A 72,089-nucleotide genomic window follows, 5' to 3' on the forward strand; every position below is an offset into this window, starting at 1 on the left:
ATTATATTATTATTATTATTAGTCAAAAATTATATTATTATTTATTATTTATATTAATATTATTGTTAATAGTAGTGACTGTTTTAGTACTTTAAGAGTCAAAATATGGATGTTGATAAATAATTGTGTTTTGATTGGTGGTTTAATAGAGGATGTTCACATAAGCTAATAGGATGATGTGGATTATTTTGGAAGAAAAATGGGTTAAGTGTCGCAATATAATTTGAAGCATTGGATTTAATATATATATATATATATATATATATATATATAATATATATATATATATATATATATATATATATATATATATATATATATATATATATATATATATATATATATATATATATATATATATATATATATATATATATATATATATATATATATATATATATATATATATATATCAAAATCTCTCTTTTAAACCTTCTCTTTTATCAAAATATGGATTATGATAAATAATTGTGTTTTGATTGTAGGTTTAATAGAAGATGTAAACATAAACTAATAGAATGATGTGGACTGTTTTGAATGTTAAATGTCGGTTATATAATTTGAAGCATTGGATTTAATATATATATATATATATATATATATATATATATATATATATATATATATATATATATATATATATATATATTATATATATATATATATATATATATATATATATATATATATATATATATATATATATATATATATATATATATATATATATATATATATATATATATATATATATATATATATATATATATATATATATATATATATATATATATATATATATATATATATATATATATATATATATATATATATATCGAAGATTTGAGAATGATTAATTCTTAGCAAAATATATGAATTGTTGCCAAATTAGTTAGGGAAAGAAATTATAGGGATTTGGATTTGAATGTATTTAAAGTGACGATTTGAATGAATGAAACTACAATCATGTATGCACCTTGGAAGGAAGGTATGACATTAAATTGTAATAAAATTTATTAATAGAAAGGTTTGAATTCAAGAAGCAATAATTGTGTCATCCGGGAATTATTAATATAATTGAATGTGAAAATATTTGAATAGAAGTTTACAAATTTGAATGAATCTTGATTAATTTGTAATGGAAAGGGATCAAAAATCGATTGGCAATGTATTAGGAAAAAATTGTAGAATTAGTGAAAGGTTTTGGAAATTATAATGTGAATTGGATATTTAAATGGATACGGTTATTTATATGGATAATGGATTTGATGTTTAAATACAACTAGTAAAGGATCCGTGCGTTCGCACGGGTCGCGCATGTGCAATAATTTATTTTAAAAAAATTAAAATATAATATATTTTTTTATTTATATATATATATATATATATATATATATATATATATATATATATATATATATATATATATATATATATATATATATATATATATAATATATATATATATATATATATATATATATATATATATATATATATATATATATATATAGTTGGATCAACGTACACAAATTTATTGCATAACAGTTTTTTTTAATGTAATGGATGTTAAATGATCAATAAATAGGTTCAAAAAATTTCCACAAATAACTTTTTCCAGTTTGGAACATAATAAAGTAAAAAATTATTAATTTATAGTAATATAATTTGCTTAATTTTTTTGTATACTATATTAAGGAAATAATCAAAAAATATAATACAAAAATATTTTTACAATTTATTGATATATTGATATATAATAAACATTCCATTGTTAATGTTATGAATAAACATTCCATTTATCATTGAGATTTTGGACATAAGAAATAAAAATATATTTATTTAGTAATAGATAAAATTTTCCAATCTGTTACTAAGTTGAGGTATAAAAGCGCAAATATTAACCTTCATAATAAATGATTATTTAACCAAAATACATAAACCATGTAAAAGAAATACCAGAACCTCATTTGTTTTAAAATATAGTAATGAATACTACCAAATGTTGAAATTAATTGCAATTGATACAGTAAGGTTTAATGCAACAAAAGATATTGAAACAAAAGGTTCACAATTTTAGTTAAAATTGTGAGAAATAAGTCCAGCAACAAAAATGATTTAACTTCGTACAATTCTTTGGTCCTTAAAAAACTGGGTTTATACAAAACCTGTCCGCAACCTTTTAGGAAGTGATGATTCAAAACCTGACCGCAACCTTAAAAAACTACAATAATAACTAATTTGATTTCAGGATATTGATTTCATTTTGGAATGATAAGATTGCAACAACAATAAAATAACGGTAATATTTTTTAGTAGTATAAATAGGTAATTTATTTTATCACATTTTTCACTCACATCTAGTCTAAATTTGACCAATTTATTTTATTTAATTTTAATTTTTTTGTGTACACATTTCATTTGAAAATGAACATCAATCAACATAACACATGCTCCAATTTTATGCAAAATGATGGAAGTCCTCTTTGTATCCCAAATCAACAAAACACCCCATATTTTGGAAATCCACCTCTTATTCCAAATCCACACCATAATTCAAGATTTCAAAATTCTCTTTTTATCCCAAATCCATAAAATAATTCACCCATTGGAAATTACTGATATCATACATCACTTTACCCAATAAAAAACTCTCTTTTAATGTATTTTGATATATTTGAATCAATTTTTTAATTATATTTTATATAATATGTAGTGGGATTTAGTGGGGCCCATTTTCTTAGCTCACTTTAATTATTTACAATCATTTTCTTGTACAACTAAATGTATAAAGAATTGATATTCTTATTGATTTATTACAAATCATGCATAACATTAATTATCTTACGACTGAATTATTTTAATACTCCAGTGACCTAGCCAATAGAAAGGAGGTAGTGGACATAATTATTCATTTCAACCCCCAACTATATTTTGGCAAATAAATAATTTAAATATGTTGAGTTATAATACTATATATGATGACGTGAGATTGGTAAAAAGTATAGTTGCATGCTTAACTTAATCATTTCAAACAAACAATGTAGATTTTCCATTACCAATCAAAAGACAATTCATTGTATATGATAATTATACCTTGTTTTTTTAATAAATCCTTAATTCAGTTGAATGCAAGATTCAAACATTGCTCCAACATTTCTGAACTACCTGCAATTTTAACATATGTATTAGACTTTGAAAAAAATTGCAAAAAAATATGTTTCTATGTGTTTTCTATAATTAGTTTTGAAGGATTTCATAATAAATTTTTATGTAATTGTTTTTTTAATTTCTAACACCATTAGGCATGCTGAAACCAAACATGACATGCAATAATCTATTTATAATTTAGTCGTATACACATATTTCATAAGATGACAACGTATTTTGTTATCAATCTAAAATACTTATTAACATTTGAAGATATGATACTCATATAAATTTTGTAGTTGAAAGAACACACAAAACACAATGTTCAACATAACAACATAGGATTTTGAATAATTTCACACACATGAATTAAATACTCATTATCATCCTTTAAACCATACATGAAATATAAATGTCAATTGTAATCCCACAAAATAAACACTTCAAAAAAGTAAGAACACATCCTACAACCAAAACATATCATGTTCTTAACAACTTCATACTTAAACTCATTCTGGTGCTAAAAAGTTCATAAAATATATTTCAATATCAAATTTCCGAAAATTCTAATTAAGAAGATGGTTCTATCTTTAATTTCTTGGATGGTTTGGTGCCTGATAATTGCGTAGCTCCAGACGCTTCAAAATCAACTTCTTCACCCTTGTCAGCAATTACAACATCCTTAGTCGGAGTCATTATAATGATTGATTCTAGATCATTTTCACCATATGCAGATAATGTTTGCTTGCAATATAAAAAATTAATTGTCAGATATAAAATGAATTATAATAATACAATATTTATCATAGAAAATTATTATGTTAACAAATGAAGATACTTACTGCGGAAGTTTCCAAATTTTCTTTGTTAGGGACCAACTTTGCATATTCAGTTTTAGACTGATTCTGCACATTGAAACATCGAATATTTATTATACTTGTTAAATGTTTAAATAATACATGAATTAAGTGAATATTATACGTCTTCTACTATGTAGTCATTTTCAATCTCTTTAACAAAGACTTCATCATCACAAAGCTTCCAAACAGACGCTTGGGAAAACGTTGGCTGCACCTTAACTCTAAAAGTCATTTTCTTATTCAACAGCATTTCAAGCTCATCAGGATAAACCATTGGATCATCTTCTCCATTCTAATGGAAAAATAAAATATCAACCATGAGTGATAATCTGAACTTTACAACTCGATAAACTATTAACATTTTAACTTATGTATAACAATGTACCTCCACCATAGAGTTATGCATAAATTCAGCAGTCATTCCAAGTATAGCAGCACATTCGGAATCCCAGAATACAAATCGATATTTTGATTCACCATTGCTAACATATATCTCAATCTTGTACCTATAGTATTTTAAACGAAGAAAATAATATGATTAATAACAAATCCATTACCAAATTTATTTGCAATTCATCTAGATTATATGTACCTTGGTATAAGCTGTTCGACTTTTTGCCCACATGAACATTCATAAGCTTTTTCAGGATTAGGTGCCTTCGAAGAACACCTTGTGCAGCCATAATAAAACCATCCATACTTTGAGACAGCAAATTTCAATGTGGTTGCTACAGTAACACATAAAGTTTCCTAAAAGCAAATAAAAAATGATATTAATTTCAAAAAGCAAACAATATAATTGTAATAGTAAAGATAAATTTGGCTCTATAGTATTCAACTTACATGTTTGATTTTGCAGAACTGACTTAAGGACATACATTTCGCATTATGAACAAACCTTTCTACTGGCGAATACTGAGAACCACCAGACCAATTAGAAAGAGATTTTGCAGATTGAGTAGGCTTCTCCTTCTGTTCATTAGTAGGCAACCTATAGAAATAAGATTGTTTTTGAAATTAAAAATTATGTATAATAATCTGAATATAAATAAATAAATAAAATCCATACTTAGACATAAAATCTTGAATTTCAGGGATGTCTTCATTTATCGACAATTTGGAACCACTCCATGCATTTGACACTGTAAATTGTATAATTAATATAAAAATTATTGAACGTATAATGAAAAATACAAATCAGCTATGTATTTATAAAGTCTGATAGTGTAATACCTTGGCCATCTTTTACCATTGCATGGGTGAGCAGAATTACAATAGCTTCATTGTTTTTAGGATCATTGTAGTAAGCCAAAAATTTTGATCCATAGATTTCCCATAAATTGCAATTTATGCAATTACCCCTATTTTGCAATATAAATAAACAATATTATATGATGGGATTCAGTGATGCAAAATATATAAATTTATCAAACACATAAGTTATGAAAACAATGCGCATTACTTCAAATCTTTCAGCACAACAGAAACAACAACTTTCTTCCCCGGAGTGTTAGATTGGATATGGTTTATCTCACTAACAGCACCAATAATATCTACATTAAAGTAAGGTTCATTATTGAATGTGTTTGCAAATATATAAGTTATATAAGTTATAATAGAATTTAAATTACCTTCCAGTCTATCGGTTTTGCATTTGCCTTGAAGTATCTCACCAAAATCTTTAAAGAAATATCCTTTAGGTGGAATATTTTGAAGTTCAATTGCCTTCATTGTGGTACCACCAAGAAACACAATTTTTTTTGAATGATCACATACCTTCCACTGAAAATCATTGTTATAGACACTGCCATTGTTTATAATGCAGGTCATATTCTCCTTAATGACCTCTTTCCATTTCAGTAAATGGTCATGACGAATAAGGACCTGAATCCGATCACCCTAACAAAATGAAAATAATCTTCTTTTTATATGTTATACAAAAAAGCATTTTGTTGTAATTACTAACTATCATACAAAAATCTATACTTAAAAAAAGAAAAGCAATTTACCAAGGAATCCATAACAATCATCTCCAAATGTTCAATACCCTTATTATTCACAACACTCCAAACATCCATTATTCGAACAGCAAGACGCCAAGTTTCTTTTGAGTCATTGATGTCTTTCACAGAATCAACCTTTCTACTCATTTTCACTGAAAAAAAATTCAAAAATTAATGTAACTGCAAATTTAGATGACTATAAAATTACAAACCTAATAACCTGGAAAAAAAAAGAGTATATAAATTTGATAGAGGTGTGTGGCAAAATGCTGAAAAGGATCCAACCTTTGATGTTACACATATATATAACATCGCTTTGATTGTATAATTATATGTTATTAAATTATAACTTTAAATTAAAAATAACTATTTAATATAGTTGATTAATATTAATTGAGTAATTTAATATTATTGTTAATTTACCTACCAATTAGTTATTATTATTGTTATTATTATTATTGATATTTACCCGCCATATATGATAAGAATATTTTTAAAATTTAAATAGTATATTTATTATTTGATTTGATTTAATTTAATTGAGATCCAAACTCTATAAATTAAAATCGGTTACTTATTATGAACAATAATATAGGGTCATTCCAATGTCAATCTATTATTAATTGAATTTTACATAGATGTAATTTTGCAATAACACGCTGGCATATTGAATCTTATACCGTTGTTATCTTTGCACTAACATATTTTATCCTTTCAACAGAATAATTATAGTAAATACGTATATTCTGTATTATAATTCGGTATACAGAATGTACGTATTTACTATAATTATTCTGTTGAAAGGATAAAATATGTTAGTGCAAAGATAACTGTGGTATAAGATTCAATATGCCAGCGTGTTATTGCAAAATTAAATTACAGCGGTATAGAGTTTGGATCTCAATTAAATTAAATCAAATCAAATAATAAATATACTATTTAAATTTTAAAAATATTCTTATCATATATGGCGGGTAAATATCAATAATAATAATAACAATAATAATAATTAATTGGTAGGTAAATTAACAATAATATTAAATTACTCAATTAATATTAATCAACTATATTAAATACTTATTTTTAATTTAAAGTTATAATTTAATAACATATAATTATACAATTAAATATATATTTTTATTAAATTGTAAAATGGTAGAGTTAGTTAAAATGGTATAATATTGTCAGTGGTTTTGGAATATTTTGAGTTATTAAGTGGGTAAATGGGATTAATAATGATGATAATAAATATTAATAAATAACAATATTAATATTAATAATAATATCAATTTATTCAATTAAATAAAACCCTAATTTTCATCAAACCGTTTCATATTACTTCTCCCTCTTTTCATATTCTCGGTTTGAAAAACTCATATCATACATCACCTAATTTTCATCCCAAATCCATAAAATAATTCACCCATTGGAAATTACTCATATCATACATCACCTTACCCAATGAAAAACTCTCTTTTAATGTATTTTGATATATTTGAATCAATTTTTTAATTATATTTACAATAATATTAAATTACTCAATTAATATTAATCAACTATATTAAATACTTATTTTTAATTTAAAGTTATAATTTAATAACATATAATTATACAATTAAATATATATTTTTATTAAATTGTAAAATGGTAGAGTTAGTTAAAATGGTATAATATTGTCGGTGGTTTTGGAATAGTGGTTTCGGAATATTTTGAGTTATTAAGTGGGTAAATGGGATTAATAATGATGATAATAAATATTAATAAATAACAATATTAATAATAATAATAATAATAATATCAATTTATTCAATTAAATAAAACCTTAATTTTCATCAAACCGTTTCATATACTATTAAATTGTAAAATGGTAGAGTTAGTTAGAGTATTAAATAGAGTTTAGTACGAAATTACTTATAGGAATAGCTGTATTATGGATTGTAATTAGGGTAATTAAGTAATTATGGTGGTAATTATGGATCTCAATTAAATCAAATCAAATCAAATAATAAATATACTATTTAAATTTTAAAAATATTCTTATCATATATGGCGGGTAAATATCAATAATAATAATAACAATAATAATAATTAATTAGTAGGTAAATTAACAATAATATTAAATTACTCAATTAATATTAATCAACTATATTAAATAGTTATTTTTAATTTTAAAGTTATAATTTAATAACATATAATTATACAATTAAATATTCATTTTGTCATTTAAAGAAAATCAAGTAACGATAATATTTGGCAAAAAAACTACAATAATAATTAATTTGATTTCAGAATATTGATTTCATTTTGGAATGATAAGATTGCAACAACAATAAAATAACGGTAATATTTTTTAGTAGTATAAATAGAGTTTAGTACGAAATTACTTATAGGAACATGAAAGTAGCTGTATTATGGATTCTAATTAGGGTAATTAAGTAATTATGGTGGTAATTAACTTTTATATATTAAAAGTAGATTTCTAAAAGATAGCTCAAAAATCAATTTGGAATTAACTTGAAAAATCTAAAATTCATTTGAAGTTCAAAATAAAAAAATAGTTTAAAATTAAAATCAATTTGATATAAAAATCAATTAAAAAATTCAATTGAAATTAAAATCGATTAATTTAAAATTTGAATCATTTTGAAATTAAAATCAACTTAAAAAATAATTAAAAATTAAATTGAAATTCCATAATTAATTTCAAATTAGACTTAATTTGAAATTAATCAATTAGAAATTAAAAATCAATTAAATTAAATTGAAAATCAAAAATCAATTAAAATCAATTAAAAATCCCAAAATCCAATTAAAATCAATTAAAATTTATTTTAAATTAGAATCAGTTTTGAAATTAAAATCAATTTAAAGATCAATTAAAAATTAAATTGAAATTCCATAATTAATTTGAAATTAGACTTAATTTGAAATTAATCATTTTGAAAATAGAAAATTAATTAAAATTAAATTGAAAATAAAAAATCAATTAAAATCAAATTAAAAATCCCAAAATCCAATTAAAATCAATTAAAATTTATTTAAAAGTAGAACCAATTTTGAAGTTAAAATCAAAGTGGAATTAACATAACACCATGATGGATATAACAATGATGTGAGTTGAACGTGCATAGATAATGATCGATGTTACCAAAGTCGAGACAAAATGACCTTAGGAATGGATGGTTGACTTTGGTCAACTGGTTGACCAAAAAGTCAAAAGGTGATCAAAGTCAACTAGTGATTCCTTGCATAAGGTGGGCTAGTAATCGCTGCATTAAAGACTCGAGTCAAAGACCATGGAATAATGCTTTTAACCCTGAATCAAATGACATCCCAAGCAAGAAGGCAAAATGAATACTTAAAGTCAAGAACTAGGGTTTTGAGTCCATAAATGAATGTCATGACATAAACTCCATAAGTCGAGATCCTAGAGAGCATGAAATTAGGGTCTGAATCAATCACCAGCTTTGAATCTATAGATTGACCAATGCCAGCATGAATGCATATGAATGACGCACGAATATGTGCAGGTGAATCTCAAGTCATAGATCAGATGAAAAGTGAAAAGGGGAGGGAAAATTTTGGGGTACGACGGTATGAATGAATGTAGTGAATAGTGAATCACGGAATTGAATGGAGTGATAGTAGACTAATAATCAAGGTAGAAAGAATCGGAGGATTTGGTAAAAGTGACCCAAGTGTATGGTTTGGAAATCCATAAAGGAAATGGTATTTGAAACCAAGAGTAAAGATAGCATTAATCAATATATGGTACATCTAAAGCATTAACCACTATATGATATAGCTGAAAACAATGAGAATTAAGTGTTTGGCATCAAGACAAACATCTTTTGGTATAAAGGCGGACTCTGATTAAATCTTCCTAAAAGGGTATGTATGGAGTTTCCAAGAAAATTGTATTTGGTTTCAAAGAAAGGCATTATGCCACTGATATGAATGGGTATGGTTAAATATAGATAACGGTCATTAAAGATATGAGTGGAGCCCTAGGGCAGAAGAAAGAATAAGTATGCTCGCCTAGGATTCACATCCTTGTGCCTACGTATTCTCATAGTGCAATGAGAAAGTCAAAGCTCCGAAGTTCGTGGAACTACAGAAACAAAGAAAAAAGGGATGGAAGTGATGAAAACGTATAACTTGCACCAAAAGGCAATGGTAGCATGGGAACCCATAAAGGCAAATGAACTTTGAACCAAAGAGTAAAGGTAGCATTAATCGATATGTGGTATAGCCAAAACATTAACCACTATATCGTATGGCTAAAAACCAAGGAGAATTAAGTGTTTGGCATGAAGACAAACATATCTTGGTTCACAAGGCGGACCCCGATTAAATCGTCCTAAAAGGATATGTATGGGACCTAAAGGAATATGGTGTTTGGTACAAGGAGACAATATATGACTATAGGGAACCAGTAGTCTGAAACCAAAAGAGAATAGTATATTGAATCCATGAAGGAATAAACTCTGAACTAAAGAGTAAACATGCATAAACTAACAAGTGATGGGCCTAAGTCATTGTATCACTGTATTGGACTGACCAAAAAGAAAGGAATTAAGTGTTTGTCGACGAGACAAACCTCTCTTGGCTCAAAGGAGGACATTGGTTAATGGCCTAAAAGTAGACATGGAATCCAAATGGATAAGGTACTTGGTTCCAAAGAGAAGACAATAAAACACTGTTGAGATGGTAATGATTAATGAATGGGAGAGAATAAATAATTATGCTCGTGGAAAATCTGAGTCCTCGTGCCTACGTACTCTCACTATGAATGAGAGAGTCAAAGCTTCGTAGTTCGACTCACGATGGAAAAAAGACAAGAAGAGATTGATAAGGCAAGAGATATGATGAAATATGAAGAAGACTTGGCAGTCATCGGATATGAACCACACTAAAGTCTATCAGTAAAGGTGAATACGATGAGCAACTAGGTCATTCGTTCCGTACCCAAAGATATTCAGAATGAGTTAAGGAATTATCCAATTTCACTCCTTCTTTACTACTTAAGGCTCATAGCATGTGATTCTCATCACAACTTTCAAGTTGCTGAGGAAGAATCCTTATTGCTCCTTATGATGATGTGTCTCTACACGAAAAATACAGAGTCGCCATCAGTTTTTATTTATTCCAAAGGAAATGGAAAATATCGAGAAAACCCCAATGAATGGTCATTGCAACCACGAACAGGTTTGGAAGTCGGTTATATAATGGGGAAGGTATTAGCACCCCTCACATCCATGGTACTCCATGGGAACCATCTAAGATGTTTACGCTTGAGTGGGTGTCGTTATCTTAATGTTTACTTGCTAAAGGTTTGCGGAGTGGAGATGTATTTTAAATTAGTGTGCTCGCTAAGGATTTGGATCCTCGTGCCTACGTATGCCCACCTGCTGAAGTGAGAAATCACGAGCCCCGTAGTTCGTGGATACTGTAGCGGTGTATTCGTCGCTATATGATTTATTGATTAAACCAAAAGCAAAGCATACAAAGCAATCGAGTCTCCACCGCACTTTTATTTATCCAAAGGATTGGTTAAAAAGCGAACAAAAACCTAAGAAGTTTTACGCGTAGAAAACTAATGAAAAGATCAGAGAGTCTGGGTAAGGGGTAAATTACGCAATGGGAAGGTGTTAGGCACCCATCACGTCCTAGGTACTCCTAGGGAGCCCTTTTCACACTTGTTGTATAAAAATATGTTTATTTGTTTATGACATATTGTGCAAACACGAATGGGATGATGAGAAAAGAATGTACAAGTTAGTTATTTTTGTGTTTGAACGGATGAACCCGTTGTAACACCCGGATAAAAATAAGATAATTATTTAATTTAAGTTAATATTATGTTTATTAATTTAATTAAAATAATTGGAATTATTGGATTATTATTATTATTATTATTGGAATAATAATTATTGGAAAATATATAAGTTGGAAATAAGGAAAAAGAGTTCCATTTTTTGGTAAAGAGGATTTTACGTGAAAAGCAGAGAAGCGGCTGAAAAGAGGAAAAGGGCAAAGAGCATAGCAAGAGGAAGAAGGTTGGAGAAGAGAAAAGGTTGAAGCTTAAAGATTCGCCGGATTAATTCAGGTAAGGGGGTTTATCGTCGTTTAATGGGTATTATAGATTAACATGTAATGGGTAGTGATAAACCGTTGAATTGACCCTAATTGGGATGATGAGTGCTGAAAATTTGTGATGAATAAACTGTGTTTAAGCTGTGATTGAATCGGTAATTGTGTGAGTCGTGATTCCCCGAGCGTATCGCTTTTTACGGAATTGGAATCGGAGGTCCGGAAGTCCTCCAACGGCGGAAAATGCGGAGAATTCTGCATTCTGCTTCGTGTTAGCGCAGGAACAGCTTTCTGTCTTGCGTTAACCGGTTAACCCAGGGCGTTAACCGGTTAACACTGTTGTGAGTTGTGGAAATATTGTTGTTCTGTCTGCGTTAACCGGTTAACCCAGGGCGTTAACCGGTTAACACTGTTGAGTTTTGCCAGAAAGTGTGTTCTGTCTGCGTTAACCGGTTAACCCAGGGCGTTAACCGGTTAACACTGTGGGAAAAGAGAAAAAATTGATAATTGAATCTTGTGTACGTTTTGGGATGGAATTATATAGTACTTAGTTTATGTCAAAGTTGATTATAAGTTGATTATGTTGAAAACATTGTTGTGTTGCTATTATTATCCTGTTGTCGGAATTTAAAGTCGTGTATGTCAAAGTTGATTATAAGTTGATTATGTTGAAGACATTGTTGTGTTGCTATTATTATCCTGTTGTCGGAATTTAAAGTCGTGTATGTCAAAGTTGATTATAAGTTGATTATGTTGAAGACATTGTTGTGTTGCTATTGTTATCATATTGTCGGAATTCATATGCATTAAGTCGGAGCTTTGCTCACACCACGTTGGCCTGGATTGGCAAAAGTTGAAAGTTGAAGGCTTAAGCCTTGATGCCTCGTTAAATTGGCAAATTTTAAGTTGGGAGTTTTACTCCAAATGGTACCACATGCATGACGAGTCGAGTCTAATTAGAGTTGCATTTTGTTGGTTTGTTGTATGAGTATTTAATTTAATTGAGCAGTGGTGCTTGTGTTGATATTGAGTATGACGTTGAGTTGATGTGCCGTTACTGAATGTGTGATGTGATTAGGGTGATTAATGTGTCAAATTACTTAACATGACATGATATTTTATAATGCTTATCATATCGATTGAGGAACTCACCCTTACAACTATTTTTCAGGTAACGGGCAGTGATTGAGTAGAAGCTAGTGCTTGGAGTCTAGTGTAGTCTCCTTAGTGGGTCATGCTCTGATAGATGTAACATCGGGACGGGATGTTTTACCTTGTTGAATAATTTTACATGTAATGTGTTACATGTGTTGAATGATCGATTTGATCTCTATCCGCTGCGTATTTTGCAATGCTTTTTGTTTTGATATAATAAAAGAGCATGACAGTTATTATGATGAATGGTGTGAAATGATTGTGTGACACCCTTAATTGCGTATTACTCTGATTGATATATTGTTATTCTAATTAAATATTTGGGGAATTTTAGAAGGGTGTTACATTAGTGGTATCAGAGCAGGTCGGTCTATCCGGCCAGTTGTCGTGTCGTTACTGTCTAACAATTGTGTATTGTTACTAATCTAACTTTTAAGTTGTGTTGTGGTGATAAGTTGAAATGGCTGGAAGGAATGACGCTGCAATGGCTGCCGCAATGCAAGCGATGGCACAAGCTGTGCAGAACTTGCCAAATGCTGGTGGAGATGCTGGATCACGTAGCTTGGCGACTTTTCAAAGAGAGAATCCGCCGGTGTTTAAAGGGAAGCATGATCCAGATGCAGCCTTGGGATGGATGTAATTCTTGGTATGAACTGGTTGGAGTATAATTATGTTCATATAAATTGTCATCATAAGTCGGTGAGGTTTTCCACTCCTGAAGAGGAAGGAGTTGACTTATTACCTTTCAGAGAATTGCGAAAATTAATGAAAGAGGGAGCTCAGATGTTTTCTTTGATGGCGACGTTGTCGGTTGAGAGTAAAGCTTAGATAGAGGAACTGTTAGTGGTGAAAGAATTCCCTGAAGTTTTTCCTGATGAAATTCCTAGTGTGCCGCCAGAGAGGGAAGTTAAATTTACTATTGATCTGGTGCCTGGTACTAGGCCTGTTTCGATGGCACCGTATAGAATGTCGGCATCGGAATTGTGTGAATTAAAGAAGCAATTGGAAGACTTACTTGAGAAGAAGTTTATAAGACCAAGTGTGTCACCGTGGGGAGCTCCAGTGTTGCTAGTAAAGAAGAAAGATGGTAGTATGAGGCTTTGTATCGATTATAGACAATTGAATAAAGTAACGATCAAGACTAAGTATCCACTACCGAGAATAGATGATTTGATGGATCAATTAGTGGGTGCTTGTGTGTTCAGTAAAATTGATTTGAGATCGGGCTATCATCAGATCAAAGTGAAAGATGAAGACATCCAGAAGACAGCGTTCAGAACTCGGTATGGACATTATGAGTATTCTGTGATGCCTTTCGGTGTGACTAATGCGCCGGGAGTATTTATGGAATACATGAATCGTATTTTCCATACTTATCTGGATCATTTTGTGGTAGTATTTATTGATGATATTTTGATTTACTCTAAGTCCGAAGAAGAGCACAAGGAACATTTGAGATTAGTGTTGGATGTTTTGAAAGATAAGAAATTGTATGCGAAGCTGTCCAAGTGTGAATTTTGGTTAAGAGAAGTCAGTTTTCTCGGCCATGTAATTTCAGGAAAAGGTATTGCTGTAGATCCTTCCAAGGTAGAAACTGTATTGCAATGGGAGACTCCTAAGTCGGTTACCGAGATTAGAAGCTTTTTGGGGTTAGCTGGATATTATAGAAGGTTTATTGAAGGATTTTCTAAGTTAGCACTTCCGTTGACTAAATTAACTTGTAAGGGTAAAGCTCTCGTGTGGGATGTTCAGTGTGAAGAGAGTTTTAATGAATTAAAAAGGAGATTGACGTCGGCGCCGGTTTTGACTTTGCCAAATCCGGAGGAACCGTTTATAATTTACTGTGATGCTTCACTGATGGGCTTGGGAGGTGTGCTCATGCAAAATAATAAAGTAATTGCTTATGCGTCGCGACAGTTAAGAATTCATGAAAAGAACTATCCTACGCATGATCTTGAACTTGCTGCTGTGGTGTTTGTGCTAAAAATCTGGAGGCATTACCTTTATGGTTCCAGATTTGAAGTTTTCAGCGATCATAAAAGTTTAAAGTATCTTTTTGATCAGAAAGAGCTGAACATGAGACAACGTAGGTGGCTAGAATTGCTTAAGGATTATGATTTCGGGTTGAATTATCATCCAGGAAAAGCAAATGTTGTGGCCGATGCTTTAAGTAGAAAGACCTTGCATGTGTCAGCAATGATGATTAAGGAGTTGGAATTAATTGAGCAATTTCGTGATATGAGTTTGGTTTGCGAAGTAACACCGCAGAGTGTAATGCTAGGAATGCTAAAGATTAATAATGATTTTATGGATAGTATCCGAGAGGCACAGAAATTGGATGTGAAATTAGTAGATATCCTTAATCGTTGTGGTCAATCAGAGAAGAGTGACTTTAAGATTGATGCGAGAGGTGTGCTAAAATTAGGGGAAAGAATTTGTATTCCTGATGACGCGATTTTGAAAAGAAGCATTCTAGAAGAGGGTCATAGAAGCAGTTTGAGTATTCATCCAGGAGCTACTAAAATGTATCAGGATTTGAAGAAAATATTTTGGTGGCCCGGAATGAAAGAAGATGTGGCTCGTTTTGTGTATGCGTGCTTAACTTGTCAGAAGTCGAAGATTGAGCATCAGAAGCCTGCTGGGTTGATGCAACCGTTGGAAGTTCCAGAGTGGAAATGGGATAGCATTTCTATGGACTTTGTAACGGGGTTGCCTGCTACTTTAAGAGGGCATGATTCGATTTGGGTGATCGTTGATAGGCTCACGAAGTCGGCTCACTTCATACCTATTAACATCACTTACCCAATTGCGAAGTTGGCAGAGATTTACATCCGAGTAATTGTAAAGTTGCATGATGTTCCTCTGTGTATTGTGTCGGACAGAGATCCGAGGTTTACATCGGGATTTTGGAAAAGTCTGCAAGATTCGTTGGGCTCTAAGTTGAGGTTGAGTTCGGCATATCATCCTCAAACTGATGGCCAAACAGAGAGAACTATTCAGTCATTGGAGGATTTACTGAGAGCTTGTGTTCTTGAACAAGGAGGTTCGTGGGACACTTATCTTCCATTGATCGAGTTCACATATAATAATAGTTACCATTCTAGTATCGGAATGGCGCCTTTTGAAGCATTGTATGGTCGTAGATGTAGAACTCCGTTGTGTTGGCACGAATCTGGTGAGGGTGTAGTACTTGGACCAGAGTTAGTTCGAGAAACTACCGAGAAAGTGAAGTTTATCCGAGAGAAGATGAAAGCTTCTCAGAGTAGGCAGAAGAGTTACCATGACAAGCGGAAGAAGGAATTAGAATTTCAAGCTGGTGACCATGTGTTTTTGAGAGTCACGCCCGTGACCGGTGTTGGGAGGGCTTTGAAGTCTAAAAAGCTCACTCCTCGCTTCATTGGTCCGTATCAAATCTTAGAACGGGTTGGAAAAGTTGCTTATCGGATGGCATTACCACCTAATCTTTCGAATTTGCATGATGTATTCTGTAACACCCTTCTAAATACCCCAAATTATTATAATTAAAATAACAATATATTCATCAGAGTAATTATGCCCCGAAGGGTGTCACACAATTATTTCACAAAAATCCTGTCATGCTCATTTATTTAATCAAAATAAGGTTCTTTGCATAATTCGCAGCGGAATAAAATTCAACTCAATGTAAAACATGTAACACAATACATGTAAATCATCAACAACCAATATCAAATCAATTAAGACATCCCCTCCCGATGTTACATCTATCAGAGCATGACCCATAAGAACTACTCTAGACTCCAAGCATTAGCTTCTACTCAACTCATTTCTCGTTATCTGAAAAATAGGTGCAAGGGTGAGTTCCTCAATCAATATAATAAGCATTATAGAACAACATGTAATGCTAAGTAATTAACACATTAATTCACCCTAACCAGACTACGCACTCAGCAACGGCAGTATCCGTTCAAACATCATATTCAACAATAACATATAGCATATATATAATCTCAACCATACTCAACATCAACAACACAACACACAACACACATATAATACTGGAATACATCCATTCATATTATATGCCATACATTTATTATGCAATGAGACTCTATGCATGCGGTACCGACTATTTGTGAACATATAGTTCAACCTCACCGTCCAAATCCAGGCACGGCTACCAAGCTCACTAGTCCCACTCATTTGAGACGTAGTGACTCACTCACTAATTCCTCACCATGGGAATTAGCTACCACCCCAAATGGGCCATGACATGCACGCTAATCACCTAGCATGCAAACATTAACAACAATAATCAAAATGATTTACTCACTAATTCCTCACCATGGGAATTAGCTACCACCCGAAGGCCACAATATGCATGCTAATCACCTAGCAATGCAACATCAACAGTAATCAAGAATAGACACATGCTCACACTCTAAGCCATAGGATAGTCTATTCACAAATGCATACACAACTGATACAATCACAGCATCATGCATATCAACACACATCATTAACACATTTTATCACAAAAGCATATCATATCATGCCACATAATCAAACACAGTATTAGCTCACTCTACTAATACCTATACTACTCAAAACAACGGGAAATGATCCCTATCACATCATGCCTCAGCTAAGTCGCATCACTCAGCCTAAACAACCAAAAACTGCATAACAGTAGCACAGAAAAATCACAATTCTGCCCATACGCGTATTGCCTCTGCCATACGCGTATTGCCCAAACCTGGCCAAACCCATACGCGTAATGCCCACTCTCATACGCGTATTGCGCATTTCCTCGCCCAACTCATACGCGTATCACCTATCCCATACGCGTATGCTACGCGTAACAATCTCCCCTTACGCGTACCAACAGAGACCAATTTACGTTCAAAATATCATCTTTTTCTCCCATACGCGTAAGGCCCCCTCCATACGCGTACCAGCCAGCTCATACGCGTATTGCCTAGTGCCATACGCGTATGACCAGAAACCAGAACTCTCAGATCTGCTATGGCTTCCTCTGTTACGAAACCTATCCGATCCCACCTTCCACAGTCCAAATTACACAAAATAATCGTCCATATCATCTACACGAATCATATCCTATTCATCTTCACCAATCCTAACATTATCTCTTCTAATTCCTACGAATTCTTTTCAATTATCATCCAATTTCATTCATCCAATTTCATTCATCCAATATTTCACAAATTCATCATGCATCAATCAAATCAGAGATACAACCAATGGTTATTACTACCCAGTACATATTATCATATAATACCCTTTAACCGATGATAAACCCCCCTTACCTGAGTTAATCCGGCAGCTTCCGAGCTCCAAGCTTCTCCTTCCTTCAACCTTCGTTCTCTGGCTTTTTGCCCTTTCTGCCTCTTTTCCCGTTTCACGTGAAAATAACCTTTTTACCAAAAAATGGGATTTTTCTAAATTCCAACTTATATATTATTCCAATAAATAATTACCCCAATAATTATTATTCCAAAATAATAATAAAATAATAATAATCCAAACTTCCAATTATTCAATTAAATTAATAAATAAAATATTAATTTAAATTAAATAATTAGCTTAGTTTAATTGGGGTGTTACAACTCTCCCCCACTAAAAGAGTTTTCGTCCTCGAAAACATACCTCAATCGAACAACTCCGGATAAGCCTCCTTCATCTGGCTCTCCAGTTCCCAAGTCACATTGCCACCTGCTGGTCCTCCCCAAGCTACCTTCACCAAGGCAATCTCTTTACCCCGCAACTGCTTCAACTCTCGATCCTCGATCCTCATAGGTGATGTTTCAACAGTCAGGTTATCTCTCACCTGTACATCATCTACTTGGACTACATGCGACGGATCATGAATGTACCTCCTCAACTGAGACACATGAAAAACATCATGCAAATTCGCAAGCGACGGCGGTAAAGCGATACGATAGGCTACCTCTCCTATCCTCTCCAAAATCTGATAAGGACCAATAAATCGAGGTGTCAACTTCTTCGACTTCAAAGCTCGACCAACACCGGTTATCGGAGTAACCCGAAGAAACACATGGTCTCCCTCTTGGAACTCAAGGGACTTCCTCCTCTTATCATGATAACTCTTCTGACGACTCTGAGCAATTCTCATCTTCTCCTGAATCATCTTAATCTTTTTCGTAGTTTGTTGAACAATCTCCGGTCCAACCACAGCACTCTCACCGGACTCATACCAACATAAAGGTGTCCGACATCTCCTACCATACAAAGCTTCAAACGGTGCCATACCAATGCTCGAATGAAAACTATTGTTGTAGGTAAACTCAATCAAAGGTAAATAATAATCCCAAGCACCTCCTTTTTCCAACACACAAGCTCTCAAAAGATCCTCTAGCGACTGAATCGTCCTCTCAGTCTGACCATCAGTCTGCGGATGATATGCAGAACTCAATCTCAGCTTAGTTCCCAAAGCCCTCTGCAACCCTTCCCAAAACTTCGATGTAAATCTAGGATCTCTGTCCGAAACAATACTCGACGGAATACCATGCAAACTTACAATCTTCTCAATATACAACTCGGCTAGCCTCTCTAACGGATAATCCATTCTGATCGGAATGAAATGAGCCGACTTCGTCAATCTATCAACAATCACCCAGATAGCCTCAAAATTCTTACTTGTCCTCGGCAAACCAGAAACAAAATCCATACTAATACTATCCCACTTCCACTCTGGAATAGCCAACGGTTGCATTAGCCCAGACGGCTTCTGATGCTCAATCTTCGACTTCTGACAAGTCAAACAGGAATACACGAAACTTGCAATTTCTCTTTTCATTCCCGGCCACCAAAATAACCTTTTCAAATCATGATACATCTTCGTAGCTCCAGGATGAATACTCAAGCCACTACGATGTCCTTCTTCAAGAATACTCTTCTTAAGCTCGGCAACATCCGGAATACACACCCGGTCACCAAATCTCAAAACACCATTCTCATCAACTCGGAATTCACCACCCTGACCTGAGTTCACCAAAGTCAACTTATCAACCAAAAGCATATCGGATTTCTGACCCTCTCTGATCTCATCCAGAATATTACTCGTCAACTTCAACATTCCCAATTTAACACTATTGTGGGTACTCTCACACACCAAACTCAAATCTCTAAACTGCTCAATTAAATCCAACTCTTTAACCATTAACATAGACATATGTAATGATTTCCGACTCAACGCATCAGCCACTACATTTGCTTTACCCGGATGGTAATTCAAACCAAAATCATAATCCTTCAGAAACTCTAACCATCTTCTCTGTCTCATATTCAGCTCTCTCTGATCAAACAAATACTTCAAACTTTTATGGTCACTGAAAACTTCAAATCTTGATCCATACAAATAATGCCTCCACAACTTCAGAACAAATACCACAGCTGCCAACTCTAAATCATGTGTCGGATAGTTCCTCTCATGAACCCTTAGTTGTCTCGAAGCATAAGCTATAACCTGCTTATTCTGCATCAACACACCACCTAAACCCAACAATGAAGCATCACAATAAACCTCGAATAGTTCCGACGAACTCGGTAATATCAGGATAGGAGCAGTAGTCAACCTTTTCTTTAACTCTTGGAAACCTTCTTCACATTTTGAATCCCAAACAAACGCTTGTCCCTTTCTAGTCAACATTGTCAACGGTAACGCCAACTTAGAGAATCCCTCAATAAACTTCCTATAATAACCTGCAAGTCCAAGAAAACTCCTTATCTCAGAAACTGACTTCGGAGCTTCCCACCTAGATACCGCTTCTATCTTAGAAGGATCAACAGCAACACCACCTCTTGAAATCACATGCCCAAGAAAACTAACTTCTTCTAACCAAAATTCACACTTAGACAGTTTAGCAAATAACTTCTTTTCTCGGAGAACTTCTAAAACCACTCTCAATTGCTCAGCATGCTCTTCTTCAGATTTCGAGTACACCAAAATGTCATCAATAAACACTACTACAAACTTGTCCAGGTACGGATGGAAAATCCTATTCATATACTCCATAAATACTCCAGGCGCATTAGTCACACCAAAAGGCATTACGGAATACTCATAATGTCCATACCTTGTTCTGAAAGCAGTCTTCTGAATATCTTCAGTTTTCACACGTATCTGATGATACCCAGATCTCAAGTCTATCTTGCTGAACACACTTGCACCAACCAACTGATCCATCAAATCATCAATCCTCGGTAAAGGATACCGATTCTTGATCGTCACTTTATTCAGTTGCCTGTAGTCCACACACAACCTCATAGTACCTTCTTTATTCTTAACCAACAACACTGGTGCACCCCACGGTGACACACTCGGACGAATAAATTTCTTATCCAACAAATCTTCCAACTGACTCTTCAATTCAGCTAGCTCAACAGCAGACATACGATAAGGAGCCATCGATATCGGTCTAGTACCAGGTACCAAATCAATTGAGAACTCAACTTCACGCTCTGGCGGTAATTCATTCACTTCTTCCGGAAACACATCAGGAAAATCACACACCACAGCTAGATCGCCAATCACCAGTTTATCTTTAGCCTCCAAAGTCGCTAACAGCATAAACAACTCTGCCCCATCTGCTACTTCCTCATTCACTTGCCTTGCTGATAGAAACAAACTCTTTCCTTCCTCAATCTCAGGGAATATCACAGTCTTATCAAAACAGTTGATATAGACTCGGTTAAACACCAACCAGTTCATACCCAGAATAACATCAATCTGCACTAGCGGAAGACACACAAGGTCTATCCCAAAGTCCCTACCAAAAATACTCAAAGGGCAACTTAAACAAATTGAAGTAGTAGTCACTGAACCCTTCGCAGGAGTATCAATCACCATACTTCCAAGCATCTCAGATATTTCTAACTTAAGCTTCACAGCACAATCCAAAGATATAAAAGAATGAGTAGCACCGGTGTCAATAATAGCTACAAGAGGAAAGCCATTAATATAACACGTACCTCGGATCAAACGATCATCTGCAGAAGTCTCAGAACCCGATAAAGCAAAAACCTTGCCTCCTGACTGATTCTCTTTCTTCGGCTTAGGACACTGTGGACTGATATGACCCACCTCTCCACAGTTGAAGCAAGTCACAGTCTTCAACCGGCAATCCGCAGCCAAATGACCACCTTTCCCACATTTGAAACACTTCTTCTCATTACTGGTACACTCATGGATACGATGTCCAGCCTGACCACATCTGTAACACTTAACAGGAGCACTAGAATCTCCTCCACTAGGCCTCTTCATCCCACTCTGCCTCTGGAAACCTTTGCCAGCTGCATACGGTTTTCCACGATCAATCTGATTCTTGCCTTTCCTATCAACCCTTTGCTGATAGCTCTCTGCTCTGGCTTTGGAATCCTGTTCAAAAATCCTGCAACAGTCAACCAAATCAGAAAACACTCTAATCCTTTGATACCCAATCGCCTGCTTGATCTCGGGACGCAACCCGTTCTCAAACTTCACACACTTTGAAAATTCCCCAGCAGCCTCAGCATAGGGAGTATAATACTTCGACAGTTATGTGAACTTGGCAGCATACTCCGTAACAGACCTGTTACCCTGCTTCAATTCCAAGAACTCTATCTCCTTCTTTCCTCTGACATCCTCGGGAAAATACTTCCTCAGAAATCTCTCTCTGAACACAGCCCAAGTAATCTCAGCATCTCCAGCAGCTTCCAACTCAGTGCGGGTAGCAACCCACCAATCATCAGCTTCTTCTGACAGCATATGTGTACCGAACCTGACCTTCTGGTTATCAGCACACTCAGTTACTCTGAAGATCCTCTCTATCTCCTTCAACCACTTCTGAGCACCATCTGGATCGTATGCTCCCTTGAACATTGGAGGATTGTTCTTCTGGAACTCACTCAACTGACGAGCAGCCCCCATTCCCACAACATTCGGATTTCCTCCAAGTACTCCAGCTAGCATACCCAGAGCCTCAGCAATCGCAGCATCATCTCTACCTCTTCCAGCCATCTCTATTCTGAAAACCCAAACAAGCTAAACAAATAAGTACTGATAGGGTTACACAACACCTATCCCGTACAGGGGAAACAGAATAACTACGACTCGACACGACCGACTATGCTCTGATACCACTAATGTAACACCCTTCTAAATACCCCAAATTATTATAATTAAAATAACAATATATTCATCAGAGTAATTATGCCCCGAAGGGTGTCACACAATTATTTCACAAAAATCCTGTCATGCTCATTTATTTAATCAAAATAAGGTTCTTTGCATAATTCGCAGCGGAATAAAATTCAACTCAATGTAAAACATGTAACACAATACATGTAAATCATCAACAACCAATATCAAATCAATTAAGACATCCCCTCCCGATGTTACATCTATCAGAGCATGACCCATAAGAACTACTCTAGACTCCAAGCATTAGCTTCTACTCAACTCATTTCTCGTTACCTGAAAAATAGGTGCAAGGGTGAGTTCCTCAATCAATATAATAAGCATTATAGAACAACATGTAATGCTAAGTAATTAACACATTAATTCACCCTAACCAGACTACGCACTCAGCAACGGCAGTATCCGTTCAAACATCATATTCAACAATAACATATAGCATATATATAATCTCAACCATACTCAACATCAACAACACAACACACAACACACATATAATACTGGAATACATCCATTCATATTATATGTCATACATTTATTATGCAATGAGACTCTATGCATGCGGTACCGACTATTTGTGAACATATAGTTCAACCTCACCGTCCAAATCCAGGCACGGCTACCAAGCTCACTAGTCCCACTCATTTGAGACGTAGTGACTCACTCACTAATTCCTCACCATGGGAATTAGCTACCACCCCAAATGGGCCATGACATGCACGCTAATCACCTAGCATGCAAACATTAACAACAATAATCAAAATGATTTACTCACTAATTCCTCACCATGGGAATTAGCTACCACCCGAAGGCCACAATATGCATGCTAATCACCTAGCAATGCAACATCAACAGTAATCAAGAATAGACACATGCTCACACTCTAAGCCATAGGATAGTCTATTCACAAATGCATACACAACTGATACAATCACAGCATCATGCATATCAACACACATCATTAACACATTTTATCACAAAAGCATATCATATCATGCCACATAATCAAACACAGTATTAGCTCACTCTACTAATACCTATACTACTCAAAACAACGGGAAATGATCCCTATCACATCATGCCTCAGCTAAGTCGCATCACTCAGCCTAAACAACCAAAAACTGCATAACAGTAGCACAGAAAAATCACAATTCTGCCCATACGCGTATTGCCTCTGCCATACGCGTATTGCCCAAACCTGGCCAAACCCATACGCGTAATGCCCACTCTCATACGCGTATTGCGCATTTCCTCGCCCAACTCATACGCGTATCACCTATCCCATACGCGTATGCTACGCGTAACAATCTCCCCTTACGCGTACCAACAGAGACCAATTTACGTTCAAAATATCATCTTTTTCTCCCATACGCGTAAGGCCCCCTCCATACGCGTACCAGCCAGCTCATACGCGTATTGCCTAGTGCCATACGCGTATGACCAGAAACCAGAACTCTCAGATCTGCTATGGCTTCCTCTGTTACGAAACCTATCCGATCCCACCTTCCACAGTCCAAATTACACAAAATAATCGTCCATATCATCTACACGAATCATATCCTATTCATCTTCACCAATCCTAACATTATCTCTTCTAATTCCTACGAATTCTTTTCAATTATCATCCAATTTCATTCATCCAATTTCATTCATCCAATATTTCACAAATTCATCATGCATCAATCAAATCAGAGATACAACCAATGGTTATTACTACCCAGTACATATTATCATATAATACCCTTTAACCGATGATAAACCCCCCTTACCTGAGTTAATCCGGCAGCTTCCGAGCTCCAAGCTTCTCCTTCCTTCAACCTTCGTTCTCTGGCTTTTTGCCCTTTCTGCCTCTTTTCCCGTTTCACGTGAAAATAACCTTTTTACCAAAAAATGGGATTTTTCTAAATTCCAACTTATATATTATTCCAATAAATAATTACCCCAATAATTATTATTCCAAAATAATAATAAAATAATAATAATCCAAACTTCCAATTATTCAATTAAATTAATAAATAAAATATTAATTTAAATTAAATAATTAGCTTAGTTTAATTGGGGTTTTACATATTCCATGTGTCGCAGCTTCGAAAGTATGTCTCAGATCCGTCTCATGTGGTTAGTATGGATGATGTGCAAGTGCGGGATAATTTAACAATGGAGACAAAGCCTGTACGAGTTGAAGATCGTGACACAAAGACTCTTCGAGGAAAAGAGATTGTGTTGGTTAAAGTCGTTTGGTCGGGAGCTGCGGGCGAAAGCATGACATGGGAACTTGAGAGTCAGATGAAGGAGTCTTATCCGGAGCTATTCGCTTGAGGTATGTTTTCGAGGACGAAAACTCTTTTAGTGGGGGAGAGTTGTAACACCCCGATAAAAATAAGATAATTATTTAATTTAAGTTAATATTATGTTTATTAATGTAATTAAAATAATTGGAATTATTGGATTATTATTATTATTATTATTGGAATAATAATTATTGGAAAATATATAAGTTGGAAATAAGGAAAAAGAGTTCCATTTTTTGGTAAAGAGAGTTTTACGTGAAAAGCAGAGAAGCGGCTGAAAAGAGGAAAAGGGCAAAGAGCAGAGCAAGAGGAAGAAGGTTGGAGAAGAGAAAAGGTTGAAGCTTAAAGATTCGCCGGATTAATTCAGGTAAGGGGGGTTTATCGTCGTTTAATGGGTATTATAGATTAACATGTAATGGGTAGTGATAAACCGTTGAATTGACCCTAATTGGGATGATGAGTGCTGAAAATTTGTGATGAATAAACTGTGTTTAAGCTGTGATTGAATCGGTAATTGTGTGAGTCGTGATTCCCCGAGCGTATCGCTTTTTACGGAATTGGAATCGGAGGTCCGGAAGTCCTCCAACGGCGGAAAATGCGGAGAATTCTGCATTCTGCTTCGTGTTAGCGCAGGAACAGCTTTCTGTCTTGCGTTAACCGGTTAACCCAGGGCGTTAACCGGTTAACACTGTTGTGAGTTATGGAAATATTGTTGTTCTGTCTGCGTTAACCGGTTAACCCAGGGCGTTAACCGGTTAACACTGTTGAGTTTTGCCAGAAAGTGTGTTCTGTCTGCGTTAACCAGTTAACCCAGGGCGTTAACCGGTTAACACTGTGGGAAAAGAGAAAAAATTGATAATTGAATCTTGTGTACGTTTTGGGATGGAATTATATAGTACTTAGTTTATGTCAAAGTTGATTATAAGTTGATTATGTTGAAAACATTGTTGTGTTGCTATTATTATCTTGTTGTCGGAATTTAAAGTCGTGTATGTCAAAGTTGATTATAAGTTGATTATGTTGAAGACATTGTTGTGTTGCTATTATTATCCTGTTGTCGGAATTTAAAGTCGTGTATGTCAAAGTTGATTATAAGTTGATTATGTTGAAGACATTGTTGTGTTGCTATTATTATCATATTGTCGGAATTCATATGCATTAAGTCGGAGCTTTGCTCACACCACGTTGGCCTGGATTGGCAAAAAGTTGAAAGTTGAAGGCTTAAGCCTTGATGCCTCGTTAAATTGGCAAATTTTAAGTTGGGAGTTTTACTCCAAATGGTACCACATGCATGACGAGTCGAGTCTCATTAGAGTTGCATTTTGTTAGTTTGTTGTATGAGTATTTAATTTAATTGAGCAGTGGTGCTTGTGTTGATATTGAGTATGACGTTGAGTTGATGTGCCGTTACTGAATGTGTGATGTGATTAGGGTGATTAATGTGTCAAATTACTTAACATGACATGATATTTTATAATGCTTATCATATCGATTGAGGAACTCACCCTTACAACTATTTTTCAGGTAACGAGCAGTGATTGAGTAGAAGCTAGTGCTTGGAGTCTAGTGTAGTCTCCTTAGTGGGTCATGCTCTGATAGATGTAACATCGGGACGGGATGTTTTACCTTGTTGAATAATTTTACATGTAATGTGTTACATGTGTTGAATGATCGATTTGATCTCTATCCGCTGCGTATTTTGCAATGCTTTATGTTTTGATATAATAAAAGAGCATGACAGTTATTATGATGAATGGTGTGAAATGATTGTGTGACACCCTTAATTGCGTATTACTCTGATTGATATATTGTTATTCTAATTAAATATTTGGGGAATTTTAGAAGGGTGTTACACCCGTTACCTACGTACCTTCCATCAAAGGTAAGGATCAAAACGCCGTAGTTCGGCTAAAAGATTTCCAAAAATTAGTGAGTTCAATTTTAAAACACAAGCACTAAGGCTTTTCATTACCAATGGGAGAAAACTCAACCCGAATCAACAATCCACCATGCGAGGACGGCTTCAACATACTAGTGAGGGGTTAACCCTATAATAAGTATGGAAGACTTACAATCAACTCACTAAGGATAAGGTAAGATTCATATCAACCACTATGGTAATTAAAACCTAAGGCTAATGCATGAAAACATATTAACAATGGACAAAGCCAAAACAATTGAATGGGTGAAGTTAATTGATTATGATTATTCACAAAATATGGTCAAGGTATGATTAAGATTGATTCAAAGAAGTGTTATGAAAAGTGAAGTTTGAAAAGTCAAGGACTTATGGTCCAGGTTTCTAATTTGAAAAGACATGAAGATGTTTGCACAACAAGTCAAAATTTTTGAAAGCAAAGTGTGAAAAGGTTTAGGACAAAGAGGGTATGGATGATGGAATGTAAAACTTCTTAGAAAGGTTCACCTCTTGAAATCATATAGAAGATGATTCAAGTGTGTCCTTAGGAATAGGCAACAATGCAAGTAAAAAATAAAAGCAAGGTGATACCGGATGCCATCAATGGTCTTATACCAATCTCACAAACAAAAGCGGATATCGGATACCAATAAATGGGTTTACACCAATCTCCTAAAACAAAACAATGATACCGGATGCCATCAATGGTCTTATACCAATCTCACAAAGCAAAAGCGGATATCGGATACCAATAAATGGGTTTACACCAATCTCCTAAAGTAAAACAAAACTTGGATGTCAGATGCCAATCTATCTGGGCTTACTCTAACCTCCAAAAGATGATCATAGGAATACAAGGGCCAACAACATGGACTTATACTTGCATCCTCACATACAACAAACAAACAAGCATTAAGCAACGAACATGAGTGACCAAGTGAAATGGTCTTACACTCTGTCCCTTCCAAATCATAGGAACAATGGCCAAAGAACATGGTCTTACAATTGTCCTCAATGGGTAAACCCAAACAAACCACAAGAGTATGAAGTGATGATCATGCAATAATGAACAATCAATGATGACAAGTGCACAAGGGCATGCAAGCAAACATGTACATATGAAGCAATCAATCAAACAAACATTTAGCACCCACTATAACCAAACAATTAGGCTCAATCAAAGGGTTAGACTTGAAAGTCCACTGGAATAGGGTAAGTGGTGCTCTTAACCTTGACATTGAGAGCCAAGGTGAAGCAGATGAAAGGATATGAGGGGTGTGCCTCATCACTCTTATCCCTGGTCAGGGAGAGCATTGAATATCAGAAGGTGGGGGAGTTCAGAAAGATGGAACTCTCTCCCCAAGTTAAAGACTCGATAGATCTTGGGCTTTTACTCACTATGCATCAACACAAGTAGTGTGAGCAATGTGAGTGACTCACAGAATAGTAGGAGATAGGCTACATATCTCTTTTGTCTACCAATTGCCTTATTAAAAGGACTTCACCTGCTTGGGGACAAAAATAAACAATCACACACATTGCCTTTTAAGGAGGACTTCAGACAGGTGCCTGGCTAAATAACAAGCCAGGTCTTCCAGACTACATGGAGACAAGAGAGTCTACCTCAATGCAAATGCTATCAAGCAAAGCAATGCAAGTTCTCAGAGAACTATTAGCAACTATGGTACCTGAAATCAATCAAATATAATCAGTACCAATCACAAAGTCAAAACAGACAAATAAGAACCAACAGTCAACACAATCAATCACATGTGCAAAGCACAAACTCAAAGCAAATGAGTTAGCATCCTACAAAATAAAACAAGTTAGTTCATCACAATCAATTAAATCAAACTCAATCAACTTGAATTAAACTCCTTAAAGCAATTGCTTCTTTAACCTGAAAAAACAACTCAAATGTGAGAAGTAAGACCACTAGGACAAGCCTAGGGTCAAAAGGAGGTAAAAAATTCAAAACAGCAAGTGAAAATTTATAAAAATCAAGATTTATCCAACAAGAACAAAGTCTAATTGGTCTCATGTCAAAACTATACACCAAATCAATTTTATACACCTGACATGTCAAACTATGCATTTTGGAAACACATTGGAGCTAACAGAATGATCACACTCAAACCAATATCAAAACAGCTCAATAAATTCCACAAAAATTCCAGCTCAAACAGGACATATTCAATGAGCCACATATCAAATTTCATGGCATTTGGATAATGGGAACCAAGTCAATGAAAATCAACAAATCAAAGCATATAGAAGCAGGCTCATACATGGTATCAAATTGAGCATCAACTTCAACCAAGTGTAAAACAGAAATGACATAAGATAAATGAGTCACTCCAAAGCCAAAATGGAATTAAACCTGTTAAGAATCAATCCAAAAAATTTCAGCTTCATATGATAAGGCATGGAAGTTGATCACTCAAGAAAAATCCAAAAATGACCAAACAGAAAAGAAAAATATCAAACAAATAGGAAATTGATCAACAAATCCTACAAAAAATCATGGTCAGACTAGACATACAGATGTAATCACATGCAAAAATCTAGATCAAATGGCATTCAATAAGCATGGAAACAAAATTCAAGAAGTGGACATAACCTAGTGTGACACACATTGTCACACTCAAAAAGATCACATCATATCTCCTAATCCAGAAATGCAAAATTAGAAAACTATATACCAAAATCACCAGGAAAGAGTCAAGAATATGCATATAAGATTTCATGCATTTTGGATAAGGCATCATTATTTTATGAATGAAATGGCAAAACATATACACAAAGCATACATGATCAAAGTCTCTAGACAAAATTAAAAATCAATCAGGCACAACTTTGATTATCATACCTAAAAAAAACTAGAGAGAATTTGGAGATGAATGCAAAAATCCTCACTCAATTTGGATCAAGGATGAATATTCTATGATTTTTTTGAAGTTTAATCAAGAAATGAAATAAACATTTAAAACATAAACATGAAAATGATGCTGGCAGTGGCATTTTTGTAAATGTGAAGCAGCGTGGACAAAACGCCCCGTTTCATTAACGGGCGTGTCAGCACGCTAGTGGCCAGTGGAGGCGGGAAACACGAATTCAAATGGGAAGCCAGGCCACGAAGATCTATCAGCGATCTGGAACGAGAAAATCAGAACACAACGTCGTGTTCTTCGTGTTCATCATCAACATGACTTTTTCTCACAAAAACTATCGTGCCATATATGGATCGAATCCTCATTTAACCTAGATCACGAATCTAACAATGATTTGACCTAAATCTAATCATGCTTCACGGATCGAGCCAAGAAAGTTTTGATGTCCAAACATCAGATCAAGATTTCTCTATGAATACTCAATGATTTAGCACGATTCGAATTTCAGAATACTCTATGTTGCACGCTCTACCTAAGCCACATGTCAATTTCATGAATTAGAGGTTTTGAATTTTTACCTTCTTGATGATGCAGTGATGGAATCGAGCTTTTCAGGTCTTAATGGTGCAAAACAGATGGCTTAGGATGCTGCAGAAGATGAATGGAGATGAAGGTTCAGCTCAACAGTGCTCTATTTTCAAGAAATCTCCAACTGTTACTGGACACGAGCTTGCTTCAACAGTGAGGATCTTCGATGATTTTCCACGTTCTTGCTTCAACAGTTCCTCTATTACACCTGCAAGTGAAGATCAATACCATAGAAAGCCAAAAGGATGATGAATTCTTGATGAATGAGTGAAAAAGTATGGGAAAAGTGTGAGGAGAATTGAGAGAATTTGTGAATTTTTGTGATTTGATCTGAAATTGTGATTCTGGATCTCAACTTTCTGTTATGATTAGGTATATATACTTCCTATTAATCAGCTGCTAAACATGATTAAGCATAAACCAAATGGATTAGTGAAATCAAGCTTTATGTTAAGTTGGCCAAAATGCCCTTTCTCAATTAGAACCAATGGAACAGTAAAATATCTGTTGAAGCAAGTCACAAATCATGTTTAGAAGCTACTCAAATTGGTTTGGCATGAAAATTCCAAGTATTTTTGAAAATGGCCTTTTTTCCCACCAAAATTTAATTAGTTCACTTGAAAAATGACCTTTTTATGTGATGGTTTTTAATAAAATGTGATGATGCATTATGATAGTACATGTTAAATGTGGTTTGCTCAAAAAAGAATCATCCAAATTGGCCAAATGGTTTGAAAGTTATGCCACTTTGAAATCCCAAAATTCCTGAAAATGATTTGATCATAACTTGCCAACCATAAATGAGAAATGAGTGTTCTTGGACTTTTTGGAAAGGTAAGATCAAGCTCTTCAACTTTCATGTTGGATAAATCTTGATTTGAAGCTTGCTTCATGATGTAATTTTGAGGAGAATGACTTTCCATTTTTGGCAGCTGAAAATTACAGGTCCTTACTATTTTGGGAAACTTTTTGTCTGACCTCAAATCCTTCACTGTGGATGTTTGAAATGTTAATTGAAGCTTGTATGGACATGAATGAGACCTTTCCAACCATCTCACACCTTCCAACCCCTGATTAAATGCACAGTTGACCATAGTTGACTTTGCTAGGGTTTTGGTTGACTGAGCCATGTTCTGATGAATTTCAAACCTCTTTCTCTTGAGATCTTGATTCCAAATGATACCACAACTCATATGAACTCTTGATGAATGATCATGGTGTCCAAATTCTTCAAGAATGGCCATCATCCATTGCTCAATGAATGATTTGACTGTTTGACCTAGTTTGCTTCATCTGCAAGAAACAAGGTTAGATGACAATATTTTTGTACTTTTGGGTTAGTAAACAAATGAAAAGCAATGATATACAAAATGCAAACATGCTTGGTGATCAAGAATCACACTCACAAAATACCCACCCACTAGGAGGCAAGCAAAGGTGCACAATGATCCTTGAGGTAATGACATGATATGATATGATGCCATGAGGGATCTTAGGGCAAAAATTGGGGTCTTACAGATGCCCCTATTTAAGGTCATTCTAGCCGGAGAAGTGAAGTTTAGAAATCTTCATCTCGACGCGGTAGAATGGGCTTAAATAACAGTAATGAGACAAATTTTGGTCCCTAAGAGACCTCATGATGCAAATGTATGCATGCAAAAGACACCAACTCTGTGGGGAATATGATTCACACAGAAGAAAAGACGATCCATCGGAGTAGTACACTCACCAGGCACAGAGACTCTAACAGGACTCTTATGGGGATAATAAAAGAAAAAGAATGCGTGAGCAGGACACGACTTCGAGTTGGGGAAAACAAAACTGACATAACATGTGCAAGACATGACTCTGATTAGGGGATACCAGAAATCAGACTGGAGACCTCACTGGGGAAGTAAAGGACTCAAACTGGGGAAAGAAGCAATTCCAAAGGGAACACATCCATCGGAATGACTCAAGCTGACCCACAAAATGCATGTACTGGGGATAACACCAATACAGCAACACAAATAGGAATACAACTCCGCTGGGGAAATCTAGAAAAAGACTCTCCAGGGGAAGCCAAGGATGAGATGTTACCGGTATAAGGGCAACAAACTCAGGAAGAATGAATATCTAAGACCGGTATGAGGGTGAGAGATATCAATCAATCCAAACAACTGAGAAAGACCTGAAAAAGGTACATCAACTCAGGCAAATCTGACTCCACAGGGGACCAAGGTCATAATAGGGAGCAGAAAGGAAGGAACACCAGGGATACCGAGGTATATAATAGGTGACCGACCAAAACGTGAATTGGTATATATGCCAAGACACTCATCATCCTGAAGAAAGCTAGAAAAGCAGACTCGTTTGTGGGATGAATATTCAATTCCACAAGGAATATGAATCTTACTCTATGGAGAAAACAATCAAAAGATTGACCCAAGAGTGCATGAGACATATTATTCATTACCGGCAGACCGTGAATAATGTACTCGAAAAGGAAGAGACACCAGAGATACCGGGGTATATAATAGGTATGTTTCGTGTCGGGTTTTTGTTATCGTATCCACAGGGATTGGTATATATGCCAACACACTCGTCATCCGAAAGGAGGGCTTGAAAAAGAAAATCAACTTACAGGATGGACATTCGAATCCACAACAGGAAAAACGAATCTTACTCAACTGGGAACACAAACCCAAAGAGTGCATGAGATATAATATCCATTACCGTCAGAACGTGGATAGAATACTCGCATGAGATATATTATCTATTACCGGCAGACCGTAGATAATAAACTCGCATGGTAAGAAACACCAGGGATACCGAAGTATATAATAGGTGATCTACCGAAAACATGAATTGGTATATATGCCAAAACACTCATCATCCAAAACACAAACTGGTTAAAGGATGGGTATTCGATTCTACAAAGAATACGAATCTTGCTCAGCTGGGGAAGATCAACAAAGGATTCCAACCAAAAAGCGCAGGAGACATATTATTCATTACCGGCAGACCGTGAATAATATACTCGAAAAGGAAAAGGCACCAGAGATACCGAAGTATATAATAGGTGACTAACCAAAGGAGAGACAATCGATACCAAGCATCCGGGTAAACGAAAGACAACTCAAAGGGGATAAATTGCAAGCATCCGGCAATTATCCAAACAACAAATATTCGACTCCGCAAAAGGAATAACGAATCTTACTCGACTAGGGAGACACAAAAGGCTTCGACTGAAGAGTGCATGAGATATATTATCCATTACCGTCAGAACATGGATAGAATACTCGCCTGGAAGATTATCCACAACCGGTTACTGGGTTAACAAAGGATAAATCGACCGAAAAGAAAAGCATCGGGGTACCAAAACTAGGTATATAATGATGACCAATCAAAGGGGGCAACAATCATTACCGAGCAAACGGGTAGATGAAAGGCGATCCGCTGGGAATGAATTGCAAGCATCCGATAATTATCCATAGGGACTGGCTGGGGATACATTGATAAACAATCAATGATCCGGGGAACAAATCACTAGCAAACGGTGAAAAGACCCACTGGCGACTTTAAAAGGGATAACATTGCGAGCATACGACAATGATCCAGAAGACAACTTGCTGGGGATAGATTGCTAGCATCCGGCAATTATCCACAAGCAAAGGGAGGAATATCAACATCAAATATTGAATGAAGATAACTTTTGAAAGTATGTTTCGTGTCGGGTTTTTGTTATCGTATCCACAGGGATTGTAAGATATCACCGCCGTTCGATGGTTGTATTAATCTTAGCTCAATGTAACAATAGGGTTTTGGTTTTAATCAAGTTATCTTGCATAGAAAGTAATAAATTGCGGTAAAAGTTTTGGTTTGAATAAATGAGAAATATTGCCAAAGTTAGGTTTCAATGATCACTTTGCATGTATTTGCTCGGTCAACAATCTTATAAACTCCTTTAGATGATAAATCATTTCACAAAGTCCTCTCAATATGTTTCTCTCGAACACACATTGTGAGTTTTGCCATTTTGATCCATTGTTTCTCTCGAACACAATCTATCAAAATGACAACTTTTTGGTTCAACCTTATGGTGAACAAAATCATTCATTACTATCTCTAGCTAACAAACAAGTTTGGATGAAAACCTAGGTCAAGAGTCGGTAAACATCTCTCGATCATAAACCAACACAAAGAGTTTTAAATAGAAACAAAGTTTTCATCATATATTTACCATTAAAGAGTTTACATATGAGGATCCTTACATTTACACACAAAGCTAGTAATCACCTACATCTAACCTTGACAAATGGATGACTTAGCTACTCATTTTCATGGTAGCTTGGTCGGCAAGTAAGGAAAGAAGGTTGATCAACATCCAAGTCGGATAATCGAAGTTGGATGGGAATCCACCTTCTTTTTGTAGAAGATGGTTCTAAGATGAAGAGAAATGAAAATTAGGGCATAAAAGCTCCCAAGAACAATGCTGTAAAAAATATCTCAAAAGTACAAAAGTGGAAAAATGAGGTAAAACTAGGTATGGTGCTCAAAAGTGGCACCTGCTACTTATAGACCACTGCTGGGCTGTCATGCTCGCTAGGCGAGCAGAATGGCTCGCCTAGCGAGGGTCTAATATGGGCACATAAGGCACCTGCGCCCAGAGAAACAGGGTCTGCTGAACTGTCATGTTCGCCTAGCGAACATACCTTCGCCTAGCGAAGGACACGCTTCAACCTTCGCCCCAGCAAGGTTGAGAGGTTTTGCCACTGGAATGCTCGCTGGGGACTCGCTAGAGCTTCGCCTAGCGAGTGAGTGCTGGCTGCGCTTTTCACCAAAACAGAACGAACTCGCTACCACCTTCGCCTTCAGCTCGCCTGGCGAATTAATTTGACAATTTACTGGAGCTTTTCGCCAGGAGCTTGCCTAGCGAAGCAGTGCTTCGCCACAGCCTCGCCTAGCGAGCAGGCTGATGAAATGCTTGTATTCTTTGGTTCCTTTGCCAATTTTCTTGTGTCTTCATTTTCAATTAGTTCATGCCTTTTTCCTGCACAATAACACACAAATCAAAGGCACCAAGCTTGTTTATCAATGTAATGCATTCCATGTAAAACAAATGTGGTTTTGACAATTTTAGCAAGGAAAAAGAATGAAAGATGCCCACATATGATAGCTCAAATAAGCACTTTTGGGCATCTAACAACTCTCCCCAACTTGATTCTTGCTTGTCCTCAAGCAAAGTATGCCTCTTGAAGGACAAGAGGATTTGCTTCAAGAAACTGGTTTCTCCGAAGTTGGATAAACGGCTCAAACACAAGCGAAATCAGCAAATACAAGTTTCCAACGGTTCGAATAACATAATACATAAGAACTAAAACTTAAATAGCAATGCAAAATATTTATCTATCTACAACAATACTATTCTGAATGAATCATCCTATCTCTCCTCTTCGAATAAGGAATGAAGATTTTACGCGTTTGCAACCGCGGGAATAATCTCACTCTCTAACAAACAATGAAGAAAACAAATAGATTCATACAATGTCTAACAATTATAAATGGTACTGTGGAAGCATAAAGATCACTAAGGGCTTTTAGGGTGCAGCTTGGCTAGGTTAACAAACAAGGGACATTTCTAAGGCCATTGAAACGAAAGTGCCGATGCAAAAGAGACATTCACAATAATATTCACACTACTCGACTTTGTTTCATTTGTTTCTTATTTGTAACCTTCACAACACATATTCCACAACTCAATTTTTATTTTTCACTATTTTTCTTCCAAGCAAGCATTCATTTTCATTCTTTCTATTTTTGTTCTTTTCTTTCACATCAAATATACAAAACAGATGTTTCTTTTCTATATTTTCTATACATACATTTTTTTTATGCTTGCTCGGTTTTTCTTTTCTTTTTCAAGAGTTGTGGTACTTACCAATTCTTTTTCGTTCTCCCCAACTTATTTCTTCCACACCCTAAGTGAATGCTCTTAACTTTTTACGGCAAAAGAACAATAATCAAGATTTTCCGGGTTGTAAAAAAAAGATTTTTGAGATCTCGCTTTATTTCAAGCCGAGATTCAACTGTTTAAGCTCAAAGGGGTTAACAAATACTCTCTCTGCTCACAGGTAAGTTGCTTTTGGATGTAGTTGTGCTCAAAAGAAAACAAGTGCCTTGATCATTTCTAATTGCTTCCACAATTTCACAATAATAAAAGACAAAGCATGAATCACATGAATCAACAAAACTTATTAGAATCCAGCATTTAAGTGTACAATGGAGGTTTCCTCACAATTTGTGGTTTTAAGTTCTAGATGAAACATTCATTCAATTATGTTGCAAAAAGACAATATTCAATTTACCAAAAAGAGTAAAGTTCCTAATGCATTCTAAAATTCTAGCCGAAGGTAACCATGTACCTTAGCTTCATTCACTTGTTTATTCTTATCATTGCCATCCAAGCTCGGATGCACCTTCATTGGGTACTTCTTGAGGAGCAACCAATCTAGAAGGGTTTGCCACTCAATCAACCAAAAATTTATTAAACACACAAAATTAAAAACATAATAAATAACATTAACTGAAAATATAAATTTGTTCATGGGGGACAAAACACCCCAATAGTACAACACCAAAATCAAGATACAAAATCCGAAAATACAAATAGAAATGACATAAAAACTGAAAAAAAAATACAAAAACTTAACCCACTAAGGGCTCAGGACTCCTCCTCGCTACCGTCCTCAGAACCGGTAGCCTCATCATCAACATCATCATCATCAGCATTAGCGCCCACCCCCTCACTATACACTGGCGTGTCCACAGGCCAGTTGGCGTGAAGCAGAAACTGCTCACACGTCATCAAAGCATGGGCACCACTTCCCTGCAGCTACAATCGCTGCATAGAGTCGTGCATATCCAACATGGCTCTCTGGGATGCCGCCATCCATTCCAAACTGTAATTGCACACAGCTTGGACGTACGGATCAAGTCTAGGAGTAGAAGTACCAGGACCATCAGAAGCCCGAGTACTTCCTGAGGCTGCACTGCCACCGGTAGTCTTTGCTCTACAATATTTGGCCACATACCGATCATCGATAGGTGACGGGATCCTTACCTGACCCCGAGACGGAAGTCTCACCCTTGCCTGAACGCATAAACTCATGATCAAACACGAGAAAGCTAGGGGACAATTAACACGAGCCCCCGACTTAAGCCCGCTCTCGACCACGGACTTCAGCTCATTTGCGATGATCCTCGCCACATCGATCTCGACATTGGTGAGGATGGAATGGACCAAATGTGCCACTGGGATCGGCATAGTAGAGGTGTGGGATTTAGGCTGGATGTTGGTCAAAACCAAGAGCAGTATCAGCTGAGCCATGGGAGTCATGTCCTCCCGGTGATACCTCATTGGAACCCCAGATGGGTTCGGCTCAACCGATTTCCCAGGTAAAAGCAGGGCGGCAGTAATGGCAGGAACATCTCGGTGAAGCCTTAGGTCGGTGTGGTATTGGTCTCTCTGGTCAGCTCCCAGCTGGAGCGGTTCCCCAAGGATTCGGTTGATAGCATCCCGGTCAAATGGAATTGGACGCCCGGCCACTTTAGATACCCAAGTAAAGGGCTCGTCGTCGTCGGGCAGTGCGTTAGCATAAAATTCACGCACTGTCGCTATGTCGTAATGCTCTAAGGGACTAATCAACCTATCCCATTTCTTCGCGTCAATCAACCCGGCGAAATTTATGTAAGTGCCCTGTGGGTTGATCAGAAATCGCTTCTCTGGAAGTATCTTCCGCTTCTCCAGAGCGATGTATCTGGCGGCCTGCTTCGGGCCGACAAACTTGTCTTGGTCAAACTGGATAGGCACTGTCCGAGAAGTAGTCGCTCCCTTTCTTTTCTTACCCGCTCCAGACCTTGACTCCATTCTGCAAAATATACAAAGAAACAACACACACCAAACAAACAGATTAGCCATCAAAGCATAATTTAAAAGACTGCCTTGCTCGCTGCTGCTTCGCCTAGCGAAGTGGCAGCGAACGCTCGCCCCAGGTTCGCCTAGCGAGTGCTAGCGAACCTTACGGGTTTTGGGGTTTTTCAGCATGTTCAGAGATTTTCCCCCAAAACCCTTACTCAAAGGGTTCCAACATCAGAACTTAATGATTTCTCAAGCAAATAATCGTTCTATGCTATTGGGGATTACCTAATTGCATGCAAAACCTAAAATAAAAATAAATCCCCAATTCGAAAACCTAAATTTCCAAAAATTGCAAACTCCAAAATACCACATGCAACCTCAATGTTTCCCATACCACACTCATCCTATTTGCCATTCAAATTGAAATTTAGAGTTCAAACAAAAAGAAAAATGTAGTAGGGCAAACCTTAGTTACACGGATTCGGAAATGTGAAGAGCGTAGAGTTTGCAAATGATCGAATAGAGCAAGTGTTGGTGATAGAGATGCAGATGAGAGAGTTTGAGAAGCTTAGCACAAATTCCTCAGCAGAGCCGTTCAGAAAATTTTTTATAAGTTTGGGGCAAAATGGCCCTGCTGAGATTTAAATAGAAAACTGTCCTGCAGCGCTCGCTGCTGTCTCGCCTTGCGAGCAGCTAGCGAACCTGCTCGCTACTGCCTCGCCTAGCGAGCAGCAAGCGAGCATGACAGCAAGTGTTTTTTTTTTCTTTTCAAATTGCAGCACTTGCAAGTTCATCCAGAACAGTTTTATCACAAGGTAACCCAACACAACACAACACAAAAACAGTAAATACTTACAATGTTGGGGTGCCTCCCAACAAGCGCTTGTTTAACGTCGGCTAAGCTCGACGGTGCGATGCTCACAGAGGAGCGTCGAGCGGTAGAGCACAACTCTCGCGATCCACATGACCGCCGAGATACACTTTCAATCGTTGGCCATTCATGGTCCAACTATCTTTCTTGTCTATGTCTTCAATGACAATAGCCCCGTACTCCTTCACCTCTTTCACCCGACGGATCACATAAGTAGATTCTGCAAATAGCCACTCTACTGAGGATCAAGAGTAAATCAGGAAATCATTCCAATCTTTGGGATGCTAGAGCCACCAACCGACCCTACTGGGGATTGAGATAGCTTTCAACAGGCAGAAACTGCCACAACAACCATTCTGCAGACTAAGCTAGGAAAAATGGAAAGCAATCAGGCTGAGGAGAGACACAACAACTCCGCTGGCAACTGCACTGGGGGAGAGACTACTGCTGGAGAAGAACGCGAAGTCTTCAACAACATCTCTGCTTGCGACTATACTGGGGAACAACCCCACCAACAGCTCTGCTTGCGACAATGCTGAGGAAAGCGGTAAAGTACCGGGATATCAATCCACCAACCACTGAATCTACCACAAGGATAACAACCATGCTGGGGAGATTACTGCTGGAGAAGAAATTGAGTCTTCAACAACATCTCTGCTTGGGGAACAACCCCAACAACAACTCTGCTTATGGAACAATCCCAACAGCAAAGCGGGAGAAAGAGGATACAATTAAATGCCAGGAATATGAACCAATGTCTTACCTGTTGGGAATCATACCACCCTCGGGAGAGCACTGAGACATCCCTGAGTATCCTTTTGTCATTGTGAATATTCACTTCGTTTAAAACAAAAATTTTGAAAAATTTATTTGTTTAAAACAATGATATTTTATCAATTAAAACATGCAAAACATTTGTTGAATTGAAACCAATAAGAGTGCAAATAATTGGATAAAGCTCAAATTTATTTGACGGAATGGTAGCCTGCAAATGGCAAGACTCCATAGATCTGTACAAATTTGAAATCAGTGATATATATTGGAAGAGGGCTACATTGAACATAACGATTCTTTCTCTACCAATTTGAATCTCAATGTATTCGAAGCTTCAGTTGACGACGAATCGAGAATCCTCTGACGAAAAGACAGTTGGTGGCCAAAAAGTCTTGTCAGGATGCAGTTACTTGCCAAATCCCTAATTTTTGCCTAGATTGCCCTTGCGGGTTCTCCACCGAGATGCTCATTTTTGCCTAAGCCGCCCTTTCGGGTTTTCAACTTAGCGAGCCATTCTGTTTTTCATTTGCATATACTTTTCTTTTTAGGAAAAGTATTTCTTGACTGCATCTGAATTCACAGGACGAGTGAAATCCTCCCCATCCATTGTTGTAAGCATCAAAGCACCGCCTGAAAAGGCTCTCTTAACAACATATGGACCCTCATAGTTTGGAGTCCACTTGCCCCTGGAATCGGGCACGAAAGACAAGACTTTCTTGAGCACGAGGTCACCTTCTCGGAACACACGAGGTTTGACCTTCTTATCGAATGCTTTCTTCATTCTCTGCTGATATAACTGACCATGGCACATGGCCGTTAATCGCTTCTCTTCAATCAAATTCAGTTGGTCATAACGACTCTGAATCCATTCAGCATCAGTCAACTAGGGATTTGAGGGTATACCTTTCTTTTTTCTTTTGAAAAAATTTTGAAATATTTTTTCTGATTTTTGATTTTTCATCTTTTTCACCCTCTCTCTTTTTTTTTTATTGCATTTGTGATGCCCTAGTTTGGCTGTTGCTGGGTTCTTGAGACGCAGCTGAATGAGCTCCTTTGATGCTCAAGAAGATGGGTAATCTCGTCAGGAATCCCCTTCAACATCATCTTCCTCTGCCTCAAATACAAAGAATTCAAGATTGGGAGATGGCGTTGGGTCATTATGTTCAATGGGTTTAGAAGTCCCTGCATAATGATTCTGGATAATGAAAAGCTTTTGAATTTGAACAAGAAAATCATTTATGCAGATGAAAATGTTGTTTTATTGTTTTTCAAGGGTTTTTTGTGATCACTGATTTCATGCAAAAAGCAAAAAGCGAAAACAAATGGAAAAACAAATGTTTAACAATGCATTAATTGAATGAAATATCATTGTATTAAATGCTGCCAACAATGTCATCACTTCTCCTTTTGGCATGGGAGAAGGGTTTTGAACAAAGTGAACAATTACTCTGATCTATGAATGACCGTAGGAACATCCACAGCGACCCAATTGTGGCAGACACCACCAGGAATGACGAAATTGCTCAAATCTTCTGCATCCTCTTCTAAGATAGCAGCAGCTTCCTCAGGTTGATCGTCATGGATGAATCCTGCACTCTTGAACAAACCAAGCTCGTTGAATGCCCCAGAGGAATAGCCAATGCTAGCCCGGGATCTATTGTCTTCAAGCTCAATCACCTTCCCTAAACCAGCTACTGCACCACATTCAATGGCCAGCTTCGCATCACGGTAGGAAGTGAATGAAGGAGACTTCTTCTCAATCGGTTCATCAATAGATAAAGCTTGGAACGGCGTTCCAACTTCATCCTCAGCGTCAATATATGAGAAAGAAGACAAGTGGCTAACCAGGAATAAATCCGTCAAAAGCACCCTGTCTGGCAAATTCCTCCTCTGAGTTCACAACTCTCTTGCTCAAAACGGTCCATAAATATGGCAGAGTTGGCTCTGGTATAGTACCGGCAAGGTGCGTCTTCAAAATAAATGAAGATCGCAGGGTCAGACCACAGGACGGGAGACCGGAACAAAACACCCGCTTATGCAAATGATGCATGAAGTGTTTGTGCATATGCTTGTTTTTTTTCAAAGAAACTCGAGGGTTTTACTTGCAAACTTTGAAATATTAACATTCTGATCGTATATGAGAATATCCCATCAGATATATCAGGTAAAAAAAAAATCTGGTTTTTTCCATGTTTGAAATTTTTTGCAAGTAAACTCCTTTGAGTTCCTTGAAAATTTTCTTTTTATCTGATGATATGGATGCAGATGAATGCATGAATGCAACAATCACACTCAAGGATCAAGCAAGTCACACCAAACAAAGGTCGTGGGAAAGCTCATTGTATCCCTAATATCAATCATCCATTTTGGTGGATTTAGGTTTTCACCTTATCGACACCCAAGTTCCATTGATATTAACGGTACATGAACCGGCTCTAACATCCTTAATATCAATCATCCATTTTGGCGGATTATGGTTTATACCTTATCAACGCCCAAGTTCCATTGATATTAACGATGTTTGAACGACTCAACCACGAATCACTGGTTTGCTGAGAGTCACGAGCATGGAGTCTCGGTTAAGAACCACCCAAAGGGAGTGTACTAGGGTTTAAACCTGCCAGACATGTTCTACCAGAGGTTCCCATAATCATCGTCCCATCTCTCGGATATTATCGGAGAAACGAATACTCGTATTCCAAAAATATTCTCAAGAGAGACTCTTATGAGTGTAGTATCGCGTAACAATCGCATCAGATCTTACATCTGAACGACCTCCGCACTACGTCCTAAAAATAGGCCAAGATGGGTTTGGTAAACTAAGGTCCTTGGCTTCTAAGGCACATGATTGAACGAATAATGCCTAACCACAAATGACTTGTGTGACATTATCAATCCAACATGACCTCCACCAAGTGAATGGACTCGCAAGTCAACTGGCTAAGGAATACTCCACACCAGTCAACAAGACTATGCCATTCTCCTATCCTAGAGTGCACTCGAGTTCGGGTATAGAACTCATCTCACAGAGATCACCAAAGCAAACAGCAATTGTATATCAAGCAATTCAAACATTACAATCAATACAGTTATCCCAAATTGTACAAAAATATGTCAAATAACACATAAACAAATATCATACAACAAGGGTGAAAAGTAGGCAATACCACCAGGGAAGGTCTAATGTTTCTCCCCAGCAGAGTCGCCACTTTTCTGTAGCGGTGTATTCGTCGCTATATGATTTATTGATTAAACCAAAAGCAAAGCATACAAAGCAATCGAGTCGCCACCGCACTTTTATTTATCCAAAGGATTGGTTAAAAAGCGAACAAAAACCTAAGAAGTTTTACGCGTAGAAAACTAATGAAAAGATCAGAGAGTCTGGGTAAGGGGTAAATTACGCAATGGGAAGGTGTTAGGCACCCATCACGTCCTAGGTACTCCTAGGGAGCCCTTTTCACACTTGTTGTATAAAAATATGTTTATTTGTTTATGACATATTGTGCAAACACGAATGGGATGATGAGAAAAGAATGTACAAGTTAGTTATTTTTGTGTTTGAACGGATGAACCCGTTGCCTACGTACCTTCCATCAAAGGTAAGGATCAAAACACCGTAGTTCGGCTAAAAGATTTCCAAAAATTAGTGAGTTCAATTTTAAAACACAAGCACTAAGGCTTTTCATTACCAATGGGAGAAAACTCAACTCGAATCAACAATCCACCATGCGAGGACGGCTTCAACATACTAGTGAGGGGTTAACCCTATAATAAGTATGGAAGACTTACAATCAACTCACTAAGGATAAGGTAAGATTCATATCAACCACTATGGTAATTAAAACCTAAGGCTAATGCATGAAAACATATTAACAATGGACAAAGCCAAAACAATTGAATGGGTGAAGTTAATTGATTATGATTATTCACAAAATATGGTTAAGGTATGATTAAGATTGATTCAAAGAAGTGTTATGAAAAGTGAAGTTTGAAAAGTCAAGGACTTATGGTCCAGGTTTCTAATTTGAAAAGACATGAAGATGTTTGCACAACAAGTCAAAAATTTTGAAAGCAAAGTGTGAAAAGGTTTAGGACAAAGAGGGTATGGATGATGGAATGTAAAACTTCTTAGAAAGGTTCACCTCTTGAAATCATATAGAAGATGATTCAAGTGTGTCCTTAGGAATAGGCAACAATGCAAGTAAAAAATAAAAGCAAGGTGATACCGGATGCCATCAATGGTCTTATACCAATCTCATAAACAAAAGCGGATATCGGATACCAATAAATGGGTTTACACCAATCTCCTAAAACAAAACAATGATACCGGATGCCATCAATGGTCTTATACCAATCTCACAAAGCAAAAGCGGATATCGGATACCAATAAATGGGTTTACACCAATCTCCTAAAGTAAAACAAAACTTGGATGTCAGATGCCAATCTATCTGGGCTTACTCTAACCTCCAAAAGATGATCATAGGAATACAAGGGCCAACAACATGGACTTATACTTGCATCCTCACATACAACAAACAAACAAGCATTAAGCAACGGACATGAGTGACCAAGTGAAATGGTCTTACACTCTGTCCCTTCCAAATCATAGGAACAATGGCCAAAGAACATGGTCTTACAATTGTCCTCAATGGGTAAACCCAAACAAACCACAAGAGTATGAAGTGATGATCATGCAATAATGAAAAATCAATGATGACAAGTACACGAGGGCATGCAAGCAAACATGTACATATGAAGCAATCAATCAAACAAACATTTAGCACCCACTATAACCAAACAATTAGGCTCAATCAAAGGGTTAGACTTGAAAGTCCACTGGAATAGGGTAAGTGGTGCTCTTAACCTTGACATTGAGAGCCAAGGTGAAGCAGATGAAAGGATATGAGGGGTGTGCCTCATCACTCTTATCCCTGGTCAGGGAGAGCATTGAATATCAGAAGGTGGGGGAGTTCAGAAAGATGGAACTCTCTCCCCAAGTTAAAGACTCGATAGATCTTGGGCTTTTACTCACTATGCATCAACACAAGTAGTGTGAGCAATGTGAGTGACTCACAGAATAGTAGGAGATAGGCTACATATCTCTTTTGTCTACCAATTGCCTTATTAAAAGGACTTCACCTGCTTGGGGACAAAAATAAACAATCACACACATTGCCTCTTAAGGAGGACTTCAGACAGGTGCCTGGCTAAATAACAAGCCAGGTCTTCCAGACTACATGGAGACAAGAGAGTCTACCTCAATTAAAATTCTATCAAGCAAAGCAATGCAAGTTCTCAGAGAACTATTAGCAACTATGGTACCTGAAATCAATCAAATATAATCAGTACCAATCACAAAGTCAAAACAGACAAATAAGAACCAACAGTCAACACAATCAATCACATGTGCAAAGCACAAACTCAAAGCAAATGAGTTAGCATCCTACAAAATAAAACAAGTTAGTTCATCACAATCAATTAAATCAAACTCAATCAACTTGAATTAAACTCCTTAAAGCAATTGCTTCTTTAACCTGAAAAAACAACTCAAATGTGAGAAGTAAGACCACTAGGACAAGCCTAGGGTCAAAAGGAGGTAAAAAATTCAAAACAGAAAGTGAAAATTGATAAAAATCAAGATTTATCCAACAAGAACAAATTCTAATTGGTCTCATGTCAAAACTATACACCAAATCAATTTTATACACCTAACATGTCAAACTATGCATTTTGGAAACACATTGGAGCTAACAGAATGATCACACTCAAACCAATATCAAAACAGCTCAATAAATTCCACAAAAATTCCAGCTCAAAATGAGCCACATATCAAATTTCATGGCATTTGGATAATGGGAACCAAGTCAATGAAAATCAACAAATCAAAGCATATAGAAGCAGGCTCATACATGGTATCAAATTGAGCATCAACTTCAACCAAGTGCAAAACAGAAATGACATAAGATAAATGAGTCACTCCAAAGCCAAAATGGAATTAAACCTGTTAAGAATCAATCCACAAAATTTCAGCTTCATATGATAAGGCATGAGAATTTCTCAAGGCATGGAAGTTGATCACTCAAGAAAAATCCAAAAATGACCAAACAGCAAAGAAAAATATCAAACAAATAGGAAATTGATCAACAAATCCTACAAAAAATCATGATCAGACTAGACATATATATGTAATCACATGCAAAAATCTAGATCAAATGGCATTCAATAAGCATGGAAACAAAATTCAAGAAGTGGACATAACCTAGTGTGACACACATTGTCACACTCAAAAAGATCACATCATATCTCCTAATCCAGAAATGCAAAATTAGCAAACTATATACCAAAGTCACCAGGAAAGAGTCAAGAATATGCATATAAGATTTCATGCATTTTGGATAAGGAATCATTATTTTATGAATGAAATGGCAAAACATATACACAAAGCATACATGATCAAAGTCTCTAGACAAAATTAAAAATCAATCAGGCACAACTTTGATTATCATACCTAAAAAAAACTAGAGAGAATTTGGAGATGAATGCAAAAATCCTCACTCAATTTGGATCAAGGATGAATATTCTATGATTTTTTGAAGTTTAATCAAGAAATGAAATAAACATTTAAAACATAAACATGAAAATGATGCTGGCAGTGGCATTTTTGTAAATGTGAAGCAGCGTGGACAAAACGCCCCGTTTCATTAACGGGCGTGTCAGCACGCTAGTGGCCAGTGGAGGCGGGAAACACGAATTCAAATGGGAAGCCAGGCCACGAAGATCTATCAGCGATCTGGAACGAGAAAATCAGAACACAACGTCGTGTTCTTCGTGTTCATCATCAACATGACTTTTTCTCACAAAAACTATCGTGCCATATATGGATCGAATCCTCATTTAACCTAGATCACGAATCTAACAATGATTTGACCTAAATCTAATCATGCTTCACGGATCGAGCCAAGAAAGTTTTGATGTCCAAACTTCAGATCAAGATTTCTCTATGAATACTCAATGATTTAGCACGATTCGAATTTCAGAATACTCTATGTTGCACGCTCTACCTAAGCCACATGTCAATTTCATGAATTAGAGGTTTTGAATTTTTACCTTCTTGATGATGCAGTGATGGAATCGAGCTTTTCAGGTCTTAATGGTGCAAAACAGATGGCTTAGGATGCTGCAGAAGATGAATGGAGATGAAGGTTCAGCTCAACAGTGCTCTATTTTCAAGAAATCTCCAACTGTTACTGGACATGAGCTTGCTTGAACAGTGAGGATCTTCGATGATTTTCCACGTTCTTGCTTCAACAGTTCCTCTATTACACCTGCAAGTGAAGATCAATACCATAGAAAGCCAAAAGGATGATGAATTCTTGATGAATGAGTGAAAAAGTATGGGAAAAGTGTGAGGAGAATTGAGAGAATTTGTGAATTTTTGTGATTTGATCTGAAATTGTGATTCTGGATCTCAACTTTCTGTTATGATTAGGTATATATACTTCCTATTAATCAGCTGCTAAACATGATTAAGCATAAACCAAATGGATTAGTGAAATCAAGCTTTATGTTAAGTTGGCCAAAATGCCCTTTCTCAATTAGAACCAATGGAACAGTAAAATATCTGTTGAAGCAAGTCACAAATCATGTTTAGAAGCTACTCAAATTGGTTTGGCATGAAAATTCCAAGTATTTTTGAAAATGGCCTTTTTTCCCACCAAAATTTAATTAGTTCACTTGAAAAATGACCTTTTTATGTGATGGTTTTTAATAAAATGTGATGATGCATTATGATAGTACATGTTAAATGTGGTTTGCTCAAAAAAGAATCATCCAAATTGGCCAAATGGTTTGAAAGTTATGCCACTTTGAAATCCCAAAATTCCTGAAAATGATTTGATCATAACTTGCCAACCATAAATGAGAAATGAGTGTTCTTGGACTTTTTGGAAAGGTAAGATCAAGCTCTTCAACTTTCATGTTGGATAAATCTTGATTTGAAGCTTGCTTCATGATGTAATTTTGAGGAGAATGACTTTCCATTTTTGGCAGCTGAAAATTACAGGTCCTTACTATTTTGGGAAACTTTTTGTCTGACCTCAAATCCTTCACTGTGGATGTTTGAAATGTTAATTGAAGCTTGTATGGACATGAATGAGACCTTTCCAACCATCTCACACCTTCCAACCCCTGATTAAATGCACAGTTGACCACAATTGACTTTGCTAGGGTTTTGGTTGACTGAGCCATGTTCTGATGAATTTCAAACCTCTTTCTCTTGAGATCTTGATTCCAAATGATACCACAACTCATATGAACTCTTGATGAATGATCATGGTGTCCAAATTCTTCAAGAATGCCCACCATCCATTGCTCAATGAATGATTTGACTGTTTGACCTAGTTTGCTTCATCTACAAGAAACAAGGTTAGATGACAATATTTTTGTACTTTTGGGTTAGTAAACAAATGAAAAGCAATGATATACAAAATGCAAACATGCTTGGTGATCAAGAATCACACTCACAAAATACCCACCCACTAGGAGGCAAGCAAAGGTGCACAATGATCCTTGAGGCAATGACATGATATGATATGATGCCATGAGGGATCTTAGGGCAAAAATTGGGGTCTTACAGATACAAAATGTTTGTTTGTTTTGTTGATTTTATACCTTGAAAAAGGATTTTCGATATGATACCCTAAGGCTCAAACAAAAGGTTTCAATGAGTTGATGTTATTTTTAGGTTTTGAAAAGAAAGTGTTCTTGACTTCAAATTGCACTAAAGACTATGGATAAAGGGGAATGCCTCGAACTACCAAGCCAAACTTCTTGTGTTCAAAGTACTCAGAACGTCGTAGGAAAGCTCCATTCCCATCCCTTCTTTACCACTTAAGGCTCGTGACATACAATCCTAATCGTATTTTACTATGTTTTTGCATTTGATTTGAGAAAATGTCGCTTGACGTTGGATCAAGGGTTTGTTTATTGATTATGACATAGTGAGCGCTCCTAATGTCTAAGGGATGGCTGACAAGCAATAATAATGAAAGCGAGTAAAAAAGTACATCCAAAAGGAGAGGGGGATACATGAAAAATACAAGGGATTTGTGCGGGAATGAATTGGTTACAGACAAGGCTAGCTGGAAGTAAGTTTGAATCTCAACGTCACATGTGGAAACACAACAAGTGGGCGAGCATGATATCAAGTCAAACGGATGAGAATGATGCGACAACATGTAAGCATATTCAATGGTTTAAATCAAATCAAATGGTAACTGATCAATGGATGAAAAGCAATCAAAGATCTATCATGTGATCATGGCAAATGAATTAAGGTACACAAGACATTCATCATCTAAATTGAAATAGGATTTTCAATTTATCAACATGATCAAATACCAAATGAATCAATTAAAAGTTGATTAAATGGAAATTAATTTTAAAGAAGAAAATCTACACAAACATGAATTAGGATCAAAAGCAAATGGAAAATCCATAATCCAAATTATTACTTGAATTCTAATGAACATGATCATACAAATCATCATACAAAAGTCAAATTGAATGAAAATTTAGCCTAAAGTCTAATCATGGAAAAAATCAAATGTTAATCATATTAATCTACACAAAATCCACAAAATAAAATAACCAAAATCTAATGATTAAAATCTAACCACGGCATGGTTAACCGTTTAGGAATTATTTCTGAAAAATTAAGAAATTAAATCTTATTCTAAAAAATTGATTACACCTAATTAAACCTAACTAACTCTAATTAAATCTAATTAATCAACAACAAAGAAATGAATTAAATCCTAATATCTAAGATCTAGAGGATACCTAATTCTGACATGGATTAACAATCCTAATCAGCAAGATTAATACAACAAATATTGGGATTAAAACAAATTAATAGGGATTAATCATGCATTAAGGAGAGAATTAAGAAATAGATTATGAACAATGGGCCTGGGGGTATGAAGTTTGTTGAGGGGGTGAAAACAGCAACTTTGGGCCTTAAGCCCAAACTGAACTCAAGCCAAACCCGAGTTGGAGCATGCTCATACGTACAAGCTAGGTATCGGAATTCCCATGTCCAAATGTGATGAACTCTTCAGCAGCGTGAACAATGAAACACCTTATCCTCCTCCAATGGCGCTCCTTGATTCTCACCCTCACATCTCAAAATTTAATCAAAGTTTGAAGCAGAAATCAAATCCTACTGGGATGTATCCATCATTCACGTCCGAACTCCATTGAAGCAAATGGCGCACCAGAGGGAAACAAATCAAGCAGTGCAGTTGAGCTAAAAGGCATGGAAGAAAACTTACGGTGATTGAATTCCGGCGCGGTGGCTAAGGTGATGCGTTCGTTGTTCTTCAATCGTCGTGCTCCGCCGTTGTCGTTCGTTTTTTTATTTGCGCCATTGATGATGAAGAGGGCGTGATGATCGATGTTGATTCGTAGTGAAGCATTGCGTTGAATTACAGATGAGTATGTGATGATGACGAATCATGGAGTGAAGAGCGACGGGTGCAAGCCATCAAATTGTGAAAAGGTGTGATCACGTTTCCATTTCTGAGTTGCAATGCCTCTTTTCCCTTTTTCTGTTCGGAACCTCTCCGAATTTTCTTATGTTTTCCCCGGGAAGTTTGTTATGAATTTCCTACTATATTTTTCCGACTTCTTCCATCTCTCGTACACCCTGCTCGGAGCTTTTTCATTGTTGTAAGAGAATTGTGGAATTGAAAGGTTGAGGGTCAGTGAGAGAGTTTTAAGGTTCTGGAAATTCGGTTAGAGATCGCCCTGGTTCAGGTTGTCGGTTCTGTGATATATGGTTATGATATTTTTGTAGTTAGTTTTTCCAGGTTTGTTGCAGAATCAAATCGTTCGTTCAGATACGGTTATATAGTTATGAAGCTGGAAAAAAATTAGTTAGAGGGTTAGTTATATGTGTTAGTTCTGTCATCACCGTTTGTTATAAGTCACTGATTTCCCCTAATCAACATTTTGAACCTCTGGCTTTGATGGGGAACGGAAGACTTGTCAGAGCTTTGCTCACTAGAAGCATCACTCGACTGACCTCCTGCTCTAATGACACGCATAATACTCAAATCATGTATCAGCAACTCCCAGATCACTTCAGTTACAGTCATGGAGGGAATTAGCTCGCGAGGTATGCCACTCTACCAAGAAATAATGTAGTAACTACTTAAAGTTTTGAAATTCCAATTCTGCAATATTCTCACTATATTTTTCCTTCAAATTTTTCACTGTGTAGCATTCAATATTCATGAAAGTGGGTCTCCTTCTGCATATAAGGCCTTCTTATCCAATATGAATTGATTTGGAATGGTTAGATTTAGAATTTTACATGATGAATGAAATCTGAACGCTAAATATCTTTTATGCAATTGATGAAATGTGTGTTAGAATTGTCGCTAGCTTCTATAATCGAGCAATTTGTTTGGATTTTGGTGACAGGAAACAAAGTTCGATCAAGACGCTTCCACAAAACTTGGCAAGGCTCGGTCAAGACATCAAGTTTGAGGTAATTTTTAGAGTGCTACTTGTAAAAATGAAGAAAAATTTAGTGTGACTAGGATTAGGACTTAGAAGTTTAAGAAATTGCCTTTGGAATGCATTGGCTTGGGTGGAATGTAACTTTGGATTAAAACCTTGTAGGTAAATTTTCGATTGAAGTTGTAATGTGATTGGCTTAACATGTATGGTTTGAATATAATGGTCATGTGTGGAACAAATGGTTGTAATGGAAATTGGAAGTTGAATGTATGCATGAAAAATGTATGGAATTTGGCTTATGATAGAAGTGTTTTAGATATTGGAATGTCATGGAAATACTATGGAATTTTGGTGTAAATTTGAAACGAATCTTGTGAATTTGAAATGATGTAATTGAATAGAATAATATGTAATCGAATGAATTTGTACACTAACGTGAATTTGGTTGAAGTATTTGTAAATATTGTAACTTGTAATCAATGGTTGAATGTAATTGAAATGTGGTTTGAAATTGATTTGAATGGAATTGAATGTGAAAATTGGTTTTTATATTTGAAAATGGAAATTGATTGGATTGAAATTTATAGATGTATGGTTTAGGTATTTAGAAATCAAATGGATAATGTAATTCGAATGAATGGTAAATGATTTGAAAAGTGACTTTGGTTTCAAAGTGAATCGTGGTGAATCATAGATGGATTATGGAGAAATGGAAATAGAGATTAGGGTTTGTGATGTGTAAATGATGAGTTGACTTTGGTCAAGTGGTTGACTAAAAAGTCAATAATTGATCAAAAGTCAACTTAGGTAAATATGTGTATTTTCTTATGGACAAACGAATATGGCCCACAATATCCTGAACCAAATGACTTAGGTAAATGCTATGAATCAAACCAGATGAATATCAACCAAATAAAAGGTCATGCACATATAAAATTTTGAATGAACCCTACTCAATGAATTAGGACCACGGATCTTCTGAGCCCATGAATCATCCATAATGGATCAGATGAGTCAGATGAAATCTCAATCTTGAATATATACCCCACTAATGATGATGCCATGGCCAGAAACTAGGGTTTACACCTTTTCAAAGTAAATCACATGATTCATGATCTTCCAAGATCAATGACTAGGGTTTTGATGAATCCCAAATTCAAAAGTCAACCAAGCAAGACATTTGAACGTCAATTATTCCTGATTAGGGTTTTAAACCAAGCACAAAGCTCCTTAAATACATATCAAGCCATGGGCCCACCATTAGGGTACAGAAGTCAAGTTCATTACATAGAAGGTCAAGGACAAGATCCCAGAATAGCAAAGTCATGAATTAGGGTTTCAACCCATATGATGTGTAATACCATAATCTTCGATCTGAAACCCTGATTTTATCAACCACAAATCCTGAATCCATGATACCTATTAGTAGATGTTAGTCATGAATGAATGATGAATATGAATGAGACATGGATGAGGGTAGATGGATCATGTTATAGGTCAGATGAAAAATAAAAATAAAAAAGGGCAATATTTGAGGAATGACATGATGAAGACTTGTCAATCATTTGATTCAAATTGCACCAAAGTCTATGAACAAAGGCGAATACCTTGAGCTTCTGGGTCATTCATCTCGTACCCAAGGATATCCTAGATAAGGATAAGAATGCCCCACTTTCATCATTCTTTGTTACTTAAGGCTCATGGCATACAAATTGAATTATGATTGATAAGTTGCTGATAGAGGCTTCTGATTGTTGCACTGTTTCTTTGTGAAGGGAGACTTGATAGTCATTTGATTCAAATTATGCTAAAGCCTATGAATAGAGGTGAATACGGTGAGCAACTAGGTCATTCGTCTCGTACCCAAAGATCTTCAGAATGAGTTAAGGAATTCTCCACTCTCATTCCTTCTCTATTTCTTAAGGCTCGTGTCACACAATTTGAAGCTTGATTGACAAGCTCTTGAAGAAACATATTTGATGTGATTTTCATAGTAGTTTGATTTGTCTGGGATTCCTTGACTGGAAATATGAACTAGAGGCCTTGAGGTCCATAACATTACAGGAACTAGTCTTATCAAGTGATAAAGGGACTTTTGATCACTTGAATAGACTGAGGGATTATACACAATCAAAGGAATTAGTTACTCAAAATCTCTTTTTATCAACTTCATCAAAGGGAATGAATTAGTTGGTAATTATGTACAACATGTCTAAAGATTAATCAATGAATCAAATGATTCACATATCCTAAGCTAGGGGGAACATATAAAGGTTAGGATTAAATTAATCAAAGAAATCAAACATCAAATATTCACACGAAGATTAAATTAATCAAAGAAATCAAACATCAAATATTCACACGGAAAAGAATTGATTAAACTGATTAATTAAATCTAAACCAAAATCCTAATCTAATGCAACATTAACTTCCATGATTTTTCCAAGACCTAAGGGGCAAAGATGTTAACGTATATGGATTTAATTAATGTTGAATTAAATTTTAGCAATTAAAACCTAATTAAAATCAATTAAATCTAATTAATCCTAACTAAATCTACACATATTATGTGATAAAAATTAGACTAATCCACAATTAACCTAAATCTAACCTTTAATCATGCACAAAATTATAGAAAAATCAGCAACTAAAAAATAATTAAAAAACAAATGAACAAAGCAATGAGGCAGGGGTGTATGGGCTCCTGTAAGGGTTTGCAAGGAAAGGTAAAGCGCAGACCCAGCTCAAAAGCCCATTCTGACTTTAATTATGGATAGGGGTGAGAAATTTACAGGGAATCAAAGAAACCGCGTGAGGCTTCATCATGTCATCACGTGTTCAACTCCAAAGTCAAACATCCTGACTTCCCTCGATGAAGCGCAGGCCTCCTCCGTTGCGTCGGAGGTCACCTTTCGCAGCGGCGGAGGCTTAATATCCTAAAAGATTACATCACCCTCTTCTCCTTTCCATCCCGAGTCCATAAATCATCATGACAAAACCTAATTTAACATCTATCATGCGAATCGAAGCTGCGAATAGAAGAACCTTAGATCCTCTAACAAAAATTAAATGATGCCTATTGAGAATCAGAGCCTTAGATGTTAGGGCTTTAACTCTTCTCAGAGTGTCATACATGGTGGTAACTCACTTGAATCGAAATGATGAAGATCGAACAAAAACTCACTGGAGCACCATGCCAAAAATGTAAGGTAATCCTTCTGCAACTTCTCGTTCTTCCTTTTCTTTGCTTCTACTTCTTCTAAAACTTCTTCTGCAACTGAAAAACGCATGCGATTTGAGAGGTAGAGTAAAATGAGCTCTGAGATTCATAAATGGAAATTAAGATTTGAGAGTGATTGAGAGTGTTCCAGTGTGAAGAATCGAGAGACTTCAGAAAAAAATCAGAGAGTTTTCGAGTGTGGTGAGGATTTTGATTGAGGGAAAAAATTCAATGAACTCAGAGTGAAGATTGAGTTTATAACCTTCTTCCTTCCAAACTCTGTTAGAGATTTGAATGAAATGTGATCGAAATTTATTTACAATTCCCTTGAAATTAGGAAAACAGTTAGGGGTTTATTTGGATGGAAAACGGAAATAGTTATTTGGACGGAAATATGATCTAGTTACCTTCTGTTCTGAGTTAATCATTGGTTATTGGTTCAGTTAATTTGTTAGAAAACAGTTAGTTATGAAGTTGCAACTCAGTTAAACTCACGTTCTGTTAACTTGTTGATGTTGCTTTCCGTTCAATGCCATGAATTTGGTTAGCAGGGTTAGTTTAAAGAGAGGTTAATTAGTCATGGCACGATTTTTGTTAGGTAGTTGCAATGGTTGAATGGATTGTTAGTTTATGATGCAGACTGTATTGAATTTCCTGTTTTTAAATGGTTGATTATGCTTTATTGTTGTGATATGTGATTGTTTGCAATGAATGGTTGTCTAATGAACTCTGACTTGGAATTAAATTGTGTGAATTTGTCATCCATGAACTGTTATTGCTATGCTAATGAGGCCTTTTTATGAAGGCAATTGTTAATTGCATCATAGTTAATTTGGAAAAGGAATGTTGCAAAACTAATGAGGTGTTAATGTTTAGTGATAGACTTGTTAGAATTGATTAAATGACATGAATTAAGTATGCTCATTGATTGTTTTATTGGTGAGAAAAGAGATTTGGTTGTTTGGCTGCATTGTTAGCTTGTTTGATGTGCATGAATGAATTACTTTGCATAATGCATTTTGGCATGTCATGTCTATGAATATAAATGCTTGGAATGATGATTTTGTTATGTTTGGATGTATGGTTGGTTTATGTATGCCTAGGCTATGGATTGAAATGTTAGAGCTGATTTTGGCAATGGTTGATTGTTGTAAGATTATGGCTTTGATGTAGGCATGGTGGGCAAGATAGCAAGTCATCATGCAAGGCACAAAAACAAGGTCAAGGCATGACCAAATTGGGAAAGCTTGATTAATGGAGGAAATGGTGGCCATGGAAGATGCAATGATGAAAATGTGATTAATATTATGATTTTAGGATGAACAATATGTTGGTTGACTTTGGTCAACCGGTTGACTAAAAAGTCAACATTTGTAAAAAATAATTTTTTTAATATTTCTTTTGTAATGAACATTATACATGTTAATGAATGAATGGATGGCCATCGTGTGAGTGAGATGTCTATGATGTAAATGTGAATTAAATTTGACTTTTTGAATGAACCTCGATTAGAACCAAACTTGATATATGAATGAATCAATCATCTTTGATCATATGAATCATATGAATGAAATGGACTAAGATGCATGGATGAATTAAGAATTAAAGACATATAATGCCCTTATGAATCACAACGGATTAATGATTGACAAATGGACCAAAAGATTAATGACAAACAAATGGACCAAAAAATTAATGCATTAGTGTAATCATGAATCACGAATTAATGATCATGGACCTATGTGTCGGTTGACTTTGGTCAACTGGTTGACTAAAAAGTCAATAGTTGACCAAAAAGTCAACATTTGTGAAAAATGATTTTTTTTATATTTCTTTTGTAATGAACATTATACATGTTAATGAATGAATGGATGGCCATCGTGTGAGTGAGATGTCTATGATGTAAATGTGAATTAAATTTGACTTTTTGAATGAACCTCGATTAGAACCAAACTTGATATATGAATGAATCAATCATCTTTGATCATATGAATCATATGAATGAAATGGACTAAGATGCATGGATGAATTAAGAATTAAAGACATATAATGCCCTTATGAATCACAACGGATTAATGATTGACAAATGGACCAAAAGATTAATGACAAACAAATGGACCAAAAGATTAATGCATTAGTGTAATCATGAATCACGAATTAATGATCATGGACCTATGTGTCGGTTGACTTTGGTCAACTGGTTGACTAAAAAGTCAATAGTTGACCAAAAAGTCAACATTTGTGAAAAATGATTTTTTTTATATTTCTTTTGTAATGAACATTATACATGTTAATGAATGAATAGATGGCCAATTGTGTGAGTGAGATGTCTATGATGTAAATGTGAATTAAATTTGACTTTTTGAATGAACCTCATTTAGAACCAAACTTGATATATGAATGAATCAATCATCTTTGATCATATGAATGAAATGGACTAAGATGTATGGATGAATCAAGAATTAAATATCTATAATTCCCTTATGAATCACAATGGATTAATGACAAACAAATGGACCAAAAGATCAATGCATTAGTGCAATCATGAATCATGAATCAATGACCATGGACCTATGATTTGAAAGCACCAAGAGACCTAAATCAGTGGCCTATGAATGGCTAAATATGATGCCTATGTAAATTCTTGACCCAAGCCTTGAATCAGATGAAATCCCAATCATGTAGACATGTAGGTTAACTGGATGATTTCCATGATCACATGAGGTATTTGATGATGGATAATGCATGATATGATGGTCAAACACCTCCTCCTAATGAATAAGGGTTTCAAACAAACATAAGGTGAAAAGTCAATCCAACAAGATTAACTAGGACCAAATCTTCCTGATTAGGGTTTCATGATGCACACCCTCTAGTCAAGGCCTCTGAATCAGGCATGAGGCTCCACAAATAAGTTCCCAATGTATGGGACCCAATTAGGGTTTAACTGGTCAAGCTAAGGCCCAAAGAACATCCACAAGGTCCCATAGACACATCATAAAGAATTAGGGTTTTGCTCCCCAAAGGAATGCCATGGTGAGGTCTTCTTGGATTCATGTCTATAAGATCAAACAATTAGGGTTTCACTCCCAAGATAATCAAATGAAGAGCCATGTCACATTCTTGGAGTTTGATCCACAAGCCAACCCTAGCTTTGCCAACCACAAGCTTTGAATCTATGGTGATCAATTAACAAGTGTCAACATGAATGAATGATGCATATGAATGAAACATGAGTGTGTACAGATGAATCTCAAGTCAAAGGTTGAGTGAAAAGATGAAAAGGGGAGGGGAAATTTTGGGATATGACGATAATCTTCCTTGAGAGGAAAGAAATTGCAAACTTCGTTAATCGGTCGACTACAACTATGATAATAGTGAACCCATTAGAAGTTGGCATACTCATGATAAAATTCATCGCAACATCTTCCCAAACATGATTAGGAATGGGTAATGGTGCCAGCAACTCAGTTAGAAGGGTAGTGGAAGTCTTGGATTGTTGACACACAATACATTGTTTAATGAACGCTTTGTTATGTTGGTGCAAGTTTATCTAATAGAATTGAGAAGTTTGTGTGTTATAGGTGGAGTAATGGACGAATATCCCCCAATTGGTGATGAGTGAAACTTCTCTAAGATTGTTTGAATGAGTGCATTCTTATCTGGTATAACTAGTGGATTGTGCAAAAACAAAAGACCACATTTATTGTTGTAGTTCAAATTTGGGCATGAACTTGATTGACATTGTTGCAGTAAGGTCAACAATCAAGGATCTCGTTGAAGGTCCGCGCGCAACGCATCCTTAAATGAACACCCTGGTGCTGACCAAGCCATTAAACACACCCTGGAGAGTGCATCAACCGTAATTTTCTCCTTACCCTAATTGTACTCAATAGTAAAATCGAACCCAATGAACTTAGGAATCCATGCTTGTTGTTCTAGAGTTTTAAGGGTTTGTTCAAGTAAAGCTTTGAGAATCTTTTAATCAGCAAGGATAATAAATTTGTAACCCAAAAAATATTGGTGAAACTTGGCTAGGGCATCTGTGATGGCACAAAATTCTCCCACATAAGCAGACTATCGTTGGGCAGTAAGTCCTAGTTTCTTAGAGAAGAAAGCAATATGACGGTCAGACTGGCTCAAAACGGCTCAGACTCTAGTATTCGATGCATCAATTTCTAAGACAAAAGGCTTGGAAAAGTCCAGTATAGCTAACACCGAAGTAGTGGATATCACCAATTTGAGGTTGTTAAAGGTTGTGTTAGCTATATCGTCTCAATTAAAACCTTCTTTATTGAATAAGTTTCTCATAGTCGTTGTAATTTGTGAGTAAGACTTAATGAAACATTGTGAAATTCTGGTATCAGATATGAGATGTCAAAGGTAATGTCACGACACTAATATCTGAGTAATGCAAACAGAATAAAGATAGATAATAGTAATGCAAAAGACACAAGCAATTGTTAACCCAGTTCGGTCCAACTCACCTACATCTGGGGGCTACCAAGCCAGGAAGGAAATTCACTAAAATAGAATCAGTTCAAAGACTCTTTGTACACTTCAATAAGTTACAGTCTTTCTCACCTAATCTCTACCCATGCAATTTCTACCCAAGCACTCTTAGATATGAGAACCCACTCACTTTCCTACAATCACACCTGTGATTTTAAACAACAATTCCTTGTGAAAAGAAAACACTTTTTAATAACACACACTTGATTTTACTTCACAGTTTTAATCAAGTAGACACACTCTTGATCTTGCTTAACAGCTTTGATCAAGAAGACATACACTTGATCTTGCTTAACAGCTTTGATCAAGTGGACACACACTCTTGCTTACAAGATTTGAGTGACAAATTACAACCACAAATCAGACCAATTCAATCATCTAAGGATGACTTGAATGGCTTACAAGTCTCACGACTAAACAAGACACAAACCCTAGCTCTCTCTCAATATTTCGCTCAGTATTGGTTGTGTAATAAATCAGGTTTTCCATGTCCTATTTATAGAAGCATTCAGCTGGGCTTGGACATCTTGAAAACCCTAAAACTATTTTCCAATTAAATCTCCTCATGACAGCTGGTTAAATCTCCTTGGAAAATAAGTAAATCAAGTTGTAATCAATGATTGAATGCGCCTGCAAATCAGATCTTCAATCATACATAGATTGCCATTAAATGTGCAATCACAAAACACCAGACATTCATACTAAATGTTCTGTGTACAGGATGTCATAACATCGGGTCTGACATCCTGGAACAATCCTGCATAATTCCATAATTCCATTTATAATTTCCAGTAGGTACAACCATATCAGATGCCATGACATTGTGTATGACATCCTGAAACAATCCTGCATAATTATGTTTCTTAAATTCCAGCAGGTACATAATATCAGATGCCATGACATTGGTGTATGACATTCTGAAACAATCTTGCATAATTATGTTTTCCATTTAAACTCCAGCAGGTACACAGATATCTTATGTTAAGACATCACAAACAATATCTTGTGAACACTATTTGTTTTACCAAAATTGCTGCCAACACTTAGAACCAACACGTTGATAATAACCCGTAAAGTCGAGAAAACCGCGTAACTCTTTAACATTGATGGGAAGGGCCATTTTGAAATTGCTTTAACCTTTTCATCTTCCACGGAAACGCCACGTCTATACACCATGTGGCCCAAATAATCAACCTCTCACATCCCAAAAGTGCACGACAACTTCACAAACATAACTTGTTGCTTCAGTGTCATTAACATGCTCTCCTAATGATCTAAATATGTTAACTAGGTGAGACTATATAATAGAATATCGTTAAAGAAGACCAACACAAACTTGCGAATAGAAAATTGGAAAATCTCGTTCATCAAGCATTGAAACAATGTTAAAGCATTAGAAAATCCAAATGTCATAACCAACCACTCGTAGTGCTCGTGATGTGTGCGAAAAGTTACTTTATGGCAATCATTAGTGTCCATTAAGGTTTGGTGATAGCCGAAATGAAGGTCAAGCTTGGAGAAATACTTTGCACCATACAATTCATCCAATAACTCATCGACGGTTGGAAGAGGAAAATTGTCTTTGATAATTATCATGTGTTAGAACCCTATAATCAACACAAAGCAAGAAGGAAATGTTTGCAATTTTCAGGAAAAATACAAGAAGGAATAAATCATTGAGAAACTCAACGAGTTGATTCAACTATTGAAAGATGAAGGAATATGTTCATGAATCCTTGAAGAATCTTCAATAACTTCATTAAAGAGCTCTTTTGTAGATGAGGAAGAAAAGTCAACTTCTTCAATATCTTTTGAAAGAAAAATTTCAGTGGACGAACGATCTTTATGCGATTTTCCGTATGGTAATGGAGAAACCTCACCAAGGAGAATATATGAAGAAGATGAAGTAGTTTCATCCACTGGAATCTTTGAAATAAGAAATGAGTAAAAGTCTGAACAAGCAACATCTTTATAGACTCAACATCAAAGAGAAATCTTAAAGAATCAACCTCTGGTAGAATCTCCGAAGATCCTTCATCCGATGAAGAAGATGAACATGTTTGCATGAAGGTCTCAGACGAAGAAGATAGTTGTAAGACAACAACTTTATGGTACAAGAAATTGTTTAAATTAAGTGCTAATTTAATTGTGGAACATGATAAGATAGAAAAGAGTAATTTAGATCTTAAAGATTATATTTAGTTTTTAGAAAATAACAATCAAATGTTAAGATGTGAAATGGATGATATTAGAAACCAAGCTAATAAATGTGAGACTTGTGTCTCGATGAAAAAGAAGGTGAAAGAATTGCATGAAATTTTAAGTAAACTTATTAAGGGAAGAAAACCTAGATTTGATTATATTAAACCAAAGGCAACTCTTGAATAAAATTGGATTAGGCTTTAAATATAGTAGATCACATAGAATGCTTTAATAGGAAGGAATTAAATCAACCTATCTTTAAATGATATTTTTGCAGTAAGCTTGACCGGTTAAAGTCATTTTAGTATGATAAGCTAAGAAGGTCTAAAGGTAATAATAACCTTATACCTCTTAGAACTACTAACACACTAGGACACAAAACGATTTTGATACCAAAGACAAATGAAACATAACGAAAAAGGTAAATCATCACCACTTAAAAAACATATTAATAATATCTATAATGCTCGTGCTTCTCATGAAATATGCTCAAATCAAATTCTTCACTCAAAATATCCAAGTAGTATAATAGAAACCAGAGATGGAGGAATCAAAGGGGTCCCCGTGCATGTTTTCTATTTTTGAGTTCCCCTTTAGCCAAACTAAGATTATGTGCAAGGAAATGTATAAAGAGGACATAAGAAAAGATCTTTTACTACTATGTTCTAGTTAGACTTAAATAAGACAACATATAATTGCAAATCTTGAATAACAACTACATAGGTGGTGCAAAAACATGATAAACCAAAAAAAGCATAAACACATTGTGATTTGCTTTGGTATCCACTTTAGTGTCTCTAATGTTATATTCTGGGAAGACAAAGAGGGGATGTCGGTATCATGGTTTGTATGATAAAAAACTATAAAGATGGGTGGGAAGAGAAGAGAAGCCACATCAAGGAGGGTAAAGGTTGTCATACCTTATAAAAATATGAGAGAACTCTAAATTACATACAAATACACTAGGAGACCAGAGAAATGCCATGTGTCAATCCTCACGTCTTCTTTTAAGATCAGAGTCATCTCATAAATGCTAAATATCCTCCAAATTTGTCTTTCATATCTTGAACTCTTGCTAAGCCAATCCATATAGTTAGAAAACTGATGAAGATGTGTTTGAATTCGATCGACTGGTTTTCTATAGTAAACCAATTGCAATGAAAAATGAATCATGAATAAGAAAGATCAAATAAAAATTATTGGAGGTTGTTTCATTGGTACAAGGACTAAGAGTAAAGTTGTCTTGCACATGCAATAAGACTCCAAAAAGATTCTAATTTTGAAAAGAAAAAGTAATGTTTCTTCACGAGGGAACTAAAGAGAAATTGATCTATAAAATATGGACAGTGAAGAAGAATATTAGGTTCGGCTAAAATTTTATGATGATAAAAAAGAAGGGTCGCTAACGAATTATAAGAGACCATGTTATTGTTGAAATGGTTGAATGAGGAAAAATCAACAATTCATAGGTCGAGACGACTAGTTGTTTTTCTTGGCATTAATTATTGGATATGGCACATGACATCATATCTTTAATCTTTAGGTTAGTCATAATGGAAATTATTGGAGCATCTAAGCATACAAATTAATTAATATGGCAATCAAAATTGATAGAGAAATGATTTTAGGGATAGCCGATGAGCCCTTGGCCGAGGCAAAGTCAAGCAATTACAAACAAAACCGAACGTGAGCCAACCTAGTATTTTTCAAGTCTATCAAAGTCATCAAGATTCTATATTTAGTCTAACTCCTAACTGTCGCAACCTGAAAAATACAGTGTGCGAAAAAAACAACCGGCGAAAGAAAATGACAGAAGAGTCGCCACCGTGCGTTATTCATCCCAAAGGAGGGAAAGGAAACGCTCGAAGTAAACCTGAAAATAGGAAAGAAAAAGACAAGGTCTCGCAACCAAATCTTGGGTTCGGGAGTCGGTTATGCGAAGGGAAGGTATTAGCACCCCTACGCATCCGTAGTACTCTACGGGATCCACTTTTGTAGTTCTTGTCTAAAGGGTGTGAGTTTATCTTGTGCTGTTTACTAAAAGGTTAAGAGAAATGACTCGCGCGGATGTCGCATCCACTGCATACGTATCTCATCTGAATATGAGAATCAGAGTCTTCGTAGCTCGGCTGACCTATGGGTTGGGGGTAATTGTGCTCGCTAAGACATCGCGTCTTATGCCTACGTATCTCATCTGGAATGAGAATCAGAGCAAGCCGTAGTTCGACTAACTACGGGGTTATGGATTATGTTACGGGGTGAACAACGTTACTACGCAATCTACCGGATGCTCGACCTTTGGAGACTTACTCGCCTGTAGTAGAAGGAGTAAACGTGTTGCTTTGGGTTTTAGGTTTTGTTTGCGTTGTAGGAACGCGCATGCAAAGAGGAAGTCCTAGGCGGAGGAACAGTGCTACCTAAATTGGCATTGCAAACGGGAGACTATGCGAAGCCTCGCATCCTATGGGGAAACAATCACATCACACAAAACATATATCTTGAAATAGAAAAAATGCCACCAAGGGGCTCAAACATTGCCTCCTATCGAGGTCTTCCAGCTAAGAAACAGTAGAAATAAAAGGGAAGAAGTAAAATACCACACGGATCAAGATCCGAAGTTACAGCAATTAAAGGATAAGCGACCCTGAGATTCTCCCAAGCTGATGCCATCAAAGAAAACCAATCAGTACGGGAAATCGGAATAAACCTCCGGAGGGTATCCCTGCGAGAATATGTGAGCCCTCACAAAAACTCAACAAAAGGGGTTAGGCAAGCAGGATGAAATCAAAAGATAACAAGGCCATGGCAACACAAAGAACAGGTTAGAACAAAACGGAATAAAAGCAGATACTGTCACATTCGCGACTGCTTCGCCTAGCGAAAGCCTAGCGAAGCTTCGCTGCGTGCTCGCCTAGCGAAGCGGCTAGCGAGCACCTGCGGGATTTGGATTTTCCATTGGTACCTGCACGATGTTAAAGATTCCAGATCCTATGGCATTCACCTCATAAACGAAATTGTTAAACAGTCAAGGCATAAATCACATATTCATACACAAATATAACCCTGTGGGCCAAGCCTGAGGTTACCTCATATATTCAGTATTCAACCCGAGGCATAGAGTAATAGGAACAGAGGCATACCTGATGAGAGACCTGTTAAAATTGGAAGGCAAGGCCGGATTGGCGAAGTAACGTTTAGGGTTTGCGTGAGGCGGAATGAACTTCTCAGGGCTGCCCGAAGGTTGCTGCAGAGTAGTTCCTAGGTTTGAAACTCCACGTGAACTCCACGTCTATTTCTCAGGGAATTTCCAAGTGTCTGAAACCCTACTGAAACTCTTATATTTATAGCTGATTTTCGTGGACTTGTGGGCTTGGAATGAGGGAGACCCAAAATTTGTTATATTTTAATTATTTATTTAATTTTTTTTTTTTTTTTTTGGAAAAAAAGAAAGGGTAAATTTTGGGGTATTACAGCTGCCCCTATTCAATCAACTGGAGACCCGGAAGGAAGATGACAGCTGCTTTCGTGCTTTCGAGGTATCAAGGGATTGAATACAATAAAAGCCCAAAAATTTGCACTGAAGTGAAATGAAGTAACAATGTCTGTCAGAATCGGCAAAGAGGTGGTCTTGAAAGAAGAATCCGTCTGGTACGGTGAGAGTCAGTCTGAATAAAGAATGTTAACTTGCATACCAAAATAAATGGTAACACAGAAATAAACATGGCCGGAATGCCGCTCATCAGTCTGAATACTGGAAAGGACTTCGATCTGAACATCGGAAAACTGGCCTGAATGCCACTTCGGTCTGGATACCGGAAAACTGGCCTGAATGCCGCTTCGGTCTGGATACCGGAAGACTGACCTGAATGCCACTTCGGTCTGGATACCGGAAAACTGGCCTGAATGCCACTTCGGTCTGGATACCGGAAAACTGGCCTGAATGCCACTTCGGTCTGGATACCGGAAGACTGGCCTGAATGCCACAAGTTGCATCGACCTGAACGTCGGAAACTTCTTCGATCTGATCATCGGAAAACTGGCCTGAATGCCACTTCGATCTGAATACCGGAAAACTGGCCTGAATGCCACTTCGGTCTGGATACCGGGAAGACTGACCTGAATGCCACTTCGGTCTGGATACCGGAAAACTGGCCTGAATGCCACTTCGGTCTGGATACCGGAAAACTGGCCTGAATGCCACTTCGGTCTGGATACCGGAAGACTGGCCTGAATGCCACAAGTTGCATCGACCTGAACGTCGGAAACTTCTTCGATCTGATCATCGGAAAACTGGCCTGAATGCCACTTCGATCTGAATACCGGAAAACTGGCCTGAATGCCACTTCGGTCTGGATACCGGGAAACTGGCCTGAATGCCACTTCGGTCTGGATACCGGGAAAACTGGCCTGAATGCCACTTCGATCTGAATATCGGAACACTGGCCTGAATGCCACTTCGATCCGAATATCGGAAAATTGGCCTGAACGCCACTTCGGTCTGGATACCGGAAATTGGCCTGAACGCCACTTCGGTCTGGATACCGGAAAACTTCATGCCTGTCAGCATTGGCAGAAATAGGGAATGATAATAGAGGCGGCGCATGGGCCAATGACACTTGCTGGGGATAACAAAGGTAAGTCATGAACAATCTTCAGTCTGAGTACTGGAAACAACTTCTAGCTTATCACTTGGGATACCGAGAATGTTTTATGTTTACATGCATATGTTTGAATTTTTCAATGGCGTAATGCTCCATGAAAATGGAAATGCTACGCGATTTGGAAGGATGCAATGCAATATGATTCTACATGCAGGGATGCGAAATGCTGGGTAGAATGCCAAGCCGAGGCAAGGGGATCTGCTGGGGAAATGATCACCATCTCCTGGACCCTGGCAAGGCTGTTGGAGATGCCCAGCGCAAAGAATTCTGTGGGGAGACGACTAGCCATGCGGTGTTCTGGCCATACCGAGACTCTGATCGGGGAAGGAATGGCATTGGAAGCCTGCTGCTGAGGAAAGCTACAATGGTTCTGGCAACCACGATTTGCGAGAGATGACTCAGCAGGGGGAGCAAACACTGATACGGTACCGAGGTTCTGCTTCAAGAAAAGAAACCATGGATCTGGCATTGGGACTATCGATCTGGCATCGAACTCTAAGGAGCAGCCACTTCTGCTGGAAAGATACAGTTTGGCGCTGTCAACTCCGCTGGGGAGTGTATGTCCTGAAACAAACGCTTGGGGAAGTACAGTGGTGAAAACCTGCTGGGGATTGAAGAATCCAACGCTCTAATTAGCTCTACAGGGATAAGACACCGAAGTCTGTTGGCGACTTCACTGGGGAAGATATTCACGATCATCTGCAAGGGGATTTTAAAGAAATGCCCCGAGGGTATCTGTTCTGAATAGACGATCCAAGGCACTCAAAATTTACAGCAATTTTAAATGTTTACTGAGCATGTACCTGTAAAGCCCTTATGTGTCATGATGCAATGTTTATCAAAAATTCGGACATCATTTTCGCAAACAAAACAGTAAAATGAAAATGAAAACAGAGATATACTGAATAACATGATTTTATTGATTGAATGGCCTCTGAATAGGCATTTACATTAAGAAGCAATCCCTGGAAAGAGGTAATCGCACAATAGATAAAACAAAAATTAATCTAATGGCAATGTGAAGTGGATTTCTATTGGGTTCCAATTCTGCTATGACTTGCCCGTCTTCAAGATCCTCCAGATGATCAGCTTTCTGAAAGAGTGATTGGACTGTTTCCTATCCTTCAAAAATTTCCAGTCATTGGCACGAGATGAGATTCAGAGCTACTCAGAACGCAGTCCTTCGCTTAATCCCTAACTTTTGCCTGGATCGCCCTTTTCGGGTTTTCGATCCACCGGGATACCCATTTTTGCCTAAGTTGCCTTTTCAGGTTTTCAACTTACCGGGTGTACAATCTTTTTTTTTTTATTTTTTGATCCCTAGTTTTTGCCCGAACCTTTCCATTTTCTTGGTTCGTCGGGATGCCCATTTTTGCCTGGACTATTCTTTTTACTGTCCAGCGGGTCTATTTTATGCGAAGTATTTTTTAACTGCGTCTGAGTTCACAGGGGAAGCGAAGTCTTCACCCTCCATAGTTGCAAGCATTAAGGCCCCACCATCAAAAACCTTGGTGACAATATACGGTCCATCATAGTTAGGAGTCCACTTGCCCCTGTGATCTGTCTGAGGAGGAAGGATCCTTTTCAACACTAAATCTCCGACTTGGAAACAACGAGGACGCACCTTCTGATCAAAAGCTCTCTTCATCCGACTCTGATACAACTGCCCATGACAAATGGCTGCCATTCGCTTCTCTTCGATAAGACTCAACTCATTGAACCTTGTCCGAATCCATTCAGCTTCATCTAACTTGACATCCAACAGGACTCTTAGAGAAGGAATCTCCACTTCAACAGGTAGGACCGCTTCCATACCATACACAAGGGAGTAAGGGGTTGCCCCTGTCGATGTACGTACTGAAGTGCGGTACCCATGCAAGGCGAAGGGTAGCATCTCATGCCAATCTCTGTACGTAACGACCATCTTCTGCACAATTTTCTTTATGTTCTTATTTGCCGCCTCAACAGCGCCGTTCATCTTAGGGCGGTAAGGGGAAGAATTGTGATGCTGAATGTTGAAGTTCTGACACAACTCCTTCATCATTTTGTTGTTGAGATTAGAACCATTATCAGTAATGATTCTTTCGGGAATCCCATAGCGACAAATAATTTCTTTCTTGATGAAACGGGCAACCACATGTCTGGTGACATTCGCAAATGACGCTGCTTCGACCCATTTGGTGAAATAGTCGATGGCAACAAGGATGAAGCGATGCCCATTGGAAGCAGTCGGCTCAATCTTTCCAATCATGTCAATACCCCACATGGCAAACGGCCACGGCGAAGACATCACATTCAGAGGATTCGGCGGTACATGCACCTTATCAGCATAAATCTGGCATTTATGACACTTCCGAGCATACTTGAAACAATCTGATTCCATGGTCATCCAATAATAACCCGCTCTCAACAATTTCTTAGCCATTGCATGTCCACCGGCATGAGTACCGAAGGAACCTTCATGAACTTCCTGCATTAACATGTCCGCCTCGTGTCTGTCCACACATCTGAGCAAAATCATGTCGAAGTTCCTCTTATACAACACATCGTCTTTGTTCAAGAAGAAACTGCCTGCCAATCTTCTCAAAGTCTTTCTGTCATTGTTGGATGCCCCTGCAGGGTACTCTTGATTCTTCAGAAAGCACTTGATATCGTGATACCAGGGCTTGTCATCGACTACCAGTTCAGCAGCAAACACATGCGCGGCCCTGTCAAGGCGCATCACATCGATCCTGGGAGCATGGTTCCAACGAATTACCTTGATCATGGAGGATAGAGTAGCAAGCGCGTCTGCCATCTGGTTCTCATCACGAGGTATATGATACAATTTTACCGTTGTGAAGAAAGTCAACAGTCTTCTCGTGTAATCTCTGTAGGGGACCAGAGTGGGCTGGAGAGTATTCCAATCACCATTCACTTGATTAATCACCAGAGCTGAATCTCCGAAGATGTCCAGAGTCTTGATTCTCAGATCAATGGCTTGCTCAATGCCCAAGATACAGGCCTCGTACTCAGCTTCATTATTTGTGCACTCAAAAGTCAAACGAGCGGTGAAAGGTATGTGGGCACCTTTCGGAGTTGTAATGACAGCACCAATTCCACTTCCTCTAGCATTGACAGCCCCATCAAACAACAAAGTCCACTTTTCGTTCGGATCAGGTCCCTCCCCAACAACTGGCTCTTCACAGTCTTTCATCTTGAGAAACATGATGTCTTCATCAGGGAATTCAAACTTCATCGGCTCATAATCATCAATCGGCTGCTCGGCAAGGTAGTCTGACAGAATACTACCTTTGATGGCCTTTTGCGACGTGTATTGAATATCATACTCTGTTAAAATCATTTGCCAACGAGCGACCCTTCCGGTGAGAGCTGGCTTCTCGAATATGTATTTCACTGGATCCATCTTAGAAATCAACAAGGTAGTATGGTTCAACATATACTGCCTCAGTCGGCGAGCAGCCCAGGCCAAAGCACAGCAAGTTTTCTCAAGCTGCGAATATTTGATTTCACAGTCGGTAAACTTTTTGCTAAGGTAGTATATGGCATGCTCTTTTCGACCAGACTCGTCATGCTGTCCCAATACACACCCCATCGAGTTCTCAGTCACTGATAGGTACATTATCAGAGGTCTCCCAGGAACTGGAGGTATAAGGATCGGAGGTTTCTGTAGATACTCTTTTATCTTCTCAAAAGCCCTTTGACAATCTTCATTCCACCCGATAGCCTGATCTTTCCTCAGCAATTTGAAAATTGGCTCACACGTGGTTGTTAGGTGAGAGATGAACCTTGCAATGTAGTTCAACCTCCCTAAGAAACTACGGACTTGCTTCTCTGTTCTTGGCTCAGGCATTTCCTGTATTGCTTTCACTTTGTCAGGATCCACCTCAATCCCTTTTCCGCTAACAATAAAACCCAGCAATTTTCCCGATCTCACCCCGAAAGTACACTTGTTCGGATTAAGCCTCAGTTTGAATTTCCTCAAACGCTCAAACAGTTTCTGCAAATTCAACAAATGTTCTTCTTCTGTCTGAGATTTGGCAATCATATCATCAACATAAACTTCGATTTCATGATGAATCATATCATGGAACAGAGTTACCATAGCTCGTTGATATGTTGCTCCGGCATTTTTCAGACCAAACGGCATCACCTTGTAGCAGAAGGTGCCCCACGGGGTTATGAAAGTTATCTTTTCCATGTCTTCTGGTGCCATCTTGATTTGGTTATAGCCAGAAAAGCCATCCATGAAGGAGAATACCGAGAACTGAGCTGTATTATCCACCAAAACGTCGATGTGAGGTAATGGGAAATCATCTTTAGGGCTAGCTCTGTTCAGATCCCGGTAGTCGACACACATCCGTACCTTTCCATCCTTCTTAGGTACTGGGACGATGTTTGCAACCCATGGCGGATAATTGGTGACTGCTAGAAACCCTGCATCCAACTGCTTTTGCACTTCTTCCTTTATCTTGACAGCCATCTCTGGTCTTGTTCTTCTGAGCTTCTGCTTGACCGGAGGACAACCTTCTTTGAGAGGCAAGCGGTGTACCACGATGTCTGTGTCCAGCCCAGGCATGTCCTGATAAGACCAGGCGAAGATGTCAATGTATTCTTGCAGCAATTCAATCAGCCCTTTCTTCACATTGTCTTCTAAAGCAGCCCCTATCTTGATTTCTCTCTTGGCGTCTTCGGTGCCGAGATTAATCACTTCAACAAACTCTTGATGCGGTTGAATAACCCTTTCCTCTTGTTTCAACAACCTGGCAAGTTCTTCAGGGAGTTCACAATCTTCATCATCCTCTTCTTCAGCTTGAAAGATTGGATTTTCAAAGTCGAAGCGAGCCATAGCAGAACCGTTATCAATAGGATCCGGTGATGTGCATCTGCATGAGTGATGGTATGTGCTTATGAGTGTGAAAAAAAATATGGAAACTAAACAAAACATTGCCATTTTTTTTTATTATTATTTTTTTTTTCTTTGAAAAACTGCAAAAATAGAAAGACAAGGAACGAAATATTTGAATGCGAAAAGACGTCTTTTATTTATGATAAAAAAATGCAAGTGTCACATAGACGGGCCCTACAATGAGTCGTTACGCCCTGGGTGGAGCGTAAGACTTGGATATGCATGAATAAACAAAGAAAATTACTCTTCAAGAAGAGTGACTTGAACAATCTCTTCAGAAGACCAATTGTTGATGACTTCACCCGGGATCCTCGGACGCACCCAGTTGTCGATGTCGCAGTCACTATCCCCATCTTCTTCGTTGACTGCAGA

At 36.8% G+C, this 72,089-nt stretch overlaps 2 long non-coding RNA genes across 3 annotated transcripts; both read left to right on the forward strand.

Moving 5' to 3' along the window:
- The first annotated feature begins 50,687 nt into the window (after positions 1-50,687).
- On the forward strand, positions 50,688-52,512 carry LOC127128124 (uncharacterized). 2 transcript variants are annotated; one of them, XR_007805692.1, is made up of 3 exons: positions 50,769-51,866; positions 51,972-52,045; positions 52,175-52,512. It is a non-coding gene; the product is annotated as an uncharacterized LOC127128124 (long non-coding RNA). The 2 variants fall into 2 exon arrangements; XR_007805691.1 differs by lacking the exon at positions 51,972-52,045 and having other exon boundaries at positions 50,688-51,866.
- Positions 52,513-54,470: 1,958 nt separating this feature from the next.
- On the forward strand, positions 54,471-56,891 carry LOC127128125 (uncharacterized). The gene is made up of 2 exons (XR_007805693.1): positions 54,471-55,422; positions 56,607-56,891. It is a non-coding gene; the product is annotated as an uncharacterized LOC127128125 (long non-coding RNA).
- Positions 56,892-72,089: the final 15,198 nt, after the last annotated feature.

This window comes from Lathyrus oleraceus, chromosome 3 (genome assembly GCF_024323335.1).
Source record: "Lathyrus oleraceus cultivar Zhongwan6 chromosome 3, CAAS_Psat_ZW6_1.0, whole genome shotgun sequence".
NCBI lineage: Eukaryota > Viridiplantae > Streptophyta > Magnoliopsida > Fabales > Fabaceae > Lathyrus > Lathyrus oleraceus.